This window comes from Pimephales promelas, chromosome 10, assembly GCF_988280905.1.
Source record: "Pimephales promelas chromosome 10, fPimPro1.hap1.1, whole genome shotgun sequence".
Classification (NCBI taxonomy): domain Eukaryota; kingdom Metazoa; phylum Chordata; class Actinopteri; order Cypriniformes; family Leuciscidae; genus Pimephales; species Pimephales promelas.
In genome coordinates, this window is record NC_142778.1 from 21,595,285 (window position 1) to 21,656,978 (window position 61,694).

Sequence of the window (61,694 nt, forward strand, 5' to 3'; positions counted from 1 at the left end):
ACACCAAGCACAGCAGAGTCAGTGCTGTCGCATCCCCGGTGAAAGTAAATTCAAATGAAAGATAGCTTTCGCTGTATTGCCTCAAGCTCACCGTCTACTCTTTTTTCTGTTGACCACTCGTACAAGGGCCTTCATCTGGGTCAGAATTTTGTCCAGGGGCCTGTTCTGCATTTGCATTTTTCCTTCTCAAAAACTTCTCCATCACTGTCACTTGCTCGTCTTGCTGAGATCTCAAACTGTCACTGTCACGTGCGCACTAACTCTGTAGAGTGAGTGACAGCGTCTTTACAGGCATTTATCGCCCTCTGCTGCCACCCACTGAAATAGAAGAGTATTACATTATCTGCCACACTTTGCACAGATACCCAACAACGGTTATTAGGTGATTTAAGATAATTTCCCATGGTGCACCGGACGATCTCTCATGGCACACTGGTTGAAAATCACTGAGTTAGACGACCCTACCCCAGACCTAAACCTACCCGCGTCATCTAACTGACGCTTTGTCAGTTTAATGACGCTGTAGGATCACGTCAGTTGAAGGGCGCCTAAACCCAGAGCCGGACAGTATCGGAGTACATTTACTTGAGTAGCCTACAGTACAATTTTGAGGGATCTCTACTTTACTCGAGTATTATTTTTGGGGAGTACTCGTGACTTTACTTAAAGTTGCAGTCCGTAGCTTTTCCTCTTTGTCGCCATCTCTGTTCGAAATCTGCAATTGGAGTTATTCGCGGAATTATCATCTTTACGTGGGTTGTAAATTGGCATAAAACAGCGCGGAAGAGCAGTGTTTAAGGCGAGTGCTGCTGTCAATCACCGCGCTGTGTGTAACGTATACTCATACATAACAGATTTACTTTTTGAAAGTTTGAACAACATATTCACCGGAAAATGTCTTCTGAACAAGTAAGTAACATCCACTTTTGTTCTGATCAACTAAGGGGGAAAAGCATTACATAAACGTCGTAGATTTAATCAACGCGATTTACAGCAACCGTGCAAATTATAGCCTACTTTGTTCTCAAATTGTTCATGTTAACAAAATCAGCATGGCGTGACCAATGTTAAATTTAATGTGTTTTATGGTTACCTGTGTAGTTCAGAATTCATATTCTCCATAATAGCAAAACGAGAAAGGCAAAACAAAGGAAACGCCATAACTGTGAATTAAAAAAAAACGTGTTACACGATTGAACTATTGAAATGTCTTAGCACTTGTTCAGCAGAAAAAAAGCAGTCTCTTCTTCCGTTTTGAACCCCTTCAAAACACGGAGTTAACGCACTTTTCAAAAGCCCCGCCGATGTTTAAATCCTTGTGTTCGCATCATGAGACGGTTCCTTTCTCTTTCTCTAGACACCTTAATCTGAAGTATTGAGTCTTTTGGGTTTTACAACTGCTGAATCTCCAGTTGACACTGATGATTGTTGTTTGGATCTTTCTGGATGCCATAAGTTTTATTATGTGAAGTGCTGCGAGCCTGCGAGAAAAGCATAACTTACATCTTTACATCTCCTCACGCGCGGTATAGCCGGCTAGCCGAAACTCCTTTGTGTTTACGGGTGTGACGTAATGACGCAAAGACATCGAATTTCCCGCGGAAACCCACCAGTACCACTGGAATTAAAATCATTATTAACCGTTTTGAATCTAGCTATGGCAAGCAGATCGTTTTGACCACTGGCAGAATGTTTTTTTTTTTTTTTTTTAAACGCCATCTCCAAACGAAACACCCTTCCGTTCAAAATAAGCCGATTGACTATTTTCTACGCTTACGTACAAACAATGAGAAACAGGCAACTTTTTTGAGAAAAACCACAAAGGTAAACGAGAGAGCCCTCAAAGCTAGCTACCTTGTTGCTGAACTCGTAGCTAAATCAAAAAAGTCCCATACTGTGGCAGAAACATTAATACTGCCAGCTTGTAAAGCCATTGCAAATGAGATGCTCGGCCCTGACGCGGCAAAAGAGATCGCTAAAGTGCCTCTCTCAGATAACACCATTGCCAGACGTATTGATGACATGTCTGCGGACATCGAAACGGTTGTTTTGGAAAAGATGCGCATCAGTAAGAAATTTGCATTGCAACTTGTTGAGTCGACGGATATTAGTGGACATTGTCAGCTCTTGGCCAACGTGCGTTTTGTGGATGGAGAAGCCATTAGAGAAAACTTCCTATTTTGCAAGGAACTGCCAGAAAAATCAACAGGAGAGGAAATATTTCGGGTCACATCGGAATATCTTGACAAATGCGGGCTTATGTGGGAAAACTGCACAGGTGTCTGCGCTGATGGAGCCGCAGCCATGGCCGGGCGCATCGTAGGCTTCGTAAGTAGGGTCAAAGAAAAAAAAACCCCAGATGTTATTGTTACGCACTGTTTTTTGCACCTTAAGGCCCTCGTTGCAAAGATCTTACCAGCAGATCTAGAGTGTTGGATGATGTTGTGCGCATAGTGGACTTTGTGAAATGTCGACCTTTGAAAAGTCGTTTATTTGCGTCTTTGTGTGAGGAAATGGGAGCGGAACATAAGGTCTTATTGCTACACACGGAGGTCCGGTGGTTGTCGCGCGGCAAAGTGCTGGCCCGTGTGTATGAGCTGCGAGAGGAACTGAAAGTATTTCTGACAAACGAGAGGTCCGATTACTCAAAGCTGCTTGCAAGTGATGAGTGGTGTGCAAAGCTGGCATACCTGGCTGATATATTTCATCATCTGAATGAACTGAACACAAGCAAGGATGCAAGGCCGAAATGAAAACCTGCTTACAAGCACTGATAAAATGAACGGATTCCGCTTAAAGGTGCAGATTTGGCAACAACATGTGCAGCGTGGCAACCTTGAGATGTTCCCGCTCACCGAGAAACTGCATGGCAACACTGCTGCAATGTGCGAGGTTATTGGCACACATTTGAAAACTCTCGAGGAGAAGTTGTCATTTTATTTCTCTTCAGTCTTCACAGAATGCCTTGACTGGGTTGGGACCCATACAGCTCAGCATCCGTTGCTGGAAAGGACATGACTTTAAAAGAGCAACTCATTGAACTGAAACAAGATCGTGGTTTAAAGCTAAACTTTGCTGATCTTTATTTAGACAGGTTTTGGTTATCTGTTGCCAAGGAGTTCCCCACTCTGGCCAACAAAGCTATTTTGACATTGCTCGTTTTCAACCACATATCTATGTGAGCTGAGCTTCTCAAGCTTGACTGCGATTAAAAACAAAAACCAGAGAGAGACTGAGAGCTGTTGAGGAAGAGCTTCGTGTGTGTCTTTCCACTATTCCTGCCAGGATATCTATTTTGTGTTCATCGAAACAGGCCCAGGTTTCACACTAAGAGAGTATAAATACATTTAAAAGCTATATTATTAACTATGTCTATGTATTATATTGTTAGTGTGTTAGAGTGTCATTTTGGTTGGTGGTGTGCCCCAGGATTTTGTGAATGTAAAAAATGTGCCGCGGCTCAATAAAGGTTGAAAATCACTGATCTAACTGATGCTAAAGGGTGCCTCAAGTGCCAGATATTGAAGCATGGTCAAAATGCTTCCCAAGGCGTCAGTTAGGTGACGCCTTTGGGGTGAGAATGGGCTGGTTGGCCTATATGTGTATATGAAGAGTTCAGATACAAAAGCCTCTAAATGCCATTTGAAATTTTCTTCTAGAATGATAATTTTTATCAAGCCTGTAAAGTTCAGAAATTTCACTTAAATGGCAATGAAGATTACCTATTAATTGTCATTTAAGTGAAATTACTGAACTTAAATATACAAGCTTGATAAAAATGATCACTCTAGAAGAAACAACGCACACAATTTTTTTTTTTGCATGGAAGGTCAATAACACAATTCATACAATTTTTATTATAATAATGTAAAATATTTCAACTTGACATTACATAGGAAATCTAAAATACATTTGGGTGCTACATCCTTAAATATTCCACGTCAACATGTTTCTGAAAGCATTGCAGTATCATAAAAATAACAGTCCAGAATGTTTAAAGGGTTACTGAAAAAAAAGACAATTCTGTCAGTATTTACTCACCCTCATGTTGTTCAAAACCTCTGTGTTTATTTGTTCTGCTAAACACAAAGGAAGATATTTGGAAGAATGTTTTAATCAAACAGATCTCATTCCCCATTGACTACCATAGTAGGAAAAAATGCATACTATGGTAGTCAATGGGGAATGAGATCTGTTTGATTAAAACATTCTTCCAAATATCTTCCTTTGTGTTCAACAGAACAAATAAACACATAGAGGGTTGGAACAACATGAGGGTGAGTAAATACTGACAGAATTTTCATTTTTGGGCGAACTAACCCTTTAACAGTCAAAAGAACCTGAAATGAGAGACATACAGTGAAGGAGGTTAACTTAAAACTCAATTTAAAACAATTTCATGAGATTCTGATCAAATTAAAAGGAAATGTTTTGATGGGTGTGCCTCTGCATGCTTTAATATGATTTCAAACTCTCTGATCTCTTTGTTGGCTTGATCTGTTTGGGTTTGTTGGTGAGTCATAGTGTCACATAGAAGCAGATAAACATTTTTTTCTTGTGCTTGAGAAACAGATCACATGCAATCAAAGGCAAAAGATAGAGGTACTAGTTCATAATTACACAACCACTTTAAGGGTGGTTTTGCCAAATTTAGGCCTAATTGTAGAAGTAAGGCAAACAGGAAGGGGGGGGGGGGGTTTAGCACGGTCACATAATGGAGTGAACATGAGTCAACGCTGTGATTATGGGAAACTGGATGAAGTTTTGGCCATCCCCCTTTTACAAAGACTCTTGTCAGACTGAGTGAAACACTGATTGCTGTCAAAACAGATCCATACAAAAAAAAAAAAATTCATCCTGGATACACAAGAGAGAAAAAAAACACTCCCACAACAAAATTCATGATTAATTTGGCTTTTATTTGAGCCATATGCACCGATGTGGGTAAATCAATCGACCCTATTCACAAATCAAAAACATAACATTAGAAAAATTCATAACAACTCATATCAAGCATTACTGCAAGTACAATAAAGCAAACAATGGTTAATCTTTAAAATCTATTATGAACGATAAAAAAATATAAAAAGTCAGACTTAATAAAGGCCTTTTTATATGGGCTTGGAATGCTAAACCAACCCTTTCTTCTCATTACTCGTGAGTGAACCAGTGATACAGCTGCACTAAGAAAAAGAGTGAATTCCAGTCAATCAGAGACATGTACAGATTGTGTGCCTGACGCTGTGATCTAACTGGCTCTTAGCTGATGAGGTCATGTTCAAGACAGTGTTTTGTGACAGACATCATGCAACACAAATACACTGGCAGTTTCCCAGGCAACGAGGCCCCTCACACGATCTCCCGGGTTTTCCGGATGGCGCAGCACAACATCATGCTAAAGATCATGCCGAAGATCTGTGCACATAGAGAAAACATTCCTTCAATGGGACATCAATCGCATACATAAATGTGTACGTTACAGGGTTTTCAAAAAGCGTTATGATCAAATTACAATCATAGTTATGGCAAGCCTTTTTAGCTTAAATTGTACCCAGCCTTGCTAATTGTGACTAGTTAGAGAGCTCTCTAATTGAATTGCTACTAGTAAGTATTGAATTAGAGAACTCTAATTGTAATTCTTACTAGTAACAATTCAATTAGAGAGCTCTGTCATTAAAAATGAATGGAAGTCAATGGAGACATGTGACTAGCAAAAATTAATTTGTAAAACTCTCTAGTTGTAATAGCTTCTATGCATGATCGCTTCCGGGTTTGTCTCAGCACGCCCAGTTACATCCGGTGCTGCGTCAGAAGCCGGTTTTGCGTTAGGTGGAGATAGTGTCAAATTACATTTGCTGTTAATAAAAACATCCTGCAGTTAACGTGAATGATGTTAACAACATAAGAGTAAAAAAGAGAAGTTATTTAAATTATATATTTTGAGCTACATCAACAACCTTAAGGGTTAGTATTCTCTCATATCGTACGAAATTCGACTAGCGAGTCAGTGTTTCTAAAATCGTTGTCTCCGTTTCTGAGAAAAGGAATTTTATCAAAGTTTTGCCGCTATACACTTGACCTGCAGAACGCGCTTGCGGAAGTAAAGAAGCTGACTGAGATTCTTTCGGACACACGTCAGCAGGGTTCGTACATAGAGCCTATTGTTACTAGTAATAATAGATTTAGAGAGCTCTCTAATTGTATTTTTACTAGTAAGAATTGAATTGTAGAGCTCTCTAATTGTAATTGCTACTAGTAAGAATTGTATTAAAGAGCTCTGCAATTGCATTCTTACTAGTAAGAATTGAATTCTCACTAGTCAGCTCTCTAAATCAGTTTTTACTGGTAAGAATAACATTAAGAGCTCTTTAATGCAATTATTTTACTAGAATTCTTACTACTTAATTATGACGAGTGAGAATGGGTACAATTTCAGCTAAAATGGCTTGCCATTTCATGGTACTAAGAAATATAAACTTTTTTCCTATTTAAATCTGCAGTGTGTAATTTTAGTATTGGCATTACCAAAAAGAAATGCCAAAACACACTACTATTCAGAAGTTTGGGGTCAGCAAGTCTTTTCTGCTCACCAAGACAACATTTATTTCAAAAATAGATAGAAAATACAGTAAAAACTGTAATTGTTATATATTATTACAATAAAAAATAACTTTTTTAACTTGAAATGTTGTCTAATATCTGTGATATTAAAGCTCCATTTATCATTCTTTGACTTCAGAAGGATCACATGACATGACATTCTAATATGCTGATTTGCTGCTCAAGTAACATTTCTGATTATCGATGTTAAAATCAGTTAATATTTTAGTGGAAACGGTGTTACTTTTTTGCCTTTGATGAATAGTATGTTCAAAAGAACAGGATTTTGAAAAATTTAAATCTTCTGTAACATTATAAATGTATCTTTGTATCTTCTGCACTTACAATGTATACATACATTGTAAATGTATCTTTTGATCAAGTTAATGTATCCTTGCTAAATGAATGTATTCATTTCTTTAAAACAAAATTGTACGGACACCAAACTTTTAAACACAAGTCTGCATATACATAAGCAAAATAATTAGGGCTGTCAAATAATTATTTTGCGTGTGTGTGTATGTATATTATATATATATATATATATATATATATATATAACACACACACACATGCATGTATATTTAAGAAAAATATTATTTATATGTAAAATATTTATATTTTATATAATATAAATTATATAAATCTATATACAGTATATACATGAAAATATTTCTTAAATGTATACAAGCATGTGTGTGTATTTATATATGTAAAATAATTATACACAATGCACCCACATATATTAAGTAAACACAAACTTTTATTTTGGATGCGATTAATCGTGATTAATCGTTTGAAAGCCCTAAAAATAATGTATTATTTATTTGACATAATATTAAATTAAGCTGGTAAAGATAAACACCTTAGTTAATCTAAAACAAAAAAATGTTAAACAAGCCTTAAACAAATAAACACACACACAAACACACAACACACACAGTTACCATGATCACTCCAATGCCAATTCCAACTCCTCCAATAATATGAAGTTTGGAGTTGAAAACTTCATCAATGGCATCAGGGCAGTTCTGAACATATAAAATAAGAAATTGATTTATTATTTATGGTTTATCAATGTTGCTATGTACTTGAATATTCAAAGATCTATCATCTATCCATCTATTTACAGTTGATAGTTAAACTGATTCCTGTGCTCCTCTGTATCACAGCTCTGTGTCTTTATTTGGTAGGAAGCATCTTCTTATGTCTCATACACTTAGTTCATTAGGTTTACTTAAACCTCTTAAACCCTTCTCGATTTTCTGAACGGTTAATACGCTATAATGACCTCATACTTGACCTTGTACTGGCAGAGTTTCACTGACTCATTCAAGCTGAGTCGCACACAGGGTGCCTCAGGTTAGGAACATTTCCAGTGCATTAAATCTGAGCTAAGCTGGAGTATTACACTCGACAATCATACCAGCTGCCTTAAAAGAATCTAGTCCAGTGCGGTCAATTGTAAATCAGTGCTGATAAATCACTGACTGATACTTCATGGAAGTATTTTTGCTCACAAAAATTATTATACTATAAGTGTAGATGGGTCAAACAAAGGCATAGACATGAAACTGAATCAATTGTAAATTCAATCCCAATTTTAAGGGGTTATGATACGCCTTGGCAAATATCAGTTGTTATCAGTGTAACTAATTTTCATTAACTGAAATAAAACAGCAAAAATATAAATACAAAAAATGTAACTGTAAAGATTTTTAAGTGAAGTAGTAAGTGGCCGGTGAACTGGAAGAAAAATAGAGTTGACTTTATAGTTATTTGGCACTGTCTCTCTCTGATATGAAACAAAAACATATTTATTTGAATGGGTTGGGTTTTTTTTATTTTTTATTTTGATATAGCCTATGACAAGCACTGAGCGCATCCGTCTTTGGCTCAGCTCTAGCCATAGCGCGAAAGCACGCAGTTTGAATCTGCACATTCGCTCTTACTGTGCGTTCACACCGCCGCCGGCGAGAGCGTCAAAGTGTCATTCATTTTCAATGAGAGCCAGCGGCGAGCTCCGGCGAGGCGCGGCACGTCTTGGACGGCGAGAGCGGCGAGGAGAGTTGAAATCAGTTCAACTTTATGGTAATAAGCAATGACGCGGTTCGGCGGCGACCAATCGGAATGTAGAAGTGCTCCGTTTGAGAGAATTCCAGAGAACGCAGTCCTGTAAACTTTGGTTCCAACCACATTAGTTCCCAAGCAAAATAGAGGAGGTTGATCAGTTGAATTTGATAAGAGGGAGCGCGCAACACTATTTATAGGCAAGAATTTCGTGCTAGAACACTTTTTCAGCGGGAATGCAAATTATAATAGCGCCGATAGCATTAGCAATAGCATTTCCATCGATCAATTTTCTGCAAAAATAACAATCGACATGCTTGTTTGCTTTGCTTCCCCCTTAAATACAGTTTAAAAAAAGATCACGCATTCGATCTACGTCAGAGCATCAGAGCATCCACAGGGCGGCAAGAGCGAATTTTGCCGCTGCGTGCTGAAATCAAAATTGCTGATTAGATATAGAGGAAGATATCTAGTGGAAAATGAGAATATTACGAAATATTATATCCCTCCCCCTCCTCCATCTCTCCCGATATATATTACGATATATATCCCCTCTCCTGATGTCATCGTCCATCGCGATGTTTCACTGTAGACATCATCTGATGCCAAATTGTAAGACGTCGCCCAACCCTAATCTGTAAACACTGTTACCTTTGTAATGAGATCCTCAAGAATCTCTTTTCTGGGGCAGGTCTCTTTAAAATCCTCCGGGACGTTTTCTGACGGTCCACAGCAGTTCAGCTTAGAGATGAGGAGCAGATGTCATTGCAAATTATTAACGTTACAGCTTAAAAATCCACAAGCTATAAATAATTGGTGTTTGACGGACCATCTGATGCATTTAGCACATAATAAGCGCAGCAAGCTCTTTCTGAAGATTTTTACTAGCAGTTCCTAATCATGGTATTGAAAGATATTCAAGAGTTTCAGATGCACAGTAGCAATTATGCTAAATATCTTTGAGAAATAAGGAGAAAGGGATGAGATCTTACTCCATGCTGGATGAGACTGAGTGTGTCTTTCAGAGTGTTCTCTTTGGTGTCTTGATAATTTTTGTATGTTTCCTTGTAGAAATCCGTTATATCCTCAGTAACCTATGGGCACAGAGATAGTAACATAAATTAGGAGCACCGTCTGTGTGTTTGGGTATGCGTGCACAGAGAATTTGAAACAAACTCCCACCTTGGTCTGGTTGGAAAAGCCCCAAATTCCAGCAGCCACCTCGACCGCAAATATGACCAAAAGAAAGAAGAAGAACTACGGGAAAAACACACAGTCAAATACCTCATAATAGTACCAAGTGATATTAGAGAAGAAAAGGTGCATGATGTGGGAATTACCAATCCCAGCATGCAAGGGGATTCCTGGATGGCACCACAACATCCAAAAAAACCCACAACCATCATCAGCGCACCGGCCGCAATGAGGATGTACACACCTACAATACACACACACTTCATTTTTACCAGTTGCTACACAACATGTGTAAAAAAAAAAACACTTATAAACAACTACTCACCTGTGTAGAAGACATATGGCGAGTTCTCTCCTTCAAACAAGCTTTTAGTTTTGGCATCAAACCTCAACCAAAGTCCAATAGCCAAGACACCTGTACCTGCAAGCTGCAATGAAACAAATGACATGTATGCAATAATTAATAATAAATAAATAAAATAAGTCTCTTCATAATGCCTAGAAAAGGACTAAAATACACACAAACAGCTCAATCAAAAGGATTTTTTTAACATTAGAAAGAAACAGCTAAAACAGCAGGTATGGTGATGAATCTGATATTTATAGGTGGCTTGCAAAAACAAAACACAAAAATAAATCATTTGAATTACTGAACATGAAATAAATAAAAATAGTATTATATAATTATAAAAAATAATAAAAATAAAACTCATAACTAAATTAAATATTTATTAGCTTCCACCAGATTGCAAATATATATATATATATTATTTCTGTCAGAATACATGGCTATTTTTATACCAGCAGGGGTGAACTGCCAAACCTTGCCCACTTTGCTTGATTCTTTATAGAGGACAACAAATCAGCAGGAAATTGGAAGAGCAAACTCAAAAGCACAGACTATCCATCTTTTTATGTGGATCTGAGAGTGTACAGATAATAACACCTGCAAGCAAAATTCCATGGGAGAGTCCAAAGAAAACTGGCTGAAGTTCTGCCAATCTGTTAGACATGCGATGCTATACGAGTCAAAATCTGTTTTAAAAAGAATGAGTTTTAAAAAGTGATTTTTTACAATTATTTAGGCTACAACAGGATCTGCATTTTCATGGGTTTAAATTTAATAGAATAGAATAATAGATTTTGGTCTTAATTTGATTTTGGAATATCCCAGCCACAAATTACGCATACGTACATAACACATGCACGATTGCACATACACATTTGTTCTTCCTTGCTGAAATTGAATTGGAATGATCAAGGAACGGAGTGAAATACTACCCATCGAATTAAAAAAAAATTCACTGGGTTAGCGGACATGGTTCAATGTGTTGGTTTTGACAAACATTTTTATGCATGAACTAGGCATTCTGATTCTGACGTTCTTGATCCCCCCCCCCCCCCCCCACACACACAATTTTGGCAATAAATGAACTATGAGCAGAGTCCCTGTAGCTCTCATATCATATGCTGAAGTAACATTATAAACTTGACAGTAATTAAACTTCATTTTATAAAAAAATACCTAAAATCAAAACTATATAAAATATCCTTTTGATATGTTTTACTTAAAAAGGTTAGGTCACCCCAAAATGAAAATTCTTCCAGTAATTACTCACCCTCAAGATTGAGCCACTGTAGTCACTCGGACAATTTTAATGACGTAACTTTGCTTTAAAAAGTAGGTGGGACAGATGTGTTGGTGTCGAGAAATACATAAATCTGACAATTACATGCATGCACTTTAATGGTCCAGTGGCAGAACTTTTGCCAAGCATGTCAGAGGTTCTGGGTTCTAATCCGCACTTTTATGTATTTTTTTCTCTCTCTCATTAAAACCGATTATGTTTATCAGTGGTTGTATATCAAGCAGGGACATGTTTGTGTGCATTTTACTCTGTGATTTCACCTCTGCAACGGATTAAAGCATGCGTCCTTGTGAAGATTGTGTGCAGCAGTGCGAGCCACAAGAGAACACTGTATCCGCGCCACTGATCACAGAGTCAACGAGCACTTTGATCACTTGGTTTTCAAAAACAACACATTTCAGTGCTAGATCGCCTCTTATTTAACAAACGAACGAAATGAATGCTCTGCTAGTTAACTAGAGATGTTTTATTTATTTGTACTATTTACATCTGTGCCGCGAGATGTTTCAAAAGTGGTGGGGACAATATCGACCCTGGCAAAAAGTGGTGGGGACATGTCCCATCTGCAAATTAGGGCTATAGGATGTCTTTAACTTTTCTGGGCCGGCCAGTTTCTAACCCTTAGCAGCATATGGAGGAGTGAGACAGCTCTCAGTTTTAATCAAAAATATTTTAATTTGTGAGTAACTACTGACAGAATTTTAATTTTCGGGTGAACTAACCCTTTTATAGCCTGGTAATACCAGACTCTGCTACTTCACTTTGCTTCGTAGACAGAGCGGAATGAAATTTGCGGAAGTAGGAAGTCTGACGTAGTCAGGCTAACCCTTTTAGTCCAGATGACATAAAAAGTGACATGAAATGATTTTTTTGCCGATCATTTTCCACTCTTGCTTTTTTAAGGGTTAATTACCTCTTAGCTTGTAAAGTACTATGTTCCTTCCCTGATTTTACTTCCTCCATTCAGGAATAAATTAACCTCTGTCACGCCAATAATCGGGACAGTTGGCAACCCTATCTGTCACATACATTACAGCAACATTTGTTGGTTTGATTCATCACACTGACCAACAACCATCTTTCATTTAAACAAAATCTGTTGTGAAATATCTCACACATACTAATGTCATGTTCCTCACTATATCATGTGACTTATTTTTCTTTCTAGTCAAGTAAGATGTAATGGTTTCATGTTTCAGAGAGTTCATGTCCTCCTCTTTTGATTTATTCTCTCTGACCTAGATCTTTTGTTCGAAAAACTAAAAAGGTGCGCAAATCTGTTCCAAATCTCCAGGCCAACGCTTAGCTAAACAAACACCCTTAAAACAACCCCACTTCAACCTCTTATCCCATTCCACACACAAACTGAACATAAAAACACAACACTTGCATTCACAAATAAATGCTGACAGCTACTTTTACACAATCACACACAAAAACACAAATATGAAAGTTCACCTACCCAGAACACCGAGTTAAAGATAAACATGGTGTATTTTATACATTTTGGACATCCATCAACCCCCATTTTGCTGCTTTCCAAGTCACGTTCGTGTATAGAGCAACAAACTGTTAGCAGTGTATGTGTTCACTTGCACAAGCTTCAAATCTACAAACTTTGCACACTGACGTGTTGTTTGTCTATTCCACACTTCTTCCCTTTGTTTGACAAAGTGAAACTAGAAAATGTCGTTGCGTAAGTCCATGAATCAGTGGGAGGAGCTTACAGGTAGTGTGTGAATGTGTGTTACAGCCAGGTTCCACTTACAGGTGACTTTACCACTGCATTCAGTTCAAAGTTCTCTAACACTTTAGTCGGGCTGTATTTCACCCCCAAAACAAAACGCATTTATATTTTGCATTAAAAAAGAAGCCTATTTTTTTAACTGTGAAATTCTAATAATTATTTACCTCTAAATTGCCTTTATTATTATTTTAATTTAAATGATCATAAATTAAATTCAGTACAACAGATACTACCATGATATATAAATATCTTACAGTTTAAATATAATACAGTTTATACAGTTATAAATATTGTTATTTTTTCACATTAATATACTTGATTTTATTCATAAAATTCAAAAAAGTTAGGTTCATCTATGATAATTATCTGGATGGACAAAACGTGCAAGTATCATTAACTTTTGTTTGTCACAGAGCTTGTTTTTAGCGATAATCCAAAAACCTATGGGAAAATCCTTTCTTTTTTTTTTTGTCGAGGGAGCCAGTGGGATGCCAACAGCCAGTTGGCCAAAAAGTGATGTCATTCCTGCACCACTCTATTAATGTAAATCAGACACAAGAGAAAATAACTTAAGAATAAAATTAATGTTTAATTCGTACAGTTTTTACATTTGATTACATTTCTGTACCAATTCTAACTACATGTTAAAATTAACTATTGTACTTATAAAAACTTTTGTTTTATTCATATTTTTGTTATAGTATTTGTCGAATTGTTTGTAATTTGCTTCTTATTTTAAAATCAGAAATTAGATAAAACAACACAAAATAACCATGTTGAGAAATATACTGTTATGTTGAAATAAAATTTCTCATATTGTGACAAGAGAATTTGATCATACCATCCACCCTAAACTCAGAGGTGTGAAGTAATGCAGATATTGAATTTCATTTACAGTGAAAATTAATGAAAACAAAACCAACACATAAATATTTTTTAAAAAGTCATAACGTGCACATTTTTACATCATTAAAACCCACTACAAATACAGTTTACAGTGAGTTTGTCCATGAGATTATCATACACTATAAATAGACCCGCAGATTAAAGACAATCTAGGGCGCGTGCTCACATAAACCCTCTGGGCTAGACACACACACAAATGAACCACTCGGCTCTGGGTTTGCTCAAGAATTGGTGGCATATTTAATGAATGGTTCACTTCAATGAACTGATTAAAAAAAAGTCACAACATTATCTTCACTATATTAAGGTGATATTTTATAGTGAATAAATAGTGAGTTTAGTGATTTGTTCCAGAAGCATTTTTTGTTATGCTGGTTGAAATTCTCTTCCCATCCTGATATCAATCACTAAGTTAAGTGGTCTAAATGAATTCATATGTATACATATGTCTGTGTAAGGCGTAAGATCATAAAATGTTTGTCTAATCATTATACAAAATCCATACGTTGACAGGCAGGAAGTCAATGCATTTCCATATCATGCGCACTCTACTCGCGCAGACATCACACATCGTCAACGTGTTTCATACTAGTGCTAAGCAGAGTTAGACAGACGTCAGTCACTGAGCACCGCAACCGAAACAGCAGCCACCTTTTACAGTTCCCCCTGAATCAAAACAATAACCAGAACTACTGTAATTTACGCATTTGAATGGTAACACTATCAACACCGAAATGAATCTAGAGCAGTCAGGTGGCAGAGGTCAGTGCTCTTTAAAGCCACACTTAACAACTTTAAAGCCATGATACTTACGACTGATCATGCTCAAACACACAGAATTGTGTTCAGTTGGTATTCACAGTCGGTGTTTTAAATCTGCTGGAGTCGATGGAAACCGTCTAGGTGTGTTCAGTCTTAGAATGTTTCAGCTAGCATTGTCCCCGGCGTAAGTTGTTTATGTTCATTATTATTGTAATGTTATGTGCTTTGAGACATAAGGTAGTTAAATGTAGTCTCTCCTCTTATGACGCTTTGCAAATATGCGTGGCTTTGGAGACACTCTGAAGGGAGGGTGGGATCTCAAGCTTTCAAAGCTAACTTGCTATTGCTAGCTGGCTAGCCCCGAAAATTGCCTACCCCATCTTTAATGTGAATAGGCAAAAAACAAAGCAATTCTTCAGCTCCCCCTTAATATGTAAACACTAGAAAGATCAAAACATTGATCTGTTTGCGTGACTCCAGAGTGTGAGCCTCAATTTGCGTCCATTTTCATACCGGTGGAACTCGGTTTTATTTGAGATGAAACAACGAAAGTGCTCCATTCTTTTTGATTATGTAGTTTTCTGAGGGAAAGAAAAATTGGCATTAAACAGCACATCTGATTGAACATCAAATATCACTGATCAAAAAACAACTGGATTTAGGCCCAATACATACTCAATGAGAGTACAAAAACGCAGCAAATGATGCTCAAATTTATATATAAATGTGTGTGTGTTAATTTCCATATGGAGAAAATGAATGGGATTTTTAATTGCAGAAAAACTGCATATACGCCCATTCAAATAAACGGTAGAACTAAAATTAGTAGCCAATGCAAATTCGAACAGCTCAGCGAATTGGTTCGAGTAATCCATTAAACAGACTCTTTTCAAATGAACGATGTGCACGAACCGGACATCACCAACAAGAATGCGCCTGTAGCCTACAGTCGTGAGAGAACAGCTGACACACGAACAGAGTGGAGTCAAAGGAAACACTCAAAATTCAGTGCTTGTCCCGCCACACACACACACACACACACACACACACACACACGGTATTTTAAATACACGACCAGGGTCCAGAAACCAGAGCTAAAAATCTTAAAATTAGGTCAGCCAAATCGATGCAATCTTATTGCATGGCTTTACACAGACGTTTCTGCATCATAAATTACAGTCTAAACTAACTAAAAACCTAAAAGTGACGCTGTGCACATGCATTTATCAACGAATATTTGAGCAAAATCTCGAGTTAGAATAAAACAACGTCCCGAGCGCAAGCCAACCTCTGCACACATCAATCATTAAACACGCTCACTCGGTCACTCACCCAGAATATGAAATTGAAGACGAACATCAGATACTTGACGCACATTTCTCCTCCGGTCAACGCCGCCATCACTCACAGCCACAGCAGTCTGTCCTCACAGTCACAATACTGAATGAAAGAGTAAAGATCACGCGAGCAGCGTCCGTGTCCTAGTGTCTCGCAGGTGGCTCGCGCGTGCGGCAGTGTGACTTTAAATGCGTGTAGGGACTGAGTAAGTGGAGCGCGCGCACGAAAAACTCAGGACAGACACAAACTCACTGCCTCATTCCTCCAGCTAAAGATCAACTTTGCAATCGTTTTCTGTGTGGCAAAATCGACCGTGCCAAAGGTCAAACACTTTTTGCATCGATCCAGTTGCTATTTTTGGAGGGCTATTGGACATCGTCCATACGCTTTATTTATTTGTGCTCGTTGTTTTTTTCCCCCTCAAGAAATCTCTTTTATTGTTATCGCAATCCCCACGGTCTTTATTCTTTGTGAATTACGTCATTGTGGAATGACGTCACCCAGTCAGTGCAGAGCCCAGAGGTTCCTTCCACTGCTGTTCAGTGATTTGTTCTTCTCAGGCATTTCAGAGTGTTGCATAAGATTTATCATGTGAACTTTCATGTCTCAAGATATGCGGGTGTTCATAGGACCCTGCCATCTTTGTGACAGTCAAATGTAACAATATTAATTTAATTATTTTTGTTTAATTCTATGCAACATAAAAAATCTTTCAATAGCTATTCAATTATTCTAGTATGTCTATTAAACTTTGTAATGACCAAAATCATGATATCAAAAATATCTTTAAAAAAATAGTATTACAGCAACATTTCAGATAGATCATTATGGGATTTTTTTTTCTTCTAAAAAATATGTCATTCCTACCCTATATAGGCCTACTCTTCTCCACATTTTAATTTCTGTAATTAAATGTTTTAAAACTGACTAATTTCTCAGCATAGTGAAAATTAGAAAAGTGACAACAAGTTATATAAAATTTTACATTTTGCAAATTTTAAATTTTACATATCAATGACAGATAGAATCTGTATCGCAAACTAACTAATATCTCTGTGATTGAAGACGAGAGCCATTTTTTGTATGACTGTTCTTTGTACATGGACCTGCGTAAGAAATATTTGAGTGATCTCACACTTGTTGGTGATGTTTGTGTTGATGTGTCACAGGTTTGTGAGTAGAAACATGTATGAAGACTATTGTATCATGTAATGAAAAAAGAGCATCTGTCCATGCTATTGTGACTGGAACTATGGGCTGAGAGGCTTTGTGTTCCCGAAATAAAATCTAAACTAACTAAATATATCTAATCAATGACACAGTGCAAGCATTTTTTTCTAAAATAATTCTGTAATTTCAAAATCATGAATATTTTTAGTCACCATTGTCCTGTGCATTTGTCCCGTGTCCTGTGCACTTTATGTAATAATAATAACCCACAATGTAATATCAACTAACACTCAACTGTCCACTAACATACTTTTAATTGTTATCCAAATTTTTTTTTTTTGGCCTTGAAACAATTTTAAATGCACATATGAAGGTCAGAAAAATCTAAATTTTCTCGGTGGAGAATTCCCCCGAACCCCACTAACTTTCAGAATAGCCTGGTGTTTTTAAAACAAACGCCCCAGCCTTCAGCACTGTAGCACATAAAATAAACACATTGTTGTGTTCTGTACTACTATGTTTCATTGTGTGTGATAACAATGCATCATTAATAACAATTGACCTATCGGTAAGCCCCGCCTTCCTTAGTTACTGTTGCTATCCCAGACAAAAAATGGGGGACCTGCGCCCCAGTAGAGCTTTATGTCTAGCAACGCCCCTGGTGAATAGCATAGGTTACTATTACACGGTAGCGATAACGTTGTAAAATATCAACCGAGGTTGTTGAAACCATTCTTAGCTCCAGAGCTCCCGCTACTAGGAAACTTTACACTTTAAAATTGAGATTATTTACTTCTTGGTGTCATCAGCATCAGTGAGACCAGGTAAACTGCTCAGTAAACGCGGTACTGGAGTTCCTACAAGAACGTTTCTCGTCAGGATTATCCCCCTCCACCTTAAAAGTTTATGTGGCGGCCAAAGCAGCATTTCACGTTCCGGTGGGGGGTGTATCTTTGGGTTGAGACCCCCTGATTGTTCGTTTCCTTCGTGGCACCCTGAGGCTGAGGCCTGCTATTCGCATTAGGATGCCTGCAGCTTGGGATTTGGCCATAGTACTAGAAGGCCTTTCTGGGGCACCTTATGAGCCCTTAGAATCGGTCTCAGAAAATTTTTTCACTGTGATTTTTTTTTTCTCTTAGCCCTATATATTTTGATGTCTATATATATATTATATATTTTTATTGATGTCTAAAGCTGAGCATCCATCAACTGTTTTCTGCCAAGAATTCATTCAACCCCTCACAAAATCACACATACCAATAAGGGCAAGTTTCATTACATGCTAAATAAAATAAAAGCAAATTAAAAATTGTTACAATGGTAAAATAACATACAACTTGGACTAGGTTCACAGGTAAATCAAACTTCTGTTTGCTGTTTTGTTAATGCTTAATAAAGTTTTCCATTCTCCAATTAAGTCTTTTCTTATTTTAAAATATTAGCTTGTTGGGCTTATGTTTGTTTAACTTTGTTCTAATGAATTTTTCAGCATGCTTAACTGTTGTTTTGCCATTTAATGTCAAATGTACTGTACAATGTGGGTCCTGAAGCAAGGATATGTTGTTTTCTCCATGTTTTTGGGAGCGAGTTAGGGGTCAATAAAGAAAAGGTAGCCAAAAAAGAACGAAATATGCCGTTGGATGTGAGGTTTTTCCTATAGTTAATCCATCAGTGTCAGATAAGAGTTACATCGCAGAGGCTGTGAACTCGCTGCATATGCTGTGGATTGTGTGCGTGTGTGTGCTGTTTGGCTTGGCACTAATGTCCTCTGTTGGTTTGTCTTATCTGTCTTCACTGCCAGACTAATCCTTCAGTTCCTCTAATGCCCAGACTTCCTTCTATTGTCCACTCTTAATGAGTTTGAAAACGGAAATCACACCATCCCTCCCTCTTTCGTTCTTATAAAGCAGTTGTTTCCATCTAGACTGGGTTCCAGTCATGTCTTCAAAATTGTGAGACACTGGATAGTTTACATCTTGCAGAGCACTTCAGAGAACCTATTGCTGGGAGCCTACAGCTGGGCAGAGGTCAGAGGTAACAGGTGCCACTGAATATTTGTCATGACCGCTGATTATTTCAACTTTTTATATAAGGGAGTTTGAAGCCGTGTACGTTGTGTTTAAAGGTAATGTTTGGCTATTTAAGCATGCATGAAAAATACCATGAATGTTTCTGTTTTCCCCATCCTAAGTTGGGTCATTCTTTCCATCTATGTGGAAATACGTGACATGTCTAAAACTCTCTGACAGATTTGTAGGGGCTCAGAGATTTTTCCTTTGTTTCTCACTTCCAGCTGAACTTTTGCTTTGCCTCATGCTATTATTTTTTACTAAATTTAACCTTCACTATTGTTAATGGCCAGTAAGGCTGTTGATGGCCAAAAAGGGTGCCTGGACACTGCAATTCGTTATCGACTGTGTGTGCTTTCTAGGGCTAAATCATTCATGATTTCTTCTTTTTCTTTAACCAGATGGAACCGTGCAGTTGGAAAGGATGGAGCAGAATCCTGTGGGTTTTCGTCTTGAATTTTTCAGGTTAGAGTTTGAATATGTTTGTGTGCGATTGTGCCTTTTTCAATATTTTCCTGTTTGTTAGTATGATTTTTTTTTTTTAAAAGAAATTAATAATTCTATTGGATTAACAAAGATGCATTAAATATATCAAAATTGACGGCAAAAACTTTTTTAGTTATTGTTCTTTAAATTTTCTATTCATCAATAAATCTAATAAAATTTTTTTACTTTACTCAATTTTTTTGGGTGAAACATTTTTACACTTAAACATTCATTAAATTTGAACACAAAATCAATTACATATGCCTTATGAACTGAGTAAATGTAAGTAGAAAATTAAGTACATTAACAAATAAAATTGAGTAGAAAAAAATGAGGATAACATTTTTTTTAAATAAAAAAATGTTTATGAGTAATATTCAAAAGTGATTAAAGTGTAATAAACTGGTCTGTTATCCATTATCTATTTCCACCGTATCAGCGCTGGTTCTCGTGTCTGAGATGGACATGCGATTGCGTTTCACTCATAGCCGAAAAATGGCGCGATGCGACTGACTCCATAGCCAGCCAATAAACAAATAGTGCATTGTTCTGACGAACATTTTACCATCCAAATTAATTACATTCATAATCTTTAGGAATAAAATCGTCTGTTATGCAAGGCATCAGGTGTTTCGATCACGTAAAAAAGACAGACACTTGATTAGGTGACTCACATTGCATTTTTTGTATTAATTATTTTAAGCACAGTTATGATTTTATGTAAACAATAAGGTACGAGAGGCTGTGCTGTATCATGAATATGAGCACCTTATTGCTTTTATAAAAAAGTTACCACTAGGCTGTGGCATGAGAAATGAATCATTCCCTTCCGAAACTTGCAGAGGCGGAGAGTGTGAGTAGGAGCTGTCCATGAGCTAGGAGAAGGAAAAACTTTTGCTAAGTATTCTGATTAATTATTTTGTCATTTTGCCTCCACGGTTCCCCGATTGCACGCAAGCTTCTCCTCCTGTCCATACGATAATCTCTCTGTGCGACAGAGAGTTTCGTGGTTATAAAGTAATCGATAGCCTACTTTTACAAAAAACTGCTTTTACGGGGCAATAACATAAGCTACGAGGTAATGGAGCATTTTATACATTGTTGTGTTTCTTTAAAAATAAATAATGGACAAATGGAGTCTTCAAACACCTCAGATTTAAAGTTATTCGCCATCAAAGTGACGCCAAAATGAATGGGAGTCAATGGAAATGCTAACTCAAGTGAAGTTCTGCTACAAGATGGCGGCACCCGGCCGGCTTCAACTTCCGGTCGATGGATTACCCTCTTGGTTAAGTCAGTCAGTTCTGTATGATCTTTCTGATGAGGGTTATAGAGATATTAATAGGAAGGCTGCTGCGTGAGGAAAGTTGCTCAAGATGTTGACATGTCAGATCGGCTAAAAATGTGATATAGTCACTGATCTATATAACGATCAATGGTAGGAACGTCCGTAGCTTTTCACAAGAGTTAAATTTTTTTGAACGCATCTGGATGACCAACGGACACAATTTTCTTTGCACTGCACTCGGTCGGACCTGTTTCGGACCCATTCGGACCCGTTTCGGACCCAACGGTCTGCGAATCTCTATAGGAAATAAATGACTCCCGGTCGTTTCGGAGCCGTATCGGAGCTGCCAACTGCCAGCTGTAAGCTGAAAATACAGAATTATTTTAGACAAATATTCATGCACTTTTTTTGACAATATATTTAATATATTTAGATATACTTAAAATAATGTTGGACATTTTTTACTGGTCAAGTTACATCTTTTGGCATTATCAGGACCCCATTGAAATATTATACACTATATTCATCATTATATATAGTAGTTTAATGTATTACTGACACAAAAACTTTTGTGAGAATTTTGTCTCACTTAGTTTTTATTTTGGGAAATTATCCTTGATACATATTGTCATCCACGATACGTATTGTTGCATTTTTGTATTGCGATATATGATATATTGTTACACCCCTAGTTACCTTATGATACAAATATTAAAGTAAAAAATGTATTAGTGCTGTTATTAGAAACTTTCATGAAGTAAAATAAATCACTCAAAGCCTTCCTTTCATTAAAAGCCCTTGAAAACATAGTCCCTGACCGTGAACAGCAACAACGTACCATTATGACCGCTCAAATAAAAACAGGAACCACAATGTTGCAGTGATAAATAGAACCGTTGTGTGAAGCGTCATGGCCGTGTTTTACCCATAGTTTATCATGAATAAAGCACAGATATTGACCAATTAAAATCAAGGATTGGAACTAATCGTTTTATAAAGATACAATATAACATACACACCTGTCCTGAATCTCACAGAGGAAATGTAGTGCAAAATTCTGCGACGCTAAGCTAAGAAGAGAACTACAGCCGCGCCAACCATAGGGCGCCAACCGTTGATCTTCACCACGTGACTCGACTCGTCTCTTCAAATATACGTCACGTTAGAGGGTGAGGTACAGGTGCGTTGTTTTAATTGAGTAAACTTATTATATTAACCTTACTCACTTAGTGTGTTGAAGATTAATCATATTGATTTGAATTAAGTAATATTTGTGGTTCTGGAACCAGATCATTTTAATTCTGCATTTTCAAATAGGCCTATTTTGAGAAAAACAAAATTAAATATAAGTGAAAATTTTAGACAAACTTAACTGTTGGATCTTTAGTCAATTATTATGGTATGTTCAAGTTCAACTCAAACAATCAAGATATTCAGAGATTTTATCAAGTTAATAAAATTAATTAATACTGTGATATTAACTAAGCCACTGAAGTTTTTTAGAGTTTACACACACAAAAAAAGAATTAAGCAGCAAACTGTTTTCAACATTAATAATGATAAGAAATATTTCTTGAGCAGGAAATCAGCATAGAATGATTTCTAAAGGATCATGTGAGACTGATAACTGGAAATGCTACTGAAAATTTAGCATCACTTAAAAAAACATTACAATTTAAAATATATTAATACAATTTTTAAATTTCAATAATATTTCGCAATATTTCTGTTTTTACTGTATATTTAATAAAAAATAAATGCAGCTTTAACTACCATTCAAAATGTTTTTGAAGGAACCAATGTAATGCCATTTGATTAAAGGGTTAGTTCACCCAAAAATGAAAATTCTGGCAGTATTTACTCACCCTCATGTTGTTCCAAACCTTTATGTGTTTATTTGTTCTGCTAAACACAAAGGAAGGTATTTAAGAATGTTTTAATCAAACAGATCGTTTGATTAAAACATTCTTTCAAATATCTTCCTTTGTGTTCAGCAGAACAAATAAACACATAGAGGATTGGACAACATGAGGGTGAGTAAATACTGACAGAATTTTCATTTTTGGGTGAACTAACCCTTTAAATACTAGCATACAAGTGCTTTATTCTCTTACTCTCTTTGTTCTATAGGTTTTGTGTCTGTCGAGGGATCTGGACGCTGTAGTCTGTTTAGCCGGCAGCATATACACACTTTTGACGGTGTGATTTATGAGTTTCCTGGAGAGTGCAGCTACATGCTGGCGGGAGACTGCCAACACAGAAGCTTCTCCATACTGGGTAAAAAAAAAAAATCCTGTCACACACACACACACACACAAAAATCGTTTTTCCTAAATTAAACAGACTATGGCTTGTTTGTAAGGATGTGTGTTTACTTCTAGGCGATTTCTCTCACGGAAAGAGGAAAGGAGTGACTTTGTTTCTGGGAGAATTCTTTGAGCTTCACCTCTCTGTTCATGGAACTCTGTCTCAAGGAGCAGAGAGGTACATACTGGAAATGTCCTACTCTTGAAAATAAAAGCACTGCCAACATCCATGGAAACTTTCCATTCCACAAAAAATGAATGTTAAATAATAAAATTAGGCAGAATTAATCTTTTTTTTTTTTAACTGTTCATTGAAAGGTTATTTGGGGAAACAAAAATGGTTCTTCTATGAATGTCATGCAAACCTTTATTTTTTTTTGAAGTCAAAATATAAAATAAAATGCTTAATGCAATTTCAATGGAAGCAATCCTAAAGGGATCAAAAAGAATCCCATAAGATTCTACTGAATTAACTGTATTTTTTTATTTTAACTTTTATTTTGGATGCGATTAATCGCGATTAATCGTTTGACAGCCCTAATATATATATATATATATATATATATATATATACATTACAGTGTGTTATCCTAATTTTATTTTTGAAGAATTCAAAATAGTGTAGAATATTCCATTAGCATTCTTTTAATATTTTTATATGCATCATTATATATCACTATACCATGTTGATATAACCATCTTAGACCATCATGAATCCACCAGGCTGGATTAGTGTTGTTGGTAACTATTGGGTAAAATAGTTCATCAGCCTGGTTAGGGCACCAGCTCATCAGCATATGCAACACAACTAATGATCAGCTATGCTACTCATTTAATCTGGGTATCATATAAAAATGTTTGTTGTTGTTTTTTTTTTGGTTCCCTCCAGGCTCCCATTGCCATATGCATCGAGCTCTGTGTTTGCAGGGTTCGAGCTGGGGTACTTTCGACTATGGAGTGAAGAGTTCGGGTTCTCCATCCGTATAGACCCCTCGCATAACATTCAACTAACGCTCAGCAAGCATCACAGCAACCGTACATGTGGCCTGTGTGGAAACTACAATTATTTGGTGGAGGATGAGTACACCGCACAAGAAGGTGCGACACTAATGCAGACATGAACACGACAACATACCTCTCAAACAATCTTTCGGTAAGACCATGTTTTAATAGCATTGGACAGGATGCTGATTAATAAGAGCTGGGGAAATAGGTGGCGTCAATATTCATCCAGAAGACAAAACAATAGAAAGTTCAAAAACTAGCTTTGTTTCATAGCCTTATTTGGGCCTTTAGAGGGCATGTTAGTGTCCTGCTGTCATTGTTTCATATTACAGCTTTTGTAGTTGATGGTGCACTTAGTAGATGTTTAAGTTTAGAACAGAAGTTCACATGAGTTCACTACATAACACAGACTCGAAACTGACTGCTCATGATAATTAATCACATTTCTCAAAGCTACACTGTGTGATTTTTACCCCCATCTAGTGGTGAAAAGGTATATGACCATCCAGTGAATATTAATTTCTGTTCCTCTCAATTCTGATTTCTTTTAACTCCTACGGTGGCCAATGTAGTCCAAGATTAACATGGCTTCCAGTTCGACCTCGTCCATGAGTGTTAACTCAAACGTAAACGCGAAAGGCGACGCTTGAATTAACGGGTATGTCCCTCTTTGGCTAATGTACTTTCAAGATGGAGGGGCAACATGGCGACCGACCGACATTAGAACCCCTTACCCGTATGTATTTTCAATGGCATGTTATAATCTCTCGAGAATAATTTATTACTTGAACGAAGTAAATATACATTAATGAGCACATATATTTTTGAAAGAACTAAGTGTTTTAGCTAAGAATAAACTAAAAGAGTTACACAGTGTAGCTTTAAGACTGTGATGTGTAAAAACAAAAATAAAAAAGACCATTACTTTAATGTGTTCATTAAAATAACAAAAAAAAAACAACACTTATTAACATTATAAATGTATTTTCTGTCACGTTTGCTTGAATTAATACTTGCTGAATAAAAGTATTAATTTCTTTAAAAAAATATATAAAATATATAAGTGTTTTATGTACAGTTTGTGGTAAAATATGACCAGACCATGTTCTTGACAGACTTAAGTGTGTGCGTGTGTTTTTAGGTTTTCTGACAGATGATCCATACGACTTTGCAAATTCCTGGGCCATGAAAGGAGCAGATGAACCCTGTAAACGCGTCTTGCCCCCGTCGCAGAGCTGCAACAGCACCGGAGAATCAGCGAAAGTCAGATGCTTCCCTGCACAACATAAATTTACAATCCACTAAGTACCTTATCATATAGATTGCACAGTCACACTTTAGATTAGGGTCCAATTCTCACTATTAACTATGACTTTTGCCTCAATAAACTCCTAATTATTGCATTGTAAGGAAACTTAGTTGTTACGTTTAGGTAATGGGTAGGATTGAGGGATGTAGAATATGGTCATGCAGAATAAGGCATTAATATGTGCTTTATAAATACTAAAAAACACCCAATTTCCTAGTAATATGCATGCAAATAAGCAAATAGTGAGAATTGTACCCTAAACTAAAGTGTTACTACAGTGTGTGTATGCGTGTGTTTCAGGATCAGATGTCACGGTGTGAGGCCATGAGCAGCTCAGCACTCTACCTGCGTTGTGCTCACCTTGTGGATGCGGCAGCATTTGTGTCCGTGTGTGAGTCTGATGCCTGTCACTGCAGAACGGGAGACGAATGCGTGTGTCAGGCCATGCTGGAGTATGCCCGCACCTGTGCCAATCACGGCGTTACACTGTCCAATTGGCATGTGCATAGCCAGTGCTGTAAGTAATCTCACTTTCACACTTATATATCTGGTATTGACTATGTGTATATCCACATGTTACTATTTGTTCAGCCCCTAAGTGTCCTGTTGGCATGGAGTACAGCATCTGCACCCCGACTTGCTCCACGTCCTGTCAGAGTGTAAACATCCAGGAAGTGTGCAATGAGGAGTGTGTTGATGGCTGCAACTGCCCAGGTGAGAGTGATACCGGTCAACCAATTTACATTAATTTTGTTTTTGCTTCTTGCTGTTTATGACCTCTATCTTGTGTGTTTTTAATGTCAGCAAAGTTGATGCTTTAATATTAAACAAGGACTATAATTTTACACTACCTTTTTCTTAACGCCGAAAAAAAACAAAACATATTAGAAGGATCATGTGACACAAGTCTTGAATAATGATGCTAAAAATTCAGCTTTGCATCACAAGAATAAATTATATTTGTAAGTAAATTAAAATAAATAAAAAAAAAAATTTTTTTAAATGTTAATAATATTTCACAACATTACTGTTTTTACTGTATCTTTGGTCATGCCTTGGTGTGCACAAGAAACTTATTTCAAAATTTAAAAATATTATTCCTACCCCAACTTTAAAATGGTAGTGATTCCTACCCCAACTTTAAAAAAATAAATCGAAAAAATATTTTATACATATATTCTCTGATGCAACTGTGTGCATTCTAGCTTTTAGGTTAATTTATCTTTACAAGACAAGACAAAGAAACTGACCACCAATGATATTGTTTATCTTAGCATTATATGTTCCTTTTCCTGCTTAATGTTGAATGTGTGAATTGTGTTTGTCAGCGGGTAAGGTTTTGGATGGAGATCGTTGTGTTGACGTCTCTCAGTGCTCGTGCTCGCATGCTGGACGTAGCTACCCTCCTGGTTCCTCCATATCACAGGACTGTAACACATGGTGGGACCCACACACCCTCCCACACATACGTACACACATAAAAAACAATGCATTCAAATATGTGTGGCTACTAGTACTATATTTGCACACATTCACTTAAACTCACCTTCACTTTTAGCATCTGTCGCCATGGATCATGGGAATGTACCAACGAAGGATGTCCTGGTAAATGTGAATTTGTTACTTTTCTTTATTTTTATTAACCTTCAAATAATTAATACATTCATTTAATGTCAATCTAGCTCAATTTCTAGTAAATAACACAAAATATAATTTTTCTAAATGTTTTTCAAATGCAATTTTAATGTTGACATTAAATATTTCTGAATGAATTGAATATGATATTTCTGAATATGAATGAATATGATATTTCTGAATCCCTGATGAAGGAACCTTGCTTTCTTATCGATTTCTTCGTCTGTCTCTTCTTAGGGGGTTGTCTGGTGACAGGACAGTCCCATTATAAGACGTTTGACGATAAGTTCTTCACCTTCAGTGGGATTTGTCAGTATCTGCTCGCTAAAGACTGCCAGAGCAACTCTTTTTCGGCAATCATTGAGACTGCACAGGTCTTAAATCTTGTAGTATATACGCTTGAGCTTGTTTGTTTGTCTATGTGCTGCTTATGGTTGTATTTTTCTGCTGAAGTGTGCAGATGACCAAGATGCCATCTGCACACGTTCAATTACACTGAGATTCCGAGATCTGGCCAATCAGACGGTTCACCTCAAGCATGGGGGCGTGGTCTCTGTGGATGGAATGGATGTGAAAACACCCTTAATTAATGGTCTGTCAAGTAGCGAAATACACACAATGCATAAACAGAACATATTTAATGCCTTTTTTCAAACACATGACAGCTACAATGTAATACTGATGTAAAAATTATAGCGCAGCATAACAGTAATGTGTTTGCGTGTAGGTCCCCTAAGAGTGCAGAGTACGGTGTTGTCATCTGTAAGATTGCGTTACGGTGACGATCTACATCTGGATTGGGATGGCAGAGGACGAGTTTTGCTGAAGGTGAGTGTGCATTTCTGGAAAAACCAGGCTACACACTGAAAAAACAAAACATTTAAACAACTTTCACTCAGAAATTACTAGTAAATTTCATAAACAAATATTACAGAAAATCTTTTGGTAATTAAAATGAAGCTGAAATAAAATAAAATTTCATGACATTTTTTAGAAATGTTGACTTGGCAGCAAACTGAAATAAATATGTTTAAAAGTACAAGGATGACTATTTTTGGACCATTTGTATAACACCTGTGACAGTTTTATGATATAAATTCTAAATTTTGAAAGCTTTGTAGCCTAAATTCATCACCTAAACCACTTTGAATTAACAAACAACCAGCTTTTACCCTCCAGAAGAAACCTCGTAAAACAAATCAACCACTTGTTTTAAACTGGTTTTAGCTGGAATATTCAAGTGTGGATCACATGTCATGTGTTTGAGAATGCAAGGTGCTTTATGCACTCAAAATAATTGTAAGACAACTTGCGTATAATAATATATAGGCCTAATAATATGCATTTAAGGGGCCAGACAGGCCAATTTAGTTCAAAAGGAATTATAAATTAATTTATAGGGAATCTTAACAGATTCACTTATACGGCCGAGCAAATGACTCGTCCATCGTTCCATCGAACGGGCCGTATAACTAACCTCAGCAGCGGATATAAATATCCAAACTATAGTGAAACACTATTTATTAGCAAGGTAACTTAGATCAGCAGTTTAAGACATTAAATCTGTAACCACACAACATTTTGGGATGAATTTATGCATTTTATATGTGAAGTCTCTGTGGCTTTGAGAGATTTCCCATTGGTTTTCCCGGGAGAAAACCCATTGTCCTGGGATCAAACACCTTTGCCGTTATCTTGGTGGGTGTATCTCTGAACCAATCAGTGTTTTCCAAACTATCTAACTTTGACAACGTTTGTCCTCTCTTCAGGCTCATTGAAGCTGGATCTTTATGGTTCTGGAATGTTGATTTTAGGTCTAGAGTCAGGTGTTGAATTCTGTTTAAATGAATCACTTGGAAGATTCATTTGTGTTTGGTTCACCCTCAAATCCCCATGTACATATAAAGTCTGTCTGTGAAATGCAGAATCTGGGACATGTATCAAATATACCCGCGCTGCAAACCTGGTGTGTGTGTGTGTGTGTGTTTGCAGCTAAACCCTGCCTATGCTGGGAAAACGTGCGGTCTGTGTGGTAATTATAATGGTAACCAAGGAGACGACTTCTTAACTGTGGGCGGGCTGGTGGAGACACGCGTCGAAGGATTCGGCAATGCATGGAAGATGAACGCGGACTGTGATGATCTTCAATTGCAACACTCAGATCCCTGTATTTTAAATCCTAAGAGAGGTATACACAAACACACTGTGACAAGGTTGTGACAAGGGGCACAGATGTCAAATTTTAAGAATCTGTTATTAATCTGAACATATTGACCACTAATCTGAGTATTAGTAGAAATGTAGTGGTGTACATATTTATACCTTTAATTAGCATGTTTAATAATGTTCACTTTGCAATATCTTAAATTAAGAGGAACTGATGTCACCAATAGCTGTTTGCATGTATGATGTCATGATTTATAAAAGCACTGAACACTAGAGGGCAACAAAGACTAGCAGTTGACAACCTGATAGATTTGTATGTGTGTGTGTGTGTGTGTGTGTGTGTCTACAGTGCGTTTTGCAGAAGAAGCCTGTGTTGTGCTGCTCTCTGTGAAATTTGAGCCCTGTCATGATGTGGTCAGACCTGAGCCATATGTGACAAATTGCCGCTATGATGTGTGCTCCTGCGCAGACGGGCAAGAGTGCCTGTGTGATGCCGTCCACAGCTATGCAGCCGCCTGCACAGCAAAGGGAGTGCTAATCAACTGGAGGGGTCATGGATACTGTGGTATGTCTCCTTCTGTCTGTAGGTTTAAACTCAAGAGTTAAGAGTCAAAACAGTACCAAAACGGTTGAATAAACATACTAAATAAAGTTAATGGAAACTCTCCATCATGATAGAAAACCAAACTGGTGTGTGTGTGTGTGTTTGAGCAGAACTGACCTGTCCGGATGATCAGGTGTACGAGGTTTGTGGGAATGTGTGTAATCAGACGTGCCGGTCTCTATCGCTGCCTGACAGTGATTGTGGTGGGTTCTGTGAAGAAGGCTGTTTCTGCCCCAGAGGACTCTTCCTCAGTGACGCAGGGGAGTGTGTGCAACCCGAACACTGCTCGTGCCACCATAACGGAGAGATCTTTGAGCCCAACGACATGATCGGTGACCATCACGCCATCTGGTTAGCAGGGAAAAAACACATTATTTTACTATACAGTTACACGTCAGGTTTCTTTGATAGCTTGATGTTTGGTCAACTGCCTGTGATTCACCAGACTCATATGATATTAAATATAAAGTGTTTACATGACACAGACTATTGTTATATTGCCACTGTCTTATTAAAAGTACTAGTTGGCACTAATCAGAATATTGGCTTTAAAGGGGTACTCCACTTTTTTTGGAAATAGTATATTAATAGTATAATTTTTTCCTACTATGGAAGTCAATGGGATCAGAAACTGTCTGGTTACTGATATTCTTCTAAATATCAGAAAATCGGCTGAATGGATTCGAAAACGGTGAAACTCGACTGTTTAACTCTGGGGGAGTTGTAAAATGAGCCTATTTCCAAAAAAAGTGGAGTATCCCTTTAATTTAATTGAAATTTGAATATCATCTGTCATGAAATACATATATAAAGTGTATAAATATACATAGTAAATGTACTAATATTTCAAAATATTACTGTTTTTACTGTATTTTTGATCAAATAAATGCAGATTTGCTGAGCATAAGAGATTTCTGTCAAAAAATAAAAATATTTCCAACTCCAAATTTATGTTTATGTAGTTTTTTAATGTTGTTTTTTTTGTGTGTAGTGTATGTGAGAGTGGATCCATGCAATGCACTTCTAATGAAGCCACGGGATCAACCCTGACTGACCTCTTCTTTGACGACCCTTCTTCTTCAAGAGGTATTTCTCCATGCTTTCATAACTCTGCAGTTTTAATGGAGCACAACTAACTGCCCTTTGATACAAGTGGACAGAAGATTGTAGTTTAGATAAATGAAGTACATATAATGCATTCTTTATGTGTGTGTGTGTTTCCCCTGTAGGCCGGCGCTCTATCTCTTGTCCACCTCCACTACAGCGGTTTGAGTGTGAAAGTGCAAGGGATGCTGGGATAGAGTGTGCTAAAACCTGCCAGAATCTGGAGCTGGAGTGTGTCAGTCAGGGATGTGTGTCTGGCTGTATGTGTCCACCTGGAACGGTAAGTTGAACACGAAATGTTTTAATGAACCGTTTGACACTTGATATAATTTATACTTATATTCATAAACCTAGAACTATATTTATACTGTTTTGATAAATATTTCTGGGGGGAAAAAACGTATGAAAATATACTACCATTCAACAGTTTGGGATTCTTTAGTAGTCTCTTTTGCTCACCAAGGATGCCTTTATTTGATTAAAAATAAATTAAATAGTAATAATGTGAAATATTATTGCCATTTAAAACAATTGTTTTCTATTTGAATATATTTTCAAATATTATTTACTCCTGTGACACAGAGCTAATTTTCAGCATCATTACTCCAGTCATTACTAATATGCTGAATTTCTGCTCAATAAACATCTATAATTAATCCCATTTTTGGGATTTTTTTTCAGAATTTTTTGATGAATGTTCAATTTGAAACAGAAAACTTTTGTAAAAGTATACATTTTATGTGTAACGATTAACTTCTGATTTCAAAGCTGTAATGTCAATAATTGAACACACATTATAATAATAATAATAATATAAATAATAATAATAATAATTGAACACATTATGATTATAAAATTTGCTAAATTATTTAAATCATTAATATTATCTACAGCATATTATATTTTTCTACATAATTAAAATCTTTTTCTTTTAACGTATGCAGCTTTTTAATGTTTACAACTTTTTAGACTACAAAAAAGAGAATTGTTTCATGTTATGGGTGTTTGCAGGTTCGACACCGAAGAGAATGCATTCCACAAGACCAGTGCCCTTGTTACCATAACAACCGCCCCTATGCCTCAGGACAGAGCATTAATGTGGACTGCAACACCTGGTAAATGAGCCAATCATGGATCTTCTACAGGCATTTTGTTGCATACATCAGACGTAGGCCTATAAACATTCATATCATTGTGTTACAATTACATTTCCCTTTCTTTCCCAGTGTTTGTGAGAAGCGTCAGTGGAAGTGTACACAGCGTGTGTGTGACGGTGTGTGTCGCGTTATAGGAGAGACAAACTACATCAGCTTCGACGGACTGAAGTTCTCGTTTCCTGGACCTTGCCAATACGTACTAGCTCAGGTAAAGTCAATATTCTCACTCTCGTGCTCTCTTTTCTCTTCTGTTCCTCGTATTCATTCAAGTTTTCGCCCATTCTTCTGTGTCCGTCTGAGTAGGATTACTGCAACGGATTGGGTGGCACGTTCAGGGTTCTGGTGGAGAACTCCGCTTGTGGGATCGCAGGATACCGCTGCAGTAAAAGCATCACAGTGATGTACATGGGAGGACTGATTGTAATGGAACATGGCGAGGTAACACTGAAATTGATTTATAGAGTTATATTTGACTCTATAAAGCAGATAGCTACAGTCTTGGATGCTGCTCTATCTCTGTTGTCTTCTTCTGTAGGTGAGGATGAAGAGGCCTGTGTTGAAAGAGACAGTGGTTGAGATTGTGCGCTCTGGACAGTATTACATCATCCTTCTGGGTAAACACATCTCCATCACCTGGGACACAGGGACCCGAATCTCACTGCAGATCAATGGACAGTACAGGGTAACACACATACAAAGAAAAAGACACACATACACACATCTTACTAGCTATCAAAATGAGCACATTCCATAGATGACTTCTTTTTGTGTTGTTAAAAATATTAGCAAGTTAACTAAAAAAAAACATTTTTAGAGTAAAAAATGTATTAATGAATCGAATATTATGAATAAAAAAACTTTTTTTAATCTTTAAGCATAGCCCCAAAGGAAGCCAGATTTATTACAAATATTTTTTAATGTAAAGATAAATTAATAAAATTTTATAAATAAAAAGATTTGAATTCTTTTGAATTGTGGAAACCTTTAGCATGTTCTGGATTGAAAGTGATTTTTTGTCAAATTTACCATGTAAACAAAAAAGAATAATCATTTAAATGATTTATGAATCCAAATGTATGTATAAAATATCATTTAGAATGGTATAATTTTTTACCTTTGTGCATGTCCACAATATGGGTTTTTGTCTGATTTATCTAGTTAATTTAAAAAGTTAAAAAAAGATTTATGAATAAAATGTTTTGAATCATTTTATATTTTAACATGTACCCAGCGAGTTCATACTTAACAAGAGTTAATGCTACTGTAATAAAAACATGTTTAGAGTTAAATTACGTGATTTATTTAATTTTGTTTTTACCTTTGGGCATGTCCCAGAAGTGAGTTTTTGTCAGATTTAATTGAAGTGAACTCTAAAAAAAATGTGAATTCAATTTATGAATTCAAATGTATTAATAAAATATAATTTAGAAATGATTTTTACCGTTGAGAATGTCTGCAATATGGGTTACAACTACTTATCTTAAAATATACACTTGAGAAGTTAAGTTAATTTGTGTGTGTTTAAGGGGAAAGTCTGTGGCCTTTGTGGAAATTTTGATGGCAGTCAGAATAACGATCTGTTGAGCAGCAGTAACCAGATGGAGGTTGGCGCTGCAGACTTTGGAAACTCGTGGAAAGTTCGACCTAGCTGTGCTGACGCTGTTCCGGTGAGTTACATCACGGCCTAAACTGGAGTGTCATTAGAGAAAGCCAGAACATAGAGACATGAAATGATCTGAGATTACATATTTTGATTTGCATGCAGGTGGTGTCTCAGTGCAGCACAGACATGGTGAAGCTGGTGACGGTGGAACAGTCCTGCCGTGTGCTCACCAGCGCCATCTTCAGGGAGTGCAATGTTGTGGTTGGTAACACTTATACTCAATAGTCACAATTAAATGATGACGATACACTAACATGAGGTGATTACTCTGCTTTCTTACCACTTCTTTCACTTGTTGACTTTTTACTCTGACTGTATCAGGTGGACCCCGAGCCGTACTGGGACATTTGTACTCATGACACATGCTCGTGTCCATCGGTTGGTGACTGTGCATGTTTCTGTAACACCATTGCTGCATACGCTCATGAATGTGCTCAGAAGGGGCTGCTGGTGAACTGGAGGTCCAACGATTTATGCCGTAAGTTTCACCACTGTACCCCTGAGGGCACTTCATGTAATGGTCATTTACCCCTTAGGGCACTTCATTTAAAGGTCATTTACTCACCCGCATGTCGTCACAAACGCGAGAGACTTCTTCTGCAGAACACAAAAGACGATATCTGGTTGAATGTTCACACACTTTTACACAATGATGTTGAAAATAACATAAATGTATTTCAAATGAATCGTGTACAGTATTCAAAGTCTTATGAAACTGTATACAATAGTGTTCTAAGAAATGTTTTTATCATTATTATCAAATTAAAGTGCAATATTAACTGCTTGGAATATATTTTACTTTTAACAAGGTATTTTCTTATTCTAACCACATAAAAATATGCATATTAATTTCTGTCAAATGCTTGCATATATATATATATATATATACACTAGGGTTGTAACATACACAAATTTGTCCCGCAAATTTTCTTGTTTCTTCAGCGTTGTAGCCTAAACACCATTAACCACCAATTATTGCAATAAGCTTCACATTTTGTTAATTTCAAGTGTATTTGAAAGTGTATTTTTTCAAATAATGTTCATTTTATCACGAAATTCAAACAATGTCATTTGACACTCTTAAATGTGGCGGTTTAACCCTTTAACCCAAAGGCAGATTATTACTTGAAATAAGTGTACTACAGAAAGTCATACTTTACAATAATGTGTGCTAAATGACTGTTTACCTACAGCATTGAGCTGTGAGGAACTGAATAAGGATGCAGGGGTGGAGTGTGAGTGGAGATATAACATCTGTGGTAGCGCTTGCCCTCCCACCTGCCAGCATCCTGAACCTCTGAGCTGTCCCATCACATGTGTGGAGGGATGCCATGCTGTCTGCCCACCAGGTAGCATCAATTCACAAGTAAATTGACTTCATAGACTTGAATCTCACTTTTGTTCGCACATTCACTCGTTTTGTCTGCTTCAATCCCTCAGGGCAAGTTTTAGATGAGGTTCTGAGGAAGTGTGTTGAACCGTCACAGTGTCAGGTGTGTGTGCATAACGGTGAGAGAATCTCCCATGGAAAACAGTTCATCATTAACCATGAAGATCCTCATCTTTGCCAGATATGGTATGCTATGCCACATTCTGTTTTGATCTCCATCACTCATTACTCCATGCAGCTTGTAGGAGAATCTCATAGAAATTTTAGGTCAAATTTAATTAAAAAATTAAGAAATAGGAAGAAGAGATTGTTATATAAGATGTTATACAAGTAGTATTTATTTTTATTACTATATTTAGCTTGTATTTATCTATTTTAGTCTTCATTTTAACATTAAGTATATTTACTTATTAACATAGTATTAACACATTATATTTAAATACATATTTTTTATATAATTTAAATGAGTTTACCCTTTATATATATATGAATACTATATATATATATATATATATATATATACTGTATATATGATATACTACATACATACATACATACATAGACTAATTTGCAATAAATTACTGTAAGAAAATATGGTAACACTTTATTTGAAGGGGTGTGCATAAGACTGACATGACACTGTCATAAACATGACATAACACCTGTCATGAACATGAAGGAGTCTTTATGAATGTTTATGACTGTTGTCATTTAGTGTCATTCGGTAAATTATGACACTTTTAATGCAAAGTTGACATTGTTTAAAATGTCTTTGTTATGACAACTTGACATTAACCAAGACAGAAATGTCTTGATTATGACAACTTGACATTAACAAAGACAAAAATGTCTTTGTTACGACAACTAGAAATTAACCAAGAAATCATAACTAGTCCAACGTGTTCCACTTTACTTGAGGGAAAGGGAAATATTAATGACACTGTTGTTGCATTTTACAGAGTAATAACCCTTAATGACATCTTTATAACTAGTACAATGTGTTCCACTTTACTTGAGGACAAGTAAAATAGTCATGTCACAGTTATAATGGTGTCATGACAACCAAAGTTAAAACCAGCCATAACATATGACAGGGTAATGTTAACACAAAGCTAAATAACTTCTTTAAGTTTGATAATTAGACCTGTTATGTCATATTTGTGACTGGTTATGATTTCTTGGTTAATGTCAAGTTGTCATAACAAAGACATTTTAAACAATGCCAACTTTGCATTAAAAGTGTCATAATTCACTGAATGACACTTAATGACAACAGTCATAAACATTCATAAAGACTCCTTCATGTTCATGACAGGTGTTATGTCATGTTTATGACAGTGTCATGTCAGTCTATGCACACCCCTTCAAATAAAGTGTTACCGAAAATATTTTTATGCTTTATAAAACAGGTTCTAATCCAATTTTGTGAGATTCATCCATTTGTTGTTTTCAGTCACTGTGAGAGCAACACGCTGACGTGCGGCCCATGTCCTGTAACTGGTTTGGCCTCCACACTAGCACCAACCACTGTCAGCAACACTCCTACGCCACTACCGTTTTCCACCCCGGTGCCAGCTGATGCCTGTGATAGGGCGATGGACCTGGCCTTCTTAGTGGATGGCTCCTCTGCTTTGAGTGAAGATGACTTCAGTTTAATCAAGCTCTTTATCCTCCGGGTCGTGGAGCGATTCAGAATGGGCTCTGCCCACACTCGCGCCACGGTTCTGCTCTTCCACTCCGGTGTGAAAAGTTATGACATGCAGGTGCAAAAATGGATCTTTAAGAAGATGGTGCGTGAGCTGCGTTACAGCGGTGGGGATGTCGCATTTATGGACGAGGCAATAAAATATTTAGCAGTATACATTTACGATAAAAACAAGCGCGAGCACGCAGGGCGAGTCGCTATATTGCTGACGGCGAGCTCAAATCCAAGGCCCATGCGTAGTACTCAGCGTCTACTGCGTAAAAAAGACATCACCATTCTCACTGTAGCTCTAGGGCCGGACGTCAACATGGCACAGGTTAATGAGATCACGAAGGCCACGCCCAGCAGTCGCTCATACATAGTGAGCAGCGTAGCGGAGCTAGACGATGAGGCTCTGGCCATCACAGACTACCTCTGCACTTTGGGACTGGAACCTGAACCCCCAAAGAAACCCCCTACCAGAAAGCCCAGCACCACTTTAGTCACCCCAACAACTACCACCACCTCTAAACTTACTGCTGCCACGGTTCCACCAACCGCTGCCATTGTAACCTCATTTCCTAGCATCCCCAGTCCTGGAATGACATTTCCTCCGCCCACAGTAACAACATCATATGAGGTTGTCTTCCTGTTGGAAAGCTCAAATGCAGTGGGGGAGGAAGGCTTCAATGAGACACGTGATGCTTTAGTCGATGTCATCGCTTCACTCGATCAGACAGAGGTGGAGAATCTACGGATCACGGTGATGCAGTACTCGCTCACGGTTACTGTGGTAATCAGCCGCATGGAATTGCAGCACAGGGAACTGGTGCTGCAGAGAATGCGACAGTTACGCTGGACCAAAGGTGCAGAGGTCAACACAGGCCACGCCATCCGTTCTGTTTATGAAACTGTCACTACAGACACACCAAGTAATACACCAGACCAGATGGTGTTTCTTATAACACAGAGCCCTCCAACGGACGTCATTCAGCGGCCTGCGACCTCCGCTCATAAGAAAGTGTATCCTATTGGGGTCGGCCAACAGATTCGATACGAGGATCTTGCACAGTTGAGCTTCCCGGATGAACCGATCATGCTAGATAATCCATCGGACCTTAAGATACTGCGGCCCATGCTGATCAATATCAGTAAAACAATCAGGAGGCCTCTGCTGCCCACACTACCACCAAGAGCCACATTGCCCCCTTCAGGTGAGATGCTACACTCTCTTCACGTCTTGCTACATTCTATGGCTGCACTTAAAGGGATAGTTCACTTTGAAATTATTTTTTGATATGTTTTAGCTTACCTCAAGGGCATCCAAGATGTAGATGTCTTTGTTTCCACAGTATCTTCCATTTTGATATTTTTTGGTCAAATCCGTTGTTGTCTATAAAATGGTGGTTTAGGGGGTCCTCCCCGTTCACCTCAAAGAGCATGCACAGAGAAGTCAAAATGAAACATGACTGAATGACTCATAAATGTAAGTACACATTGATGGCCTAAGACACGAAACGAGCGGTTTGTGTGAGAAAACGAACAGTATTCATATCGTTTTTATCGTTTTATTTAGATATATAAGAAAATCGCAATGGAAGACAATTTCGATATATCTATACATGTTTATGAGTGACGTAGACGCGCAAGCGGTCACTTCCGGCGCATGCGCAGACCGAAGCACCCGTGTCGTCAGATCAGTTGGACATGGCTGTGGTTATACAAGGTAAAAACGATATAAATACTGTTCGTTTTCTCACACAAACCGCTCGTTTCGTGTATTAGGCCAACAATGTGTACTTACATTTATGAGTCATTCAATCTTGTTTAATTTTGACTTTGACTGTGCATGCTCTTATGAAAAATATCAAAATTGAAAATACTGTGGAAACAAAGACACCTACATCTTGGATGCCCTTGAGGTAAGCTAAAACATATCAAAAATGAACTTCAAAGTGAACTATCCCTTTAATTTCTACATTTTCAAACACTAAACCATTGAAACTTTTGGTAAAAACCTGCAAGAAAAAAGCACAAAAAATTTTTTGTTGAAAAAAGCCAGTTTATAAGTGCTTCTCATTAGATATTTAAGAGGATGGTTGGTGCATGTTGCATTTCTAAATTCATGTTATAAGTGACTGAAACTCGACCAGAGATGAGTTCATGTGGAGCTGCATTTACTGTGAATCAAGCCACTTTGAAACACTGGATCACAAGCTGCTTCTGTTTAAAATAACACAGTGCCGCACTTCACTCTGAAACAGTGTATATATTATTTAATTCAATCGCAGCCTTTGCAATTTGATAATCATAACCAAATCGTGATTTTGGGATAGTTCACACAAAAATAACAGTTTATGGGCCCCATTGACTTCCAAAGTATTTTTCCCCTATACCATGGAAGTCAATGGGGCTCATCAACTTTTTGAGTACCGACATACTTCAAAATATCTTCTTTTGGATTGGAACAACTTGGGAGTGAGTAAATCATTAAAATTATTTATTTTTTGGGGGGTGAACTGTTCTTTTAGTTGTGCAGCCCCTCTATATTATTTCATTTCAATTGTCATCACAGTCTATTCCACTGCACAAGGTCTTTTTCATCTCAGTTCTCAGATTTTTCATTGAATGTGATTGCTGTAATTTCAAAGAATAAAAGATTAAAAAGGAACAGTGAGGCAGTAGAGAAAGGGACTTGTGCACAACAATGGAATGATGCAATTCCCTTAATTACTGTGGAAATTGGCCGGAAAATTATGCAGAAACATGGTGTTGTACACAAAATGATCGAAAATCATTGGATTTGGATTTGGCAGTGGCGCAGTGCTAGTCTGGCAGACGTACTACTTTAGTTTAAAATTTAAAACTCCTAAATGACATGAAATCACACTACAGGAATTCATTTTAGACAGTAGTGTAGGTTTTGTTATGTTATATACCAATTATGTTGGTTTGACAATTTGACTGGCCAAGCAATCATGAAAACAATCTAAGAAACAATCTACCAACTCCCTAGCACAAATTATGTAACATTTATCTCTTTCAAAACAGCCTGAGTAACCAGACTACTTAAGGCCTAGATAATCGAAACGTCAAAACTTTTTAAACGTTAAGACTTTTCAAGTCGATATTAAAATGATGTTTTTTTCTAGTTGTTGAATGCAAGGACATGCCAATACATAAATGGTTACTGAGTGAATACATAAATGCTTTCTTTGTAATTCAATATGTGTGTGTGTTTGTGTCAGTGCCGTGTTCAAAGCCCATGGACGTGCTGTTCCTGTTGAGAGCCTCTTCTGATAACCAGTTTGAAGACTTGAAAACATTTGTGAGAACTATTATAAAGAGCACAAATATTGGTAAGTCTCTGTGAGATTGATTTTATTCATTGTGTGTGTGTTAGAATAGTTACTTCTAGAGTTCTGCTTATCTGTTGCAGGTCGCAATCACACACAGGTGGCAGTGATGGTGTATGGGGGAAAATCAGCTGTGGCTGTCACATGGAGAGATGAACAGACAAAAGACAATCTTCTCAAGCTTTTAGAAACCCTACACAGCAAGACAGACAATACAACAAGACTGGGTAAACACATGCTGTGAAGACACAGAAGCCTGACAGTTAAAACATATGCCACACTACATACATCCTTCCTCTTTCTCCGCAGGAGCTGCTCTGCGATTGGCCGTGCAGACAGCCATTTCCTCCACCAGTGGGGGACGAATGGGCATCCCTAAAGCTGTGGTTATGGTCGTGACTGACAGGTCCATAGACTCTGTGCAGGAGGCAGCCAACGAGGCTCTGACAGCTGGTTGGTGAAATAGTTTTATAGCTTTATCGATGCACTCTTAAGTGGTCCTTAATATAGTGTTTGAGTTTCAATATGAGTTAAACTCGATCCCTAGCATCTGTGGTACATTGTTAATTTCCTTGTTGTTTCTTTATTTTTAAAGGTACACTATGTAACTTTTTGCGCTCTAGTGGTTTCAAAACAAAACTGCATGCAGAAGAATATTTTTTTTTAGTTGTGCTTCCACTTTACCCCCATCTAGCGGTGAAAAGGTATATGACCATCCAGTGAATATTAGTTTCTGTTCCTCTCAATTCTGATTTCGTTTTAACTCCTACGGTGGCTAATGTAGTCCAAGATTAACATGGCTTCCAGTTCAACCTCATCCATGAGTGTTAACTCAAACGTAAACGCGAAAGGCGAAGCTTGAATTAAAGATGGAGGGACAACATGGCGACTGACATTAGAACCCCTTACCTGTATGTATTTTCAATGGCATATTATACACTCACGAGAATACTTTATTACTTGAACGAAGTAAATATACATTAATGAGCACATATATTTTGAAAGAACTAAGTGTTTTTAGCTAAGAATAAACTAAAAGAGTTACACAGTGTAGCTTTAACATTACAATTTAACCAATTAAAAGTATGACAACTACTAAACTACTAAGTGTAAAACAACTACTAAGTGTAAAACAGCTTACCACTGTGAAACATCCTGCAAAAGTCGTGTTTGAACAGTTTCTAATCGATTCTCTTCATCTATATTCTCTGTGTTTGATTCAGGCTCAATATGTTTGACATTTTTACAATAGCAATCAGTGCATTTATGTCCAATTAATGGTAAGAGGCGTGACCTTTCCGGGCAACGTGTGATAAGCTGCTGTCGAATCACAACACAAGAACACCGCTGGCAAAATCAGAACTCTTTACGTATTTCTGAAGGAGGGACTTCATAGAACAAGGAAGTCATCGGGCTGTTTTTTGGGCAGTGAAACTTTAACTCGCATTAAAACACATCACATTAAAAATCAAATAAAAATCTTTTTTTGAGAATTAAGTCAAAAACAGGCCTTTTATGATAATCAAAAGTCAAAGTTTCAAGACTAAAGTCATAGCATTTTGAGATTTAAGTCTGTGCATTATTAGATTATACTAGTCATAATATTTTGAGAATAAAGTCATAAAGAAACATCAAAGTGAAGTGGAGTCGAGCATCGGTTGCTATTTCAGACTGCTCAAAATAGGCAATTTCCTGAAAGTCTGTCTGGCTCTTTCTCCCGAATAAATTTGATTTCCTACATAACTGCTGCAGTGTCCTCATACTAATGATAACTTGGAGCTGATGCAGCAGAAGACCAAGGATTTCTTAGTTGCTAAATCCTACAGTATGATTTAACTAAATGAACCACATCCATGTCTTGCATTAATGAAGCTGCAGCCTCTGTCTGCACCCTATTCCTATTGTAGCAGTTTATTATAATACTGTGGTTGTACACAATATTATGCGTTTTAAGCTCTTACATTTTTGGTTTTATTGTCATAACATTACTTTAAAAGCAATATGTGTTTGTTGCATACAGGCGTGTCAGTGTTTCCCATTGGACTGGGTAACCAATATGACCAAACCGAACTGAGCACGCTCGCAGGTCCACACGCTCAGGACAACATCATTCGGCTGAGCAGCACAGAGTACCTGCTCGCCATGGCTGCACTCGACCAATCATTCACCGACAAACTCTGCCGAGGTGAGACTCAACGTGTACCCATTACACATTAATAGAGGACTAATGTAGCAATTTGATTAGAATGATGATAATGATAATGTCCCTCAGCGGGTCCTCCTGGAGTGTGTGTGGATGATGAAGGGAATGAACGGAAGGTGAGCTGTTTTTTTAGTAGGATGCAAAATTCTCTTCAAGCCATCAAACTTCCATCAAAGGCCTCAACTTAAGGATCATCAGCTTCTAATTTTCTTCCATTCAACCTCTTGATCTGATGCAGACTTTCTGAGTACTCAAATCCAATCCATTTCATTGGATCTCAGGATCCATAATCAATTTCACTGGATCAGGCGTTCTGGGCCAATAACTTCATCCCTCAAAAACCTTTTTGAGGTTGAGCTGCTCATTAACAGATCAATTCATCTAATGCCAGAAACATATTCTATGCAAGTGAGCAAACATGAATGCTTGGCCAATGCATTACAAGCATGCATAATGAATATGCATTTTTGGCAGTTAAACACTAGGGGGTCGATAGAGTTGCATTGAAATGTTTGTGCCATTAAAACAGGATGTGGTGTTTTTCAGACAGTTAGCTTTAAATATCATTAATTGATTGCTCATCAAGAGTCTCTTCAAACTGTTGTTCTGTCATGGCAAAATGACCAATGAGAATGAGAAAAAATACCATTAAAGACCCCCATGGTGCCACATTTCACATTACTTGCATAGTGTATGTTTTGTCTACCTTGGGCTGCACGATTTGGGGGGAAAATCTACAGTTACTGATTTTTCTGAAATTTCTATTAAAATTTATATGTCAGTGTGAATATACACACACATATATATATATATATATATATATAATTATGATTATTATAACTAAATTAAATTATTAAAAATAAACAGTATTACTTTGTACTTGTAAAATAAAAAAATATATTTAAGAAAAAAAAATTGTAATCATTTTATTTTACAGTACAACTATTAAATTACAATACTAATATTTAAGTAGTCATTTTTCATTTTCAAACGTCAAATCATCATGCTTTTATTTTGGTGGAAAACCACTGGGAGATTCTCTTTTGTTGACAACTGTAGGATTACAAATGTTTATGGTTGGCACATGCTACTAAGACATATAGCAATTTCAAGTAATCGTGCAGCACTGCAGACTAACAAAGACTCCTGAAGTTCTGGTTTGTGCGTCAAATAACTATTCTGATTATTTCTGTCCATCAGCCTGGTGAGACATGGTTGTTGTCAGATGGCTGTCACTCAGTGCTGTGCAACCCATCAGGCACAGTAACAGTGCAGAGCCACCGCATCAACTGTGAAAAGATGGAGCCTCCCGTCTGCAAAAACAGTCTTCCAGCCCTCCGCTACAATCACACCTGTGGCTGCACCTGGACCTGCCCCTGTATGAACACACACCCCTAATTATGCAACAACCAACACATTAAGGACCAATTATTCTCCTTTTCAAAGTCTTGATTTTGGTTTTGGGTTCTACTTGAATAGGTTTTCATACTTAAATGTTCAAAAAGCACATTATTTTTCACATATTTTACATTATTGCAGCACCTCTCTTCCCAGTCTGTCAGAAACGGTCTGTTTAATTCTTTTTCAAAAAGCGCAGTGTGCTCTGATTGGTCAGCTGGACAATTATGTTGTAATTGGATGTTTTGGAAATGTTTAAAAACACTACTACTAACATAACTGAACCATGCCTCGTGCCCTTTATTTTGCATATGCATTGGGGCAGGAATTATTTAAATGAGGATTTTATTTAATTATTTTATGAGGATTTTTTTGATGTGTTCGTTCCCAGAAGAAAACTCAAGACTAAAATCAAGGCGTTTCAGGGAGTTCAGAAATTGTAAAAAAAAAAAAAAAAACTTCCTTTGGAATTACTTTGTGCTTTGTAACTTCATGCACTAAAGAAAGAAAAAAATATAAAAAAAGCATAATTGGTCCTCATTTTAGGTCATTTTTACTCAAACTTGGATTAAATTTGCAAAATAGCACTTTATTTCTGAAATGATACTATATTAAACATGCAATGTGATGAGGCCAAGTGAGCGTTATACTGTTTAAAACGTTGCATAATGCATTGTTTTACACACCATTTAAAAAAAAACTGTAAACTTTTAACTTGAACATGCTTACTTTCTTTCTGCAGGTAGTTGCATGGGCAGCTCCACTAGTCATGTTGTGTCATTTTCGGGGGCGGCTCTGAAGCTAAGAGCCGCTTGCTCCTATTTGCTGCTTCGCTCAGGAGGAGCGGAGCTAGTGTTGCACGCGGCTGCCTGTCAAAGCTCGCCCAATCAGATCTGCATGAAGAGCCTGGAGCTGAAGGAGGGCGGGACAAGTGTGGTGCTACAGGATGACATGAAGGTAGATGCACTGAAAAAGCATGCAAAGTGAAATGGGTAACCAAGTTAGAAAAGAGATTCAACATGTTCTCTATATTTCAGGTGACTGTGGGCGGTGTGTTTACCGCAGTCCCATTCAGGATTCAGGGAGTAACTGTGACACAAATTGGTGCTATACTTCACCAGCTGAGATCAGAGCAGCATGGTTTCACACTCACCTTCACTCCCCACAGCAATGAGTTCATGATCAACATGGACATCTCCATGAAACCTAACACCACTGGCGTATGTGGTAAATACAGTTCCTTTAAGCTTACGACTGTAATTTTTGAGCTGGGTTGCTGATGAGAGTTTTACTTTGATTTGTTTTGTGGTATTCAAAATTAATGTTTAAATTCCAATCTAGTCCTTGAAAGTGATTTGAGGTAGCAATCTGGATGCAACATTGTCATATTCAAATTTAAAGAAGGAGAATTATGAAATGGTTATGAAATTAAATTCATAGTTTATATAACTGCTCTTCGGGTTTTAACATTTGTCAATACACTTTTTATTTATCCATAATTCATAAACATGGAGTATTCTCATCAGATAATATTAACATTAGATAATATTAATAATCAATCCAATGCTGTCTATAGAAATTTGTATTTAGTTCAGTCATTAGTTAAATGTTAATTTAATTAGAATTGTAAATATATATATATATATATATATATATATATATATATATGAAGAGTTCAGATGCAAAAGCCTCTAAATGCCATTTGAAATTTTCTTCTAAAATGACCATTTTTATCAAGCTTGTATATTTAAGTTCAGTAATTTCACTTAAATGACAATTAATAGGTAATCTTCATTGCCATTTAAGTGAAATTACTGAACTTAAATATACAAGCTTGATAAAATGATCATTTTAGAAGAAAATTTCAAATGGCACTTAGAGGCTTTTGCATCTGAACTCTTCATATATATATATATATATATATAGTATATATATAGTATATGTATATATACTATAGTAAATATATAGTAAATATAGTAAATATATATATATATATATGAAGAGTTCAGATGCAAAAGCCTCTAAATGCCATTTGAAATTTTCTTCTTTAATGATGATTTTTATCAAACTTGTATATTTAAGTTCAGTAATTTCACTTAAATAACAATTAATAGGTAATTATCATTGCCATTTAAGTGAATTTACTGAACTTAAATATACAAGTTTGATAAAAATCATCATTAAAGAAGAAAATTTCAAATGGCATTTAGAGGCTTTTGCATCTGAACTCTTCATATATACACATACATACATACAGCAGTTGTGGTCAGGACGATTGGCACCCCTGGTAAATATGATCAGAGATGGCTGTAAAAAATAAATCTGCATTGGTTATCCTTTTGATCTTTTATTAAAGAAAAAATCATTTTGAGGAAGGTCAATTTTTACTTATAGATAAGTTATCTGGCTGTATGGCAACATTTAAATCTATTTTTATTTTTCTTGAAACTAGGTTAAATATAAATTTAAATGTAATCCAATAAATGGGCATAATTTGGGCAAAATATAACAATGTCAAAATTCTTTCAATTGCAGTTCCTCTTAATGTCAGCCTAATTCAAACTCCAGTTGAAGATCTTGTGGGGTGTGTAAAGTAACTTGTCCATCTCTCTTCCAGGTTCCTGCTCTGATGAGCCGACAGGTCTAGTGTTATCTGACGGCAGTGTGACCACAGACCCTGACGTGTACCTGAAGGGATGGGCTCTGGGCGAGTGTGTCCAGCATGTGGAGGTTGAGTCGTGTGCTGCTGGTGTGGCGAAGGGCTGTGATGTGTTAAGTTCTCAGGTGTTCAGCCGCTGTCACGCGCTGGTTCCTTTGCAGGACTATGTGCAGATCTGTCAGAGAGTGGCCTGCCAGCCTAATGCGGTGTGTGACCTTGTTACAGCCTACAGCACAGTGTGCCGCCAACAGGGAGTGTGTGTGGACTGGAGGACGCCCAGCCTCTGCTGTGAGTCTTCTGTGATTAATGAGTCATGAAGGGAAGCGTGTTGCGACCCTCTCAGATCAGTGGCTCTAGGCCTCTGAGGTGGTGGTACTTTGATCAATGTGCCTGAGAAAGAGAACAAACAGGAATTACACCAGATCTGTGTGCACTCATGAAAGTCTTAAGCTTGAAAGAAAGTTTAATGTGGGAGCTACAGATCTAGTAGCTGGTATTAAAGGAATAGATCAACATAAAAATGAAAATTAATGAATCACCCTCTTGTCATTCCAAAGTTAAACCGGTATTCTGTTATTACCACAAAAGGAGACGTATTTACATACCTCTTGACCAAACTCCAAAAATGACAATAAAACACAATATAAATATTATCTTATGAGATATAGTGTTCTTGACTTCTGTAGTCATATGTTTGTTTTGTGTAATCATTTTTTTATTTTATTTAGGTCTAGGTTATTAATCATTGATAATATCTACCCCTCTTGCAGTGTTTAGTATTGTTTATATTCTAATATAGTATTTATTAATATTTTGAATGAACTTTTATATTTTCATTTTTAGTTCTTTAGTCATGTTATTAGTTTTTAAATATGTATATTTAGCTTTATTTTTATTCAACTTTTTACATGATTTTTTAAAAAGGTTTCAGTTAACAATAACAATGCTGCTTTTTAGAAGATTATAAAGGAAAAAAGGGAATAAATGGTAATAGAAAAATAATAATAAACAAATAATATAATTAATCAGAAGACTTATTACTCAACTTCTTTGGACAACTTTTCTGAACTTTGTCTCTATGAATTGTTGTTGTTTGGCAAGAACCAGAGGACATTTTCCCACATGTTATGGAAACCAGCATACACATTTAGAACAACATGAAGATGAGTAAATAATGATCATAATTTGAGATTATCAAAAAAAAAAAAAAATCAAAATACCTGCTTTTATGTTGCACAATACATCAGTGTACATTATTCTACAAAAAAAAACAGTTTTTTTCATAAAAAATGTAATAACTTCACCTCCTTTCCTCACAATTTTCCTTACTGCAGATTAAGCAATTCACACAAGTCACGCATGTGGGGGAGGGGGGAGATATTAAACAATGACATAAAAAAATGTAATCTCCAGATGGACAAAATCAAATCCCACCTCACATTATTTTCTACTGTATCCTAATTTTTGCCTTTTCACTCTGAATCTGTTGCATTACAGAATTAAATATGTTGTGAACTGCATATTGTTAATAATTTAGTGTTCGACTCTTAATTGAGATTGAAGTGTCAAATATCTCAATTTCTGTGTGTGTAGCCATGTCATGCTCAGGCTCTATGGAATACGATGCGTGTCGAACTGGATGTTTGGAGCAGTGTGGCCAAAGCCAGTTCAGTCCTGGTGACGTGATGGGTGATGGTTTAATGAAGGGCAATGGATCACTGTGCTTGAACACTCCCACAGAGGGCTGTTTCTGCCCTGAAGGGTCTGTGTTAATGGGAGATAAGTGTGTAGGCAAAGAGGCCTGCAGTCAGTGTATGGACCACCATGGGAAAGCCCATCAGGTATTCAACATCAGTGTCTTTTATGATATTGCTAAGCCACCTTTATAAAATCAATAAGCCTTTGTCAGATCTGTGGAATTGCAAACAACAGTCTTGTGATCTTGGTGTGTGTGTGTGTGTGTGTTTCAGTTTATGGAAAGCTGGAATCCTGAAGACAACCCCTGTCTTCTGTGTGTGTGTCTGGATCAGCAGCGCATCAACTGCACAGCTTTACCCTGCAGCAATGCTAAAGGTAAAGACACAATGTGTATGTTCTCTCTCACTGTCACTCACTCTCGTCCACTATACGATTATCAGCCCCATTTCTCAAAGTGGTTTCTCAATGTGTGTTGTCATGGCAACTGTTGCTGTGTTACAGCCCCAGAGTGTGGACAATGTGAGGTTCTCCAGGAGAAGATTGGATCCAAGTGCTGCCCTGAATACGAGTGTGGTGAGCTGAGAATACATACAGAATCTACAAATAATGTACATTGTACTCTTTAAAATATGTATATATGCTCCTCCATATTACACACACACACAAATCATTTCCCGCATACAGTCATATCTTAACCTAATGTCTTGTTGTTGATAAAAAAAGGCTCATGGAAATATTACGCTTTTACTACCCATATACTCACAGGTATGATGACACCTAATGGCAATACTATGATATAGTGGTGTGATGTACTGTGTGTGTTTGTAGTGTGTGATGTAAACTGTAAGCGGTCAGATCCCCCTCTCTGTGACCATGGGCTCAGTGTCGTCCTCACAAACCCTGGAGATTGTCTGCCAATTTACAAGTGTGGTGAGAGCACATAAACACACATACTCTAGTTAATTTCACATAGATGGCTTTCAATCATGTACACATTGTCTCTTTCAACGCTCTCTCTCAGTTTGTAAAAAGGATCAGTGTCCGGTGTCAACAAAACCATCCTGCCCTGCGTACAAGAAGTTGTCGGTCAAGCCATCAGAGTGCTGTGATTCGTACGGATGTGTGTGCGACTGTCAGAATATCACCCGCACATGCCCTACGGGTTACGTCACGAATACTAACACCAACGATTGCGGCTGCATAGAGGTCACCTGCACGCCTGATAAGGTTGGCACGCTTTTGCACGCTCGCTGTGCATGTGTTATTCACTTGACCTTGCAGCTCCATGTTCTGTTGAGTGTACTCTTGCAATCAGCGTGTGATTGACTATTTATGTGCAGGTGTGTGTGGTGGACGCTGTGGTGTACCAGGTGGGCAGCAGGTGGGATGAGAAGTGTAAAACCTGCACCTGCACGGAGCAAACAGACAGACAGACAGGCCTGCACATTGCTCAGTGTGTGGACCCCGTCTGCAACCAGATCTGTCCTCTGGTGCGTCCTTCACAACTTAGTTTCAATCTTTTTGGGTTTGAGTAATATTAATTTGTGATATTTTATGAAGTTTATTTAATTGTATGGACATTGAATGTATTATAATGATCGTATGGTATTTTAAAAAGGACCTATTATGCCCTTTTACTTAGTCTTGATTTTGTTTTTGGGGTCTACTAGAATAGGTTTTTTATTAGGGTTGTCAAATGATTAATCGCGATTAATCGCATCCAAAATAAAAGTTTGTGTTTACATAATATTTGTGGGCGCACTGTGTATAATTATATATATATATATATATATACACACATGCATGTATATTTAAGAAAAAATATTATTTATATGTAAAATATTTATATTTATATATAAAACAAATTATATATAAATCTATATACAGTATATACATGAAAATAATTCTTAAATATATACAAGCATGTGTGTGTATTTACTATATCTATAAAATAATTATACACAGTTCACCCACATATATAATGTAAACACAAACTTTTATTTTGGATGCGATTAATCGTTTGACAGCCCTATTTTTATGCTTAAAAAACACATTATTTTTTACATATTTTACATTTTTGCAGCACCTCTCTATCCAATCTGTCAGAAACGCTCTGTTTAGTTCCTGTCTCTATGAAGCCCCTCCTTTCAAAAAGAGAAATGTGCTCTAATTGGTCAGCTGGGCCATTGTGCTGTGATTGGTCAACTGGTTTGAGAAAAATGTCAACCCCTTATCCGCAAGTTTCAACAAAACACTAACAGAACTCAAGCAGGCATCACACCTTTTTTTCCCGATTCCTTTGGGCAGAAATTATTTTTAAAAACCCTGCGATGAAAATCATGGTTTTAATGTTTGTTTTATATATCTATGAGGTGTTTTTTTTATATACTTTAAGACAAACCAGGTGCAAATTCAACATACATGTCTGTGATTGGCTACATTGCTATATTTTCACAGGAAAACATGTTTAGATGCCATTGTGATCATCAAAAATGTGTTTTAAGGGAGGACTTGGAAGAATGAGGGATATGTTGAAGTGCTTGTTCCCAGTAGAAAACTGTAAAGACTATCGAGGTGTTTCAAGGCTGTTCACAAACAGTGCTTACTGATATAGAGGATAACTCCCTTTGTCTTTGTAACTTCACAGACCTTTTTCATGCCCAAACAGCAACATTACACACTAACAAATCATGATAGGTCATAATTTAAAAGACAACATGTAGCAGCATTTACAGTGCATTTAACTTCTGTATTGTGTACTGAATATTCATTGGGGCTTGAATTCAGGCTGCTATTATAAGTTATTTTTACTAAGGCATCCATAATTATTACTCAAACTCTCAGAGGGGATCTGAACTGTAACTCATCACCTCAAGTATTATATTTGTAAGCACTTATTCAGCATTGAATGAATTCACAAATATGCACATTAAAGAGTAGACAAACAGTTGATACATCTATGAGAAAGGAAATTGGCTCTTCTCAAGGCAGGACTAAAGCCACCATATTGAGTGTTATAATTTATCCTGTTCATTTCTATACAAGTGGACTATTTCCCCTTATTATGTCTTTGTGAATACCTCAAATTATGCAACATGTTGAGCAGGTGTGCTATTACTCTTTTCAGATTTATTTTCTCTTGGTGGATAAAGAAGGCAAAATAACTCCCTTATATCTAGTGATTAGAATATGATAATGGCTCTTTTAATCTGAGTGAGAAATCAAACACTTGGAACACAAGAACAATGCTACAGCATATTATTATTTTATAAAAATCTACTTAATATAATTTTAATATAAGTCTCTTTTTTATGTTAACAAAAAGGAAACTATTTAAAAGTGTAATTACATTCTGTTAAACATTATGAAAACTAATACATTTTCCCATACAATTACATGCAGTGATGAATCATGCACAGTATGTCTAGAGACATTTATAGCAAAGTGAAAATGATTATGATTTCACATTGATTTTGTATATGCAGGGAACCACATACTCGCATTCAGAAAGCGAGTGCTGTGGCCATTGCCGTAAATCCAGCTGTGTGGAAGGAGGCTATTTGAGACAGGCGAGTATTTAGAGTATTTTCCGTTCTACTCTCTGCTTGTGTTTGAATGTGCTATGATCTGAAAAGAACCTTTGACTTCACGTGTGTACAGGTGGGAGAGCAGTGGGTGTCTCCGCACGACAGATGTGTGTTGAGCGTATGTGCACAGGTCAACGAGGAAGTGTTCATCCAGCATACAAACATTTCCTGCCACCTCATGGACACGCCAACCTGTCCACTGGGCACAGAGCTCCAGTGCAATACAGCAGATGACTGCTGCCCCACCTGCCACTGCGGTACAGACAGCCTTTCTTACACATACAGTCCAAAATTAACTTAATGCCACACCTGCCAATGATTGATGAACTGATCAAATATTTATGACCCGCAATAAAGTTTATTTTGCAATATATTTATTACAATACGACAATGGAATTATTTAGCTGGTTTTCCTTTGGATATTTGTGGCAAAAAAAGCAAATTATTAGAAATGCACCATTGTGTGCTCTTAATGTGTGGCCATTGTTTTGCAAATGTTTAAGGGTGAAATCCAGGCATTTCAATATGAATCCATAAAACAGTTTTTTGGTTTGGAAGTGACGATATACACTCACCGGCCACTTTATTAGGTACACCTGTCCAACTGCTCGTTAACACTTAATTTCTAAGCAGCCAATCACATGGCGGCAACTCAGTGCATTTAGGCATGTAGACATGGTCAAGACAATCTCCTGCAGTTCAAACCGAGCATCAGTATGGGGAAGAAAGGTGATTTGAGTGACTTTGAACGTGGCATGATTGTTGATGCCAGAAGGGCTGGTCTGAGTATTTCAGAAACTGCTAATCTACTGGGATTTTCACGCACAACCATCTCTAGGGTTTACAGAGAATGGTCCGAAAAAGAAAAAACATCCAGTGAGCGGCAGTTCTGTGGGCGGAAATGCCTTGTTGATGCCAGAGGTCAGAGGAGAATGGCCAGACTGGTTCGAGCTGATAGAAGGGCAACAGTGACTCAAATAACCACCCGTTACAACCAAGGTGGGCAGAAGAGCATCTCTGAACGCACAGTACGTCGAACTTTGAGGCAGATGGGCTACAGCAGCAGAAGACCACACCGGGTGCCACTCCTTTCAGCTAAGAACAGGAAACTGAGGCTACAATTTGCACAAGCTCATCGAAATTGGACAATAGAAGATTGGAAAAACGTTGCTTGGTCTGATGAGTCTCGATTTCTGCTGCGACATTCGGATGGTAGGGTCAGAATTTGGCGTCTACAACATGAAAGCATGGATCCATCCTGCCTTGTATCAACGGTTCAGGCTGGTGGTGGTGGTGTCATGGTGTGGGGAATATTTTCTTGGCACTCTTTGGGCCCCTTGGTACCAATTGAGCATCGTTGCAACGCCACAGCCTACCTGAGTATTGTTGCTGACCATGTCCATCCCTTTATGACCACAATGTACCCAACTTCTGATGGCTACTTTCAGCAGGAGAATGCGCCATGTCATAAAGCTGGAATCATCTCAGACTGGTTTCTTGAACATGACAATGAGTTCGCTGTACTCAAATGGCCTCCACAGTCACCAGATCTCAATCCAATAGAGCATCTTTTGGATGGGGTGGAACGGGAGATTCGCATCATGGATGTGCAGCCGACAAATCTGCGGCAACTGTGTGATGCCATCATGTCAATATGGACCAAACTCCCTGAGGAATGCTTCCAGCACCTTGTTGAATCTATGCCACGAAGAATTGAGGCAGTTCTGAAGGCAAAAGGGGGTCCAACCCGTTACTAACATGGGGTACCTAATAAAGTGGCCGGTGAGTGTATCGGCCACTATATCAGTATCGGACGATTTATGTTCATTTTTAATGCTATCGGTATCAAGCCGATAAGAACATTTTGCCGATATTGAAGCCGACAAATAATATATTTCCTTCAGCTGAGACACTTCAGATGCGCAATGTTTGCCATGATGTTTTTGAATTGTTTTAAATATGATTGAAATCACTTTGAAAAATACAGTTAAGCCCATGTCTGTCATATAGGCTTCTTAATATTATAATGAGAACATTATTATAATTGTGTCCTTGGGACATGGTGAGACTTTTGTTTTTGTAATCAGGCAAATAAAAATTTGGATTTAGATATAAAGAGAAATTGGTATTAATGTGTGTATCGCTTCATACATTGCTTCATACATTGCTACACTATTGACAATGGATCTTTTTTGCCTGTGAAATTTCACCAACATTTTGCCATTGTGACCACACTTTTAACGGGAAAGAACACTTCAAGACAGTTGAAGGATTAAATCTTTGCCATAATCTATCACTATTCCTGTAGGTGAGTGTTACGTGATCTAAATCTTTATATTAGGGCTGTCAAACGATTAATCGCTAAATATAATATTGCTCACACATAATATATGTGGGTGCACTGTGTATAATTATTTTGTACGTATATAAATACACACACATGCATTTATATTTAAGAAAAAAAATATTATTCATATGTAAAATATTTATATTTATATATAATATAAATTATATATAAATCTATATACAGTATATACATGAAAATATTTCTTAAATATATACAAGCATGTGTGTGTATTTATATATAGAAATAATTATACACAGTGCACCCACATTATGTAAACACAAACTTTTATTTTGGATGCGAATAATCGCGATTTATATAGGTGGCAATAATTAAAAATTCACAACTGGTTGTGGTTGTGACATTGATAAATAAAAGCCAATATTGTACAGTATATATCAAGTTTAAATTGAATTGTAATATAAACACTATAAACAGCAAAGGCAAACTTATTGTAGAAATTTAAATAATCATAATAACAATAAAACTTCAATAAATAAATAACATTGCATACAATAATTTGCAAACAATATTTTTCTTGCAACAATATAAAAATATGGCTAGTATATATATATATATATACAGTATATATATATATACACATTAAGTGTTTTTATTTTCTTGGCAAATGTTCCTCCCATTTGGTGCTTGAAATGTTAATTTTGGACCCCACACACACATACTGCTGGTTTACTGCTGGTCTCTGTGTTTTTTTTTTCCCCTCTCTGCAGTTCCAATGAACGCCTGCGTGGTGAATCAAACTGTTATTGCGGTAAAGAAGTTGACTTAACATACAGAATACTAATGTGCCGTGTGCAGATGTCTTGGTGCATAACAGATTGACTTTGGGGTGTCTTGCTCTGTGTGTGCGAGTAGGCTGGAGAGCGAGTGATGCTGGATGTGTGCACGCACTGCGAGTGTGTGGGAGATAAGAGGAGTTATCGGCTCTCTTGCAGAAAGATGAGCTGCTCCCCCTGCTCAGAGGTAAAACCCTCACTCTTGAGATTATTAAAGGGATAGTTACCCAAAAAAATTATATACAGCATTTACTTACCCTCATTTCTTTAAATTACATTCTTTCTTCCATGGAGCACAAAAGCAGATGTTTTTGTACGTGCAATGAAAACACAACAAACAGGCAGCATAGTTTAAAAAGCTCTGTATGTAAATCTCATTCACATGATTTAATGTGTTTAAACCCAAATGCCATAGTTCTTGTGTGTCATGATCTCTGATCTGTCACATTTGAAGATGCAAATGAGATGAGAAAGAAAGATTTGACATTTTTAAAGGTTTTAAAATTACACAAGGATGAGTAAATTATGGCAGAATCTTAATTTCTAGCTTTAAAATTACAGTAAGCCCTAAATAAATGAGTACAGTTATATGTGTGTTTTGTTTTGTAGGGATATACACTGGAGCCAATACCAAATGCTTGCTGCGGTCGCTGTGTAGCAACTGCTTGTAGCATCCGACGACCTGATGGGCAGCTGGTCACTCTGAAAGTAATAAATATGTGCAGTCGTGAGTCAGTGTCACTAACTGTAGCCAGTATAGTCAGTGTGGAAGACACAGGTTTGAATCTCACCTCTCTTTCGTCAATAAGTACCTCTATGTGTCAATGAAAATGGTTAAAATGGCCAAAACAAGTGAACAGTCATATGTTTTGCCATCTTAAGATCCGTTTTGTTTAGAATAATTGTTTTAACCATTTCAAAGGCACCCATTAACCATACACCCAACCGTTTAATTGATCCCATTGAATTGATCAAAAGTTACAATAAAGACATTTAAAATTACAAAAGATATCTAATACAAATATTTTCTGTTCTTATGAACCTGCTATTCATCAAAGAATCCTATGGAAACTTAATTCCATAAAACTTTCCACAAAAATAATGTGCAGCACAACTGTTTTCAATATTGATAATAATATTATAAGAGTGATTTCTGAAGGATGATGTGACACTGTCGACTGGAGTAATGATGCTGAAAATTCAGCTTTACTAATAGGAATAAGAATAAAAACTATAAATATATTTTATATAAATATGTTTTATTATTAAATAACTGCAGCCTTAGTGAGCATAAGAGAAATTCTTTCAAATCATTAGAAATTCTTACCGACCACAAACTTTTGAACGGTTGTGTACTGTATATAAGCCCATTGTTTACAGGATAACCAAACTAGAAAGTGAAGTGATCTGCAGGCTAAATAAAAATAAAAAAAATCAACTATTAATGCTTGAGGAGTCATATGAAACTATCTTGGCCAGTGAGCCTGTAATTTGAGAAATCTTGCTGTAAATGCTCCAGAAGTTCTATTGATTTTCATATAGTGTCATAAATGTGTGTTTTCAGGCAAATACAACTCGTACAGATGGCTGCATTAAACACACATGCAGTGTGAATAAGGATGAAGAATTGGTGCTTGAGACTCTAGTGACAAGATGCCCTCCATTTGACCGCAAACACTGTCTGGAGCATGGGGTACACACACTCACACGTTTGTTTCACTATATTACTGAAGACATTGGATAGACTTCCATTGATTTAATATCAGGTTAATGATATTTACAATCACCTTACCTAAACCCTGCTCCTAAACAAACCCATCACAGAAACGTGTAAAACACTAGATTTAAATAAAAAAAACAAAAAAACATATTTTGACCGATTTATAAGTCTTTTTAACTGGACCAGTAAAATGTCCTTACTAGTTGGTTTGTCATAATATTTTACTGTATAAGTGAGGAAATTTGGCTCTCACAAGTATAGCTAAACCTGTACACACACACACACACACACACACACACACACACACACACACACACACACACACACACACACACACACTTTATAAATGTATTAACTCACAAATGTATTAAATGAAAAGGTTCATTTCACTCAAATATTAATGACAGTTCTTTTGACTTATTAGAAAACGTTATTTGAACTCAGTAACTGATTAAATTAAGCAGAGCTCAAACTGAATGAAATAAAGCAGGCTCCTAGTTCCCAGCATGCTTTGCTTAAAACTCTGTAAGGAGAGTAAATGTTTTGCACACTATTAATGTCGAGTGAGATCTGTTAGTGCTTAATATTCTGTTATGTGGTGCTGTAAAAACCAACTGAAAGAGTGTTAAGTTCACATTTCTAAATGGAGTGTATTACTTTAAATGAATTTTAGGAAATATTCTCAAATGTAATAAGTTCACAATACTCATTGGTTTCTAAGCTTTAATGGATAGACGCAATTGGATTGGGTTTTACAGTGTAAAACATTATTAAACAATCAAATGAAACCCCGATTCCTTTAGTCATAATCTACAAAACTCTAAACACCAATCCAGGGATATGTTATATGTATTGTGTTGCACAGTGATTAAAGGGAAACTGTGTATCCTTTATCCGCAGGGTAAAATAAGCCAGATTGAAGACACCTGCTGTGAAATGTGTAAGTCTAAAATACCAGAACATCCGGGGCTTGCTTTTCCCAAAAGCATCTTAAGCCTAAGTAGATTGTAGAACCATTGTCATCAATGCCTTTGGGGAAACGCAGGCCTGCTCAGTTTATAAACTCCATCCGTCTGATCTGAACTTGACGTGTGCATATGTTAAATGTTTGTTTAGGTACTGAGCCAGAGTGCAGAAGAACTGTGGGTCTTCTGAATTACATCAGGGTGGACGACTGCCAATCAGAAGAGAAGATAGAACTCACTTACTGCGAGGTGAGTCGATGCACTTTAATATATTCTACCATGAAAGTCTCAACAATGTCATGAAGCTATATACATATAATTTACCCCGTCTGTCTTTCTCTCTCACCCACAGGGGAAGTGTAGCAGCAAGTCTGTGTATTCTCTGGACAAGCACAAGGTTGAGAGCGAGTGTGTGTGTTGCTCAGCTACAGGCACCGTGCCCATGAATGTTGCCCTACACTGCGCTAACGGCACGCGAACGCAACACCAAGTCCTCGCTGTCACTGGCTGTGACTGCATGTCGCACGCTTGTCCCACCGACTGAGAACAGACACAGAAACCTGATAAAATAACTGCTACAATACACTTTCATATAGCATCTACAACAGGTATAATGTTCAGAGGATTTTCGAACAAATGATTCATTGATAATCGAGCACTTTATCATAAATTTCAACGTATAAAGGACACGTCATTAATCAATGAACAATAATCTCAGATTGCTGCATTGCCATTTTGCCATTAAACAATATGTTCATACAAATACATGATTTTTTTATGAATAACTATTATATGTGGTTGTTGTTTATGGCTGTTTATTAGACTAAACTACAATAAAGAGCAAGTGCTAAACAAGTACTTAGGTTGGACCACTCGGTGGTGCTCTGGACACTTGAACCCATTTGTGTGAGGGGGATGGTGAGCATGAGAATACTGATCCGTCAATTAGTTGTGAATAGTGTTGAAGGGTGCAATTCACACATCTGGAGGACATGAGTCGCACATTACAGACTTGTTACTTCTCAGCCTCGTGAAATATTGAGCACTCAAAGCGCTTTACATAGAGCGGGGAATCTCCTCAACCACCACCAGTGTGCAGCATCCACTTGGATGATGCGACGGCAGCCATATTGTGCCAGAACACCCACCACACACCAGCTTACTGGTGGAGAGGAGACAGTGATGAAGCCAATTGATATATATATATATATATATATATATATATATATATATATATATATATGGGGATGATTAGGAGGCCATGATGGACAGAGGCCACTGGGCAAATTTGGCCAGGATGCCGGGGTTACACCTCTACTCTTTCGAAAGAAATCCTGGGATTTTTTGTGACCACAGAGAGTCAGGACCTTGGTTTAATGTCTCATCCGAAGGACGGTACTCTTTTTACAGTATAGTGTCCCCATCACTATACTGGGGCGTTAGGACCCACACAGACCACAGGGTGAGCACCCCCTGCTGGCCTCACTAACACCTCTTCCATCCTGGTACTAACCAGGCTCAGACCTGCTTAGCTTCAATGGGTAACCAGTCTTGGGCTACATGGTTGATATGAAATATTTATATGGCATTCACATATTCTAAAAGGTTTAAATAATACCTGATAAAATTCTTAAAGCTACACTGTGTGATTTTTACCCCCATCTAGAGGTGAAAATGTATATGAACATCCATTGAATATTAATTTCTGTTCCTCTCAATTCCGATTTCATTTTAACTCCTACGGTGGCCAATGTAGTCCAAGATTAACATGGCTTCCAGTTCGACCTCGTCCATGAGTGTTAACTCAAACGTAAACACGAAAGGCGAAGCTTGAATTAACGGGTAAGTCCCTCTTTGGCTAATGTACTTTCAAGATGGAGGGGCAACATGGCGACCGACCGACATTAGAACCCCTTACCTGTATGTATTTTCAATGGCATATTATACACTCACGAGAATACTTTATAACTTGAACAGAGTAAATATATATTAATGAGCACATATTTTTGAAAGAACTAAGTGTTTTTAGCTAATAATAAAGTAAAAGTGTTACACAGTGTAGCTTTAAGGTTACTAACCAAATGAAAACACAAATAAATTGTGTGCAGAAAAGGATTCATCTCAATTCAAGCTGCCATGACCTTCACAAAAACTGTGATAAAAATCATCTGGAAATCGTGTCAGAAAATATGTTTTATAAACCCAGTGAGTCACTGCATTATTATGATGTGTCTTGAAGGTAATTATGAAAGTGCGTGACATCCATGCATGATGGGAATTACTTAGCACTCAAAGTGCACAACAGCATCAGACATTGACTTCAATACTATCAGTTTGCTCAAATCACTGCCTAAATTATTTAGTTTTCTCCTTTTACAGTCTATGGTTTTCTCATTTAAGGGTGGCCATTTAATGTTCTCTCATAAATTCATTGGATAAACAATGTAAAGTATGCTATGGATAAGGTCGTGGTTGTTTAATGGTGAAGTCTCTGAGGTTTATGCCCCTAAACCTCTTAAACAAAGCACATAACCACAGGTTTATCCATGCAGACAATATGCTACAAATCAGTTTGGACATAAAAAGCATAGGCTATTACTCTATGTTGTATTCTAAATATAATATTGAAATTTGAAACTTCCACATCATTGCATTCTGTTTTTATTCACAATTTGTACAGTGTCCCAACTTTTATGGAATTGGGTTTGTAGAAACGACTGTACACAAAAATAGACCAAATATAGAAAAAAAACACTTTTACCATTTATATATAAAACAAGCTTCACATTAAGACCTATATGGTATATAGGCAATACATGATTAGGAAAAAGGATTTTATTTAGTAAACTGCAAACTTATGTCATACTGACCCAGTTGAAATGTAAACACAGTATACAAACTTTTTATTTTTATAGACTCGTTTCACAATTAATGTCATTAACAAATGTGATTTCATTATATAATGTGTAAAATAGTTCACCCAAAACTAAACTTACACTCTTTCCAATAGGCCTATAGGTTCTTCTATAAAAGGGAGACATAGCTGTCTAGTCTCTCTTTTCCATACAATGACAGTAAAAGATTACCACGTCTGTTTAGCTCTAAAATGAACAAAAGAAAGAAAAACACCATACGTGTCATACAACTCGTGTGACAACTGTCAGACAACTGCAACGCGTCAGTTTTCACGAGTTCCCTAGACATACATAATGCAGATTCAAGCAGTTCTGCTGATTTTGATGTAACGTCCATTTCATAATAATGCCATATGAGCTGTGGATCTGATTTAAAAGGTTGAGCCGCTTGTTTTTCTTCTTCCTCTTCTCAGTATGCAAACTGGTGTAAATGCAAATTTAAAAATCCTTGTGATTACGGTACTTGAGTAAATTGTGCTCAAGTTTAGTCTTTGTAGAAAAGTCAATAACACGTACGGGGTCAAAGGTCATCATGGCGGATATTCGAGCGAACCTAGTACAATTTAAAACAGCAATATAACTAAATGAGTAATTTAAAATTAAATTACGTCCATCATCGGTCGAAACATAACACAGAAGTTGTACAATTTGGTCGCAGCAAGTGTTTGAATGGGGCATATTAATCGCGACTTTTTATTCGTAAACACTGAATAAACGAACAAGTTATCTCGTTCGTGAACGAACCGAATG

The 61,694-nt window shown here is 37.0% G+C and overlaps 3 protein-coding genes across 6 annotated transcripts; 2 read left to right on the forward strand and 1 right to left on the reverse strand.

The window, feature by feature from the left end:
* Window positions 1-1,944: 1,944 nt before the first annotated feature.
* Window positions 1,945-2,753, forward strand: LOC148977406 (zinc finger BED domain-containing protein 5-like). The gene is made up of 2 exons (XM_089116617.1): window positions 1,945-2,332; window positions 2,395-2,753. The coding sequence occupies exons 1-2, from the start codon at window positions 1,945-1,947 to the stop codon at window positions 2,751-2,753; spliced, it is 747 nt and encodes a 248-aa protein (XP_088972743.1).
* Window positions 2,754-5,046: 2,293 nt separating this feature from the next.
* Window positions 5,047-16,459, reverse strand: cd9a (CD9 molecule a). 2 transcript variants are annotated; one of them, XM_039654438.2, is made up of 8 exons: window positions 16,261-16,459; window positions 10,190-10,292; window positions 10,011-10,108; window positions 9,853-9,927; window positions 9,663-9,764; window positions 9,322-9,411; window positions 7,548-7,631; window positions 5,047-5,415 (listed from the first exon to the last, which is right to left on the reverse strand). In XM_039654438.2, exons 1-8 carry the CDS (start codon window positions 16,327-16,329, stop codon window positions 5,350-5,352), a joined length of 687 nt encoding a protein of 228 aa, XP_039510372.2. In that variant the 5' UTR covers window positions 16,330-16,459; the 3' UTR covers window positions 5,047-5,349. The 2 variants fall into 2 exon arrangements, with proteins under 2 accessions (XP_039510372.2, XP_039510373.2); XM_039654439.2 differs by lacking the exon at window positions 16,261-16,459 and adding an exon at window positions 12,976-13,186.
* A 2,901-nt stretch (window positions 16,460-19,360) lies between these two features.
* On the forward strand, window positions 19,361-58,901 carry vwf (von Willebrand factor). Of its 3 annotated transcripts, none has more exons than XM_039654395.2 (52): window positions 19,361-19,470; window positions 19,907-19,970; window positions 23,410-23,556; window positions 23,661-23,763; window positions 24,475-24,683; window positions 25,732-25,853; window positions 26,200-26,416; window positions 26,491-26,613; window positions 27,228-27,339; window positions 27,458-27,504; window positions 27,772-27,908; window positions 27,988-28,126; window positions 28,262-28,362; window positions 29,527-29,722; window positions 30,050-30,265; window positions 30,415-30,655; window positions 31,296-31,390; window positions 31,534-31,688; window positions 32,420-32,523; window positions 32,635-32,773; window positions 32,869-33,003; window positions 33,101-33,247; window positions 34,092-34,232; window positions 34,331-34,429; window positions 34,550-34,706; window positions 35,422-35,577; window positions 35,669-35,804; window positions 37,072-38,516; window positions 40,551-40,661; window positions 40,742-40,885; window positions 40,968-41,111; window positions 42,679-42,843; window positions 42,931-42,977; window positions 44,062-44,239; window positions 45,002-45,216; window positions 45,297-45,486; window positions 46,877-47,206; window positions 48,512-48,759; window positions 48,889-48,991; window positions 49,118-49,189; window positions 49,445-49,546; window positions 49,638-49,843; window positions 49,957-50,106; window positions 52,102-52,185; window positions 52,277-52,460; window positions 55,279-55,319; window positions 55,424-55,531; window positions 55,954-56,052; window positions 56,909-57,037; window positions 57,965-58,004; window positions 58,181-58,278; window positions 58,382-58,901. In XM_039654395.2, the coding sequence occupies exons 2-52, from the start codon at window positions 19,907-19,909 to the stop codon at window positions 58,571-58,573; spliced, it is 8,463 nt and encodes a 2,820-aa protein (XP_039510329.2). In that variant the 5' UTR covers window positions 19,361-19,470; the 3' UTR covers window positions 58,574-58,901. The 3 variants fall into 3 exon arrangements, with proteins under 3 accessions (XP_039510329.2, XP_039510330.2, XP_039510331.2); XM_039654396.2 differs by having other exon boundaries at window positions 19,370-19,477; XM_039654397.2 differs by having other exon boundaries at window positions 19,442-19,463.
* Window positions 58,902-61,694: the final 2,793 nt, after the last annotated feature.

Excerpts from the sequence above, each read along its gene's own strand:
- LOC148977406 (XM_089116617.1), top strand. The coding sequence starts at position 1,945 with ATGCTCGGCCCTGACGCGGCAAAAGAGATCGCTAAAGTGCCTCTCTCA. Across the intron at positions 2,333-2,394 it reads GCGCATCGTAGGCTTCGTAA|GCCCTCGTTGCAAAGATCTT; the intron begins GTAGGGTCAAAG and ends TTGCACCTTAAG.
- cd9a (XM_039654438.2), bottom strand. The coding sequence starts at position 16,329 with ATGGCGGCGTTGACCGGAGGAGAAATGTGCGTCAAGTATCTGATGTTC. Across the intron at positions 10,109-10,189 it reads GCCATATGTCTTCTACACAG|GTGTGTACATCCTCATTGCG; the intron begins GTGAGTAGTTGT and ends TGTGTATTGTAG. Across the intron at positions 5,416-7,547 it reads TTGGCATTGGAGTGATCATG|ATCTTCGGCATGATCTTTAG; the intron begins GTAACTGTGTGT and ends CTATGTGCACAG.
- vwf (XM_039654395.2), top strand. The coding sequence starts at position 19,907 with ATGGAACCGTGCAGTTGGAAAGGATGGAGCAGAATCCTGTGGGTTTTC. Across the intron at positions 28,363-29,526 it reads GAGGACGAGTTTTGCTGAAG|CTAAACCCTGCCTATGCTGG; the intron begins GTGAGTGTGCAT and ends GTGTGTTTGCAG. Across the intron at positions 40,662-40,741 it reads TATAAAGAGCACAAATATTG|GTCGCAATCACACACAGGTG; the intron begins GTAAGTCTCTGT and ends TATCTGTTGCAG.